Raw genomic sequence first — 72,089 nt, 5'->3', positions numbered from 1 at the left:
AGTTTTGGTAGTTGATACATCTCTAGGAATGCATCCATTTCTTCCAGGTTATCTAATTTGCTGGCATAGAGTTGCTCATAATATGTTCTTATAATGGTTTGTATTTCTTTGGTGTTGGTTGTGATCGCTCCTCTTTCATTCATGATTTTGTTGATTTGGGTCATTTCTCTTTTCTTTTTGTTAAGTCTGGCCAGGAGTTTATCAATCTTGTTAATTCTTTCAAAGAACTAGCTCCTAGTTTCGTTGATCTGTTCTACTGTTCTTTTAGTTTCTATTTCATTGATTTCTGCTCTGATCTTTATTATTTCTCTTCTCCTGCTGGGTTTAGGCTTTATTTACTGTTCTTTCTCCAGCTCCTTTAGGTGTAGGGTTAGGTTGTGTACTTGAGACCTTTCTTGTTTCTTGAGAAAGGCTTGTATTGCTATATACTTTCCTCTTAGAACTGCCTTTGCTGCATCCCAAAGATTTTGAATAGTTGTGTTTTCATTTTCATTGGTTTCCCTGAATTTTTTTTAATTCTTCTTCAATTTCCTGGTTGACCCATTCATTCTTTAGTAGGATGCTCTTTAGCCTCCATGTATTTGAGTTCTTTCCGGCTTTCCTCTTGTGATTGAGTTCTAGTTTCAAAGCATTGTGGTCTGAAAATACGCAGGGAATGATCCCAATTTTTCGGTTCCAGTTGAGACCTGATTTGTTACCTAGGATGTGATCTATTCCGGAGGATGTTCCATGGGTACTAGAGAAGAATGTGTATTCCATTGCTTTGGGATGGAATGTTCTGAATATGTCTGTGAAGTCCATTTGGTCCAGTGTGTCATTTAAAGTCTTTATTTCCTTGTTGATCTTTTGCTTAGACGATCTGTCCATTTCAGTGAGGGGGGTGTTAAATTCCCCCACTATTATTGTATTGTTGTCGATGTGTTTCTTTGCTTTTGTTATTAATTGCCTTATATAATTGGCTGCTCCCATGTTAGGGGCATAGGTATTTACAATTGTTAGATCTTCTTGTTGGATAGACCCTTTAAGTAGGATATAGTGTCCTTCCTCATCTCTTATTACAGTCTTTGGTTTAAAATCTAATTTGTCTGATATAAGGATTGCCACCCCAGCTTTCTTTTGGTGTCCATTAGCATGGTAAATGGTTTTCTACCCCCTCACTTTCAATCTGGGGGTGTCTTTGGGTCTAAAATGAGTCTCTTGCACACAGCATATCGATGGGTCTTGTTTTTTAATCCAATCTGATAGCCTGTGTCTTTTGATTGGGGCATTTAGCCCATTTACATTCAGGAATTTAGTCCATTGTATTGCCTGTAAGGTGACTGTTACTGTATACTGCCTGTGTTCCTTTCTGGTCTATGTTGCTTTTAGAGTCTCTCTTGGCTTAGAGGACCCCTTTCAAGATTTCTTTTAGGGCTGGTTTCTTGTTTGCAAATTCCTTTAGTTTTTGTTTGTCCTGGAAGCTTTTTGTCTCTCCTTCTATTTTCAATGACAGCCTAGCTGGATATAGTATTCTTGGCTGCATATTTTTCTCATTTAGTGCTCTGAATATATCCTGCCAGTCCTTTCTGGCCTGCCAGGTCTCTGTGGATAGGTCTGTTGCCAATCTAATGTTTCTACCATTGTAGGTTACATATCTCTTCTCCCGAGCTGCCTTCAGGTTTTTCTCTTTGTCTCTGAGACTTGTAAGTTTTACTATTAGATGTCGGGGTGTTGACCTACTATTATTGATTTTGAGAGGGGTTCTCTGTGCCTCCTGGATTTTGATGCCTGTTTCCTTCCCCAAATTAGGGAAGTTCTCTGCTATAATTTGCTCCATTATACCTTCTGCCCCTCTCTCTCTTTCTTCTTCTTCTGGGATCCCAGTTATTCTAATGTTGTTTCGTCTTATGGTATCGCTTATCTCTCGAATTCTGCCCTCGTGATCCAGTCGTTGTTTATCTCTCTTTTTCTCAGCTTCTTTATTTTCCATCATTTGGTCCTCTATATCACTGATTCTCTCTTCTGCCTCATTTATCCTAACAGTGCCCCCATTTTTGATTGCACCTCATTAATAGCCTTTTTTATTTCGACTTGGTTAGATTTTCATTCTTTTATTTCTCCAGAAAGGGTTTCTCTAATAACTTCCATGCTTTTTCAAGCCCAGCTAGTATCTTTAAAATCATGATTCTGAGCTCTAGGTGTGACAGTGTACTAATGTCCATATTGAGTAGGTCCCTGGCAGTCAGTACTACCTCTTGTTCTTTTTGTTGAGGTGATTTTTTCCATCTTGTCATTTTGTCCAGAGGAGAATAGATGAATGAGAGAACAAAATGCTAACAGGGTAGCAACATACCCAGAAAATATACTCTAAACAGATCAGAAAAGACCTGACACTGGTGGAAAAGAAAGGGAAAGAAAGAAAAAAGAAAAAGAATAAAAAGAAAAAGATAAAGATAAAAACAGACAAAAACAGAACAAAACAACAAAAAACAGAATATGATCAAATATGATCAGGCTGGTGCATAGATCAGTGCCACACACTAGATTTTGGGTGTATTTTGGTCTGTTAGAAGAAAGTGCCTCCCAAAATTTTAAAGAAAGAAAAACTTATATATGTACAAAAATAAGGGTTGATACGATGAAGGGATGGAATATGACTGTAAAGATAAAAACTATAAAAAATTTTATAAAAGGAATTGATAAGAAGTTGTTTGAAAAAAGAAAGAAGAGGATTTAAAAAAAGAAAAAAGAAAAAAAAGGGGGAGAGAACGTTTTCAGGCAGGAGACTAGAACAAAGCCATACACTAGAGATTTAGGGTGTATTTTGATCTGTTAGAAGAAATTGTATCTCAAAATTTCAAAGAGAGAACAACTTATATATATATGCCAAAAATAAGGGTAACTACTATGAAGGGATAGAATATGAGTCTAAAAATGAAAAATAAAAATGTTTTTTAAAAAAGGGATTGAGAAGATGGTTGAAAAAGGGAAAAAGAAAAATTCAAAAAAAAAAAAAAAAAGAGAAAGAAAGTTAAAAAAAATTAACTTTGAAAGACTAAAGAATCATGGGAAAAAAGCCATGAATTCTATGTGCAGTATTCCCCTAGTGCTGGCGTTCTGCCGTTTTCATTGATGGGTAAACTTGGTCTTGGCTGGCTGTTCTTGCTGATCTTCTGGGGGAGGGACCTATTGCCTGGTTCCCAAATGTCTTTGCCCAAGGCGGAATTGCCCCACCCTTGCTGGGTCCAGGCTAAGTAATCTGCTTGGGTTTGTTCTTGGGAGCTTTTGTTCCCCACAAGCTTTTCATACAGCTTTGGAGGACGAGGGTGAAAATGGTGGCCTTCCAATCTCTGCCCCAAAGGAGCCGAGAACCCGGGGCCCCAGTCCTCACTGCGCCCCCAGAGAAAAGCAGTCAGTCAGTCCCATCTCCCCAGTCTCTGGCCGCACTCCGTGCTCACCCTGCCTGTGACCAAGCGTTTCTATCTCTGGCACCCGACCCCATGTGGAGACTCCAAACCCAGCAGATCCCTGCAGTGCGCTCCCGTGCCACTCCTCCTGGGGGAGGAAGGGGAGTCTCCCCGGATCTGCTGCTTGTTGGGTCCCTGCTGGAGGAGCAGTGGCCCGACTGTGCCGCGGATCACGGTTTATGGCAAACGAGCTGAGAGCCCGCTCCTCGGCTCCGTCTCTGCAGCTGCCTTCCCTGCTCTGATACCTGGGAGCTGTGCTGCACTCAGGCACCCCCGGTCTTTCTGTGACCCTGAGTGTCCTGAGACCACCCTGTCCCGCGAAGGTTCCACCCCCCGCTTAGCCACTGGAGCGACGTCCCTCAGCGGAGCCGACTTCTAAAAGTTCCAATTTTGTACTCTGTGGCTCTCTCACTTGCCAGAAGTGGCTGATGGAGCAGCCCGCCCCCCCGGCCCCGGTCATCTATCCTCCCAAATATCACCTCGGATTCACTTCTCTGCACGTCCTACCTTCCAGAAAGTGGTCACTTTTCTGTTCAGAGAGTTGTTGCTATTCTTTTCTTCCATCTCCTGTTGAGTTCATAGGTATTCAGAATGGTTTGATCCCTATCCAGCTGAATTCTTGGGACCAGACGAAATCCAGGTCTCCTACTCTTCCACCATCTTGCTCCACCCCCCTTTGATGAAGTCTAATTTATTAAGTTTTCCTTTTATGGATCATGCTTTGGAGTCAAGTCTGAGAACTTTTTGCCTAGATCTGGATCCCAAAGATTGTTTCTCATAATTTTTCCAAAAGTTTTTTAATTTACAATTTATATTTAAGTTGTGATTCATTTTGAGTAAATTTTTATGTAAAGTATGAGGTTAGGTCAAAGGTTTTTTGTTTTATTTTGTTTCTTGTTTTATTTTGTTTATTTTATGTTGTTTTTGCCTAATTTGGATGTCCAATTACTCCAGCACCTTTATTGAAAAGTCTTTCCTTCCTCCATTGTATTGTTTTTGCCTTTTTACCAAAAATCAGTGGATCATATTTGTGTTGGTCTCTTTCTGGTTTCTCTAATCTGTTAGATTGATCTATGTGTCTATTGTTCTATCAGTACTACACAGTCTTTACTATGATTATATAAAAAATCTTAAAATTGGGTACTCATTCCTTACTTTCTTCTTCTTTTTTGAAATTATTTAGCTATCCCAGTTCCTTTGTCTTCCCATATAAATTTTTTAATAATCTTGTCTGTATCTACAAACAGTCTTGCTGGGACGTTGATAGGAGTTGCATTATACTTTTTATCAATTTGGGGGAAATTAATATCTTCACTATGTAAAATATTCCACTGAATAAACACAGAATATTTCTTCATTTCTATAGGTCTTTGATTTCTTTCATCAGCATTGTGTAGTTTACCACATAGGAATCCTATACATGTTCTGTTATAATTATATCTAAGTATCTTGTTTTGGATGATTGTAATTTGTATTATATTTTTAGTTTTCTGTGTCCATGTGTGTTTATTGCTAGTATATAGAAATTGATTTATTCCAGCTTTATTAAGATATAATTGACATATAACATTGTGTAAGTTTAAGGTGTAAAATGTGATAATTTGATATATGTATTTATTGAGAAATGGTTACCATAATGAGGTTAGTTAACATATCTATCACCTCACATACTACCACATTGTGTGTGTGCGTGTATTGAGAACGTTATTCTCTTAGCAGCTTTCAAGTGTACAATACAGTATTGTTAACTAGAGTCACCATGCTGTACATTGGATTCCCAGAACTTATTCATGTTATAAGTGGAAGTTTGTACCTTTTGACCAACATTTCCCCATTTCTCTCACTTGCCAGCCTGGTAAACTTCTATCTACTCTTATTTCTATGAGTTCAGTTTTTTTAGATTCCAAATATAAATGAGAGCACACAGTATTTTTCTTTCTTTATCTGACTTATTTCTCTTAGCATATTGCTCTCAAGATTCATCCATGTTGGTTCCTTTCTAGTTATAAGGCTATTTTCATTTTATTCATTTCATATTGGGTGAGTTGTAGTAGTTTGTGTTTTTAAAGGAGCTAATCTATTTCATCCAGTTGCTAAATGTTTGTGTGTGTAGTGTCATGGTATTTTCTTATTATTACTTTGATTTCTACAGCATCTCTAGTGATATTTCCTATTTAATTCCTGATATTTTGACAATTTGTTTCTTCTTTGTTTTTAATTCATCTGTCTTTTTAAAGGCTTGTCAATTCTGTTGATATTTTCAATGATTCAGCTCTTTGCTTTTCTCCATTATTTTTAGTTTTCAATTTCGTGGATTTTTGTTCTTACCTTTATTATTTCTTCCCTTATGTTTATTTTGATTTATTTTGCTTTTTGTTGTCTATGTTTCTGAAGTGGTAACTTAGATTATTGATTTGAGATCTTTCCTCTTTTCTAATGTATGTATTTAGTCCTCACAATATCTCTCACAGCATTGTTAACTGTATTCTACAAATATTGACATGTATTTTCATTTTCATTCAGTTCAATTATCTTTTTTTTTTTTCTCTTGAGACTTTCTCTTTCACCTGTGAATTATTTAGAGCTGTGTTATTTAATTTCCAAGTATTTGGAGATTTTCCTTATCTTTGTTATTGATTTCTAGTTTGACTTCTTTGTGGTCAGAGAACTTACTCTCCACTATTTCTATTTTTCTTTTAAATGTCTTGAGGTTTGTTTTATAGCCCAGAAACTGGTCTTTCTTGGTATATGTTCCCTGGAAACTTGAAAAGAATGTGTTCTGCTGTTGTTAGATGGATTGCACTATAAATGTTGATTAGGTTGGTTGGTTTATGGTGTTGTTGAATTCTACTAGATCTTTTTATTTTCTATCTAGTTTTTTGATCAATTGTTGAAAAATGAGAGTAGGAGTCTCCAACTATAACTGTGGGTTTGTCTATTTTTTACTTCTAGCAAGTTTTGCTTCACATGTTTTATAGTTCTCTTATTTGGTGCATATGCATTTTGGATTGTTGTATCTTCTTGGTGGATTGACTCTTCTACTATTCCATGTCTTTCTCTGTCTCTAGTAATTTTATTTGCTCCAAAGTCTATTTTATATCATATGAAATAGTTACTTCTGATTTCTTTATTTAATGTTTGCATGGTATATGTTTTTCTATCCTTTGACTTTCAATCTACCTGTATAATTATATTTGAAGTGAATGTTCTACAGACAGCATATAGTTGGCTTATGTTTTTAAATTCACTGCCAATTGAATAATTGTTTTACTTAGGTCTTCTACATTTAATGTAATTATTGCTATGTTAGGGTTTGAGTGTACCATTTTTTTTTTTTTTTTTTTTTTTTGCTGTTTGTTCTCTTTGTTTTCCTTTCTCTGTTGTCTTTTTCTTAGCTTCCTATGGGTTACTTAAATATTTTTTTAGAATTCTATTTTTATTTATTTATAATGTTTTTAGTATATCTTTTTTATACGGTGTTTTTTTGTTTTGTTTTCGTGGTTGCTGTAGGTATTACATTACATTATATAACTTATCATTGTCCACTGGTGTCATCATTTTACTGGTTCAAGTTAAGTATAGAAAACTTGCCTCCACTTATGTCACTTTACACTCTGCAGTTTATAATGATTGTTCAAAATATTTCCAGTATGCCTAGTACACCGAGAGTGAAGAGGAGTGGGACATGGAGGAGGGGATAGAAGCTCAACTATGGATGACTATGTGAATCAATGTTGGGATATGGTTCTTTGTTGTAGCAATGGAAATCTTTGAAGAGTTTAAATATGAGGATATGATTAATTATGCATTTTAAGTAGATTATTCTGGATATTAAATTTGCTTCAAAATTCTAGGTATTTTGTTCCTTTGTCTTCTGCAGTTTAATTTGCAAAGTAGAAGTCTGAAGCTAACTTTAACTTTGTTCCTCTGAATGTAGAATATGTTATTTTTTTCCTAGATGTTTATGAGAAATTTTTTTATTCTTGAAATATAAACATTTCCTAAGGGTTTCTCTCTATGTATTTATCTTTCCTGGAACATGGTGAGCCTGTGTGTCTGTATGTGTGTGTGTGTGTATTTTTTTTAGGTCTAGAATTTTTTTAAAAAAGATTTTATTTATTTATTTGACAGAGAAAGAGAGAGAGCACAAGAAGGGGGAGTAGCAGGCAGAGGGAGAAGCAGGCTCCCACTGAGCAGGGATCCCCATGTGGGACTCGATCCCAGGACCCCAGGATCATGACCTGAGCTGAAGGTACTTGCTTAGCCAACTGAGCCACCCAGGTGCCCTAGGTCTAGAATTTTTTTAGTTATATCTTTACTTATTGCCTCAATTCCATTTATTCTGTTTTCTTCCTTGGGAACCTCTATAATTCTGAGACTTGGTTTCTATTTTTTGTTTCCTATGCATACCATCATTCTCATTTTGTATACACAGCACAAACACACTAATACTTATGCACATGCATATATATATGTATACATATTTATATATAAGTACACATATATGTGTATTTGTCTATATGTATATAGATATACAGCCGACTGTATATTTGTATGTGTGGAGAGAGGAACTGAGATTGAGAAAGAATGTTTTTATATTTTTCTCTACTTTCTTAGGGTTTTTCATTCAAATTTAAGAAAGGTTCTGTCATAAGTGCTAGCTGAAGGCCACTTTAGTCTCAAGTTGCCATTCTGTTTTTAAAAACTTCCATCTGAAATTTACAGTAAAGATATAGCTCACACAAAAGAGGTTTGGATTTTGTTTAGTGGTGTTGAGAATATTCCAAGGGACATCTAGAATGAATAAAGAAACAGTGTGACTTCATTGTTTGCTGAATTGAGTTCTCATCCCATTTTATTCTAAAGACAGAACTGTCTTCGTGGGGTATGGACACCATTATTAAATCTTTTTTAAAGGATTCACCAAAGCGTTTTAGTCCTGTATCATTTTTCTGCATTAAGAAACAAAATCAGCAAAACTAAATACAAACATAATATCTAAAAGGGCAATTTCTGTAGATCTTTTTAGGAACATCTTTTTGCAAACAGAAAAGCTCTTCTAAAAGTCTAACCCAAATGGACTCTTTTAGAAGCCTATTTCCCTTTTCTCTCTTCAGGAAATGTAGAAAATAGCATTTTTTTTTTTTAACCAATTTCTCACTGAGGATAAGCTTCCTCAATCAATTTTGAGTCACTTTTGTATCACGTATTTCTGTTTGTTTGTTTGTTTTTTTAAGATTTTATATATTTATTTGAGAAAGAGAGAATGAGAGACAGAGAGCACAAGAGGGAAGAGGGTCAGAGGGAGAAGCAGACTCCCTGCTGAGCAGGGAGCCTGATGTGGGACTCGATCCTGGGACTCCAGGATCATGACCTGAGCCGAAGGCAGTTGCTTAACCAACTGAGCCACCTGGGCGTCCGCATCATATATTTTTGTACATAAAAAATTTTCTGGTTTATTAGGTCCCCCAACCTGTAGTGTCTTTTACCATGTTCCTCTTTTGTATAGATATCATGTAAATGTCTTTAATCTAAACAGAGTATTTATAACTGTAGAATTTTGCCTTTGACACTTGGCATGTTGTTTTTACTGCATGCTATGCTTAGTTTGAGAGGACTTTAGTGTCCTGATAAAAAACATGGACTATATGGCCTGAGGCCTAATTTGGGATCCCAGTTCCATCCCTTCCTAGCTGCATGGCCTTGCCCAAGTGACAATAGTTCTGTGGTTCAAGTTTCCCATCTGAAAAAAAAAAATGAAGGACCCACTTCATATAAAGAGCTAATGTATTTGATCACATAAAAGAGTCTCTATTGTGTTACATGTATATTGGTTGTTACTGTTACTTTGTACGTAATCATCAATACAACAGGTCTGTCTTTTTAAGTTGATATGGTAATGCCTTCTACAGCAAATAATTAAGTTGGTAAATATCATCTCAGGAACAAAGTGAAAGCTTCCTAAATTATAAAGATTATTATTAAAAGAGATCAATTCCGGGCACCTGGGTGGCTCAGTTGGTTAAGCGACTGCCTTCGGCTCAGGTCATGATCCTGGAGTCCCAGGATCGAGTCCCGCATCGGGCTCCCTGCTCAGCAGGGAGTCTGCTTCTCCCTCTCCCACTCCCCGTTTGTGTTCCCTCTCTCGCTGTGTCTTTCTCTGTCAAATAAATAAATAAAATCTTTAAAAAAAAAAAAAAAAGAGATCAATTCCATCATTACTTTAAAAATGTTGGTTAGCTTATTTTGAATTTATTTCACTTCTAAATATTCTTTAGAAATCTTATATTCAGTGTAAAGTTATCTCAAGTGATCTTTATTAAAGAAGATGACAAACTTCTTGTAGAAGTTTAACCCCTGGTACTCTCAGAAATTAATTTTGCACTTCAATTAATTACATTCTCAGGGATATTTGTTTTTTTTTGTTTGTTTGTTTATTTTGTTTTTCCAGTAAATGGCTTTGGAAGCTATTATTATCCCCTCCAGTACCCATTGATTCAGAGATACCAACAAGTAGAATTTATTGCCCTGAGTTTGAACTGCATTTTGTAGCTGTTTTCATTGTAATTCAAGGTACTGTTTAATCCCTTTGCTTAGAAACTATTAGAGTGAAAATGTTCACGTTGCAGATTACTTTTGGACAATGATGCATAGGAAGATTATTCTGCAAGAACCAGAATATATGGCACTTGCTGGAAGAAATTCAATGTTGTAACCAGCTGAAATAAAGAACACCCAATCCCATGTGCTAACAAAGTAGGGATTCATTTCCAAAGCTTTGTAGTACGCAAAGGATACTTTTCTTGTGTGCCGAGAAGTTGTCTCTGGGACCGTCACACTTGGAATTCCAGCAGATTACCCTATCATCAAGTCATCAGTATGCTGCTATTTGAATAAACACAGCTGTTGTTTTCCAAGAAATATGGCTAGGAGCAGCAAGGAAAAAAAGGGCAATTAGTGTTATTGAAATGGAGGGGTACTCAGGATGGCATATATGTATTTATGAGAGTGTTCGTTTCCGAATAGTTTATTTACCATGCTGTGACTTAACAGTGGGGGAGTAATGATCCCCTCTCCAAATCCTTGGTACTTTACTGCATTTTGCTACTTGCCTAATATTAATGATGAATATTTTTCATAATTAAGTAAATACATACTTTAATTCTTATGACCTTGTACTCCCTTCTATCTAAAACATCTTAAAATTTTTAAGGCAACTTGTTCTAAGGACTCATATATATACAAATAGATGAATAGGATGACATATTTTTAAAACTCCACTGATGATTTTTCATTAGTTTCCCTGCCTTTGGAATACCTGGAGAGCAAAGACATCACATTCCAGTGCTGGAAGTAAGGCTGATTTGGGGGTCAAGGGAACCTTCAGCATGTTGTAATAAAAAGAGTAGTAGACCAGAAAGATTAGACCATAAACAGCGAGGGGATTCTCTCTCCTGGATCTCAGCTTCTTTATCTGTAAACTATCGAGACTGGTTGATGTGATCTTTCAGTTCCTTCAAATTCCCTGATGCTTTTAATTTGGGCCTTTATTATTCAGGTATGACATTCAAAGCTGGGGAACACACTTAGCACAGAGACCCATTAGAACTGGTAGTTGTCATTTTTGTAAATTTAATTAACAAACATACAAACATTTTAGTTGTTTTTGTGCTTTTAGTATAAATGAAGACAAGAAGTGGGGTGATTAAGATGTTCTCAGTGCACCACTCATCTACAATAGTTTGTTGAAATTGCATAGTCTTAGGGCTTTAGTCTATGGCTAAGAATCCTGGTTCAGGAGTATTGGTTTGGCAGGTGGGGAGGAGAAGGAGGAGATTAGAGAAAGGATGTTAAGGTTTCATTTCTGTGATAAGACTCCCAGGAAAAAGAAAATGAAGACAGAAAGGCAATGCCTTTTTCCTGAGAGGGTCATTGTGGTGTACTTTAAAATCGTCTCACGAGAGAAGTCCAGAAGACACCAGCACCCACTTGCTTGGTGACTGTGGCTGCTTGATGTCATGTCCGGTAACCAACTTACGTATCTTCCCCTTTTATTTCTTCTAAATACAGAGTTGACCTCTGATTTAAAGTTAGTCCTCACATGTTTAAGTCCGATGAAATGGAAAAATTTTAAAGAACCTCCACAGATGAAATGACACACATCAAGGGTTTGGATATGTTGTTTTCCAGTGTTTTTGAGTAGATATGAAAGAAAACTTTATATAACCCCCATTCAGAAATCAACAAAAGCCTTCAAACAAGAATGACAAAGCAGCATGAGTAATGTTGGGGTCCATGCAGGGACAAGGATGACAGGGTGTTTGTTCCATAGTCAGAACAGCAACCATCTATGCAATGTCTGAGGTCCGACTCTGTGACCTTGGGCCCAGCCACAAAATACTGTCACCCAAACCCAACCCGTCCTCATTAATAGTAACAACACACAGTAGTTTAGTGCTTTATACTTTCAGAGCTCTTTTGCATTTATTATCTCATCTCTGATCCATTTTTAGGATGGTGTTAGCCTTACCTCATACCCTAGCATTTCATCATTCCTTTGCAGACATTATGGCTTTTAGTTGATAGGTCTGGTTTTTCTACTCATACTTTGGGCAACCTGTTGAAGAGATGAAAATGACATTTTGGTTAGTGGTTTAACCAAATGACAAAGTTAAACTGAAATAGAAAGTTTCTAATGGGGTCAAATAATAAGTTCTAAGGGAAGAAATTAAGAAAGGCTTATACAGTGGTGGTTTCTCTCACTATGATTCTATGTCAGGCAAACCATTTCCTACTCATTTTCTCATTTGATCCTCATGGAAAACCCCTCAAGTAGGAGTTTATTATTAACCTCAATGTATAGATGAGGAAACAGACACTTGGGCAGTTTAAATGGCTTATAGAAGCCACAGGGCCAACGGTAGAGTGGGGGTAGTAACTAGTTCTATAAGCCATTGCCTCTTTCTATCACACCCTAGTGCCTCCCTGTGCATGAAAACTTTTCAAGTTGGGGCTTTGGTTTTTTGTTTGTTTTGTTTTGCATGCATCACTTTCCCTCCCAGAATTAACACTGGCAGCATAGGAAACCAATTCTGAGTAATGTTAACAGTGCAAGTTTTACTGCATGCTCTGCATTATCAGGGCAGCATATGTTACCCAAGTACTAGAGGAAAATCAGAGAGGGGGTAGATGTCAAAGGAGAGCTGGAACTAAAGCTGCAAAGTCTTCACTCTGTCACTGGGTCTCTTTTTCTATAAAGTGGAGAGAATTCCTGTTTCTTTGATAAGCTGAGGTCCAATGTACTATTTGAATCCTTAGAAGGCTCAATACTTGTCAATTCAAATTGTGATGGCTTAATACTAATTGATGTGATATTATGGCTAAGATCTTGATGTTCAGGATTATGAAACATTTTAATTGAAAAGACACTTGAATGATGAAAGCAAAGAAGATGGAGAATGAAAAGGTCTGTTAGGCAGTTTTCTGTGTTTGGCGCTTCTAGAAGCTATAAAGGCTCATGTCCCATCCTATAAAATAGGGAGGGAGAAAGTAGGAGATCAGGGCCGAACTGGACATAAATGACAGGGCAATGTGAGTCACTTAAATCCAAAAGTAATATAATATGGGAATGATTGTAAAGATCTGTTGCTTCAACCCAAACCCAGGACATCTTCTAGGGGCCCCAGAGTTTATGGTTGCTCTGTCACTCTGGGTCATTCATAATAATAGATGAAAGTTTCCCTGTAAAAGCCAGATGTTGGGAAAATGCTACTCCTTTTCTTTCCAAGGTTGGATATGTTTGTGAGGGATCTGTCTGGCAGGGAAATGGTCAGAAATTAGGCTCAAGGTCTGTGCAGAGAGAGCATATTACCAAGATAGCCATTTGCCACATAACTCTTCTCTCAGCAATTGGAGTTTTTGTGTCAGCTCACACAACTACCAAATATTTTCAATCTTGCTATGAGTCTCCTTATTATAGAGGATAATTAGTGGTTCAAATCCAGAACCTTGTAGAAGAAGTTAAAACTCATAACTGGAAAGGTGACCAGAGAGGTTGGGACAGTAAGTTAGTCAGGGTTCTTTGACCAAGTAACAGAAACCAACTTTGGAAAGTTTAATAAAAATTGAAGAATATATGAGGATACAGGAGAGTCTCACCCTAGATCTGAAAATTGGCTGGGCCCTAGTTCTAGTAATGGAGGACTTTGGGGAGCCTATAGTAATCTCTCTCATCTTGGATATCTTCTAGATATTTGCTGTTTCCTTCCTCTCTCATCTTGGATAGCGTCTAGATATTTGCTGTTTCCTTCTTCCTACAGATATTCTCTGCTATTCAGTGAGGCCATAGAAATGTGTTGTCATGCTGTCCTCACCTCCTAAGTTTACATGTCATAAGTCCAATAAAGCAAGACATTATCAGTTCTAATTTGTTTCCCAGGGAAGAATATGATTGGCCTGGTTTTAGTCACATGTCCACTTCTGTTTGGTCAAACATGACTGCTGAGGATTAACTTTCTGACTCTGTGAAGAGGTAGGAAGTTCCTGGAGAAGGGAGAATCATGATGAGCTGAGAACATGCCATAAAATATGTCTACTATAAGTAGAGCTGTAAGTAAGAGATGACACCAACAATTAGAAATAGGAAGCTAGAACCAAATAGAAACAAGGGGAAGCAAATTTGGAGGGTGTGGGATTGCCTTAAATATCATGATCATGCTCCTCCTGATCAGTTGGTGGGCATTAGACATTGAGCTTGTTAGGTGCTCCCACAGTCATAAGGCAGGTAGGACAGGAGGCAAGTGTAGGAGATAGGAGGAAATGGGTTCATAGCAAGATTGAAAATATTTGGTAGATGTGTGAGCTGACATAAAAACTCCAACTGCTGAGAGAAGAGTTTGAGTTGTGTGGTAAATGGCCAACAATCAATGAAATTTCTGCAACTGGGGATGTAGAGTAAATAATGCAAAAGAACAGGTAAGTGGCACATTCAGTGAGGGGGACCCACCAACGAAGGTAGTGTTGTTACCCTTCCTTGTCTGTTTCCACCTTAGTTTCCTCCCACATTCTTGAAAAGGTGCAGTGTGCCACGAGACCTGGGACAAAACAACAGGAGGCTAGGACCAGAAGCATGGAGGCCACAGCTTAACTATCTTTTAGAGGTTGAGTCTTGGCCTATGTCTGGAGTCAGTAAAATTGAGTTTGGACAACATCTAGACCTCAGCTAGGAGGCCCAGGTCTTATCTGAGGCATTTGTACATTGCTCTCAGGCTAGAAAACCTTTTCTAGTACTCACTGGTGGGCTGGCTGACCTTGTTGATACACTCAGTGTTGGCTTGGGAACAGGTGAAGGCTGAGTGACTCTGGCAGAAGATGTAGGTGAGCGATAGATGAACTTTTGGCAGTAATGCCATTATTGGTATTTGAGTGAACTGTTAGTGGCATTTATTATCCCCAACCCAAAATACTTCCTTTTATCTTTCATATGTTTTTCAGTTTTCTTCCCCTTGATTCTTTTCTTCTCTTCCATTGTTGTAAATCAATAACATTTGAACTGCACTTTTGAAATAGAGTATTTTTAAAAAATGCATGAAGCCTTTTGTAACACAATAGTTCTTTTTCTAAAGCAAATAATTACTTCCTAATTGTTCTGTAAGATTGTAGTTTATTGGATATATTTTTAAAGCAGGAAGCACCTGCAAAGTGATCATCTTATTACCATTTTTTTTAATCAGGCAGCATGTCTATAGGACAATTCCAATTAAATTTTTAAAAGATTCAATAATGGAAACAGAGCGAGGAAAATGGGGAAAATATATTACACAAAGCAAAATTGTTTTTTTTTTTTTAAAGATTTTATTTATTTATTTGAGAGAGAGAATGAGAGAGAGAGAGAGAGCACATGAGAGGGGGGAGGGTCAGAGGGAGAAGCAGACTCCCTCGATCCTGGGACTCCAGGATCATGACCTGAGCCGAAGGCAGTCACTCAACCAACTGAGCCACCCAGGCGCCCAAAGCAAAATTGTTTTGAAACAACATTTTATGTGGCCTCCCTCAGGTTTCTGTGGCTTTTAAAGAGATGGTTCCACACCTTGATTTACTATCCATCCAAAAGTTTAAATCCAAGGTTGTTTTTACAATGATGCCTCCATTTCAAAGTGTTCTTATTATGAGATGTGAGCACCCAAACAGAGAGGTGAACATTTAAAGTATAGAACAGATAATGAAGCTGCACTAATATGAAGCAATTGCTCTGCATTAGACTCCAGAGAGTTGAATTATACAATTCATTTCTAAGAGTAAGATGAGCTCCATATTATGCATGTTTCTCTGTCTCTGAAACCAGGCAGGAAAACTTATAAATGCATCTCAACTATCTTCCTGAAAGAACGTTATTACTGGTCTGCAGCTACAGAGCACTCTGTTCTCTCTTGAATGTCCCTCATTATTAATTCTCAAGCAGTGGAAAAGGCTTTGAATTGGAACCTATCCCGCAATGCCCTTTATGTGGTGTGACTCTCAGAGGCCTCTGCCTCCCACACTTCAGCAAGGACTCACTTAACGTGATACATTCATGTGTTACACTTGTCTTCTTTTTAACAGCAGTGCCTGGAGCTGGGTAGAGATGGGAGAAGATTCTGGGTAATAGACCCGATTACAAAGGCTTTTGGAAGGGTGTTGAGGGGAGGTTAGATTTGGTGGAAGGAAAAATCTTTCAGAATGTGGTACGGCCCGATATTTGTTCTGGAGATAATGCTGTCCATAAGAGTTGCTTCTTCTTTTTTTTTTTTTTAATATATTTTTTTAAGATTTTATTTATTTATTTGACAGAGAGAGACATAGTGAGAGCAGGAACACAAGCAGGGGGAGTGGGAGAGGGAGAAGCAGGCTTCCCGCGGAGCAGGGAGCCCGATGTGGGACTCGATCCCAGGACCCTGGGATCATGACCTGAGCCGAAGGCAGACGTTTAACGACTGAGCCACCCAGGCGCCCAAGAGTTGCTTCTGTTTCATCCACAATTCAAAGGGATTGAATATTCATATAAAACTTTAAGTTGAAAATCTGAGCACAGCCTGGGATTTGCAGAACTAAAGCCATCATAGTCTCTTTTCTCCACCACACTGCTTTCTCATGATTTAGGAGCCCATGGAAAATTTGTAATCTCTTTGTGAAAATAGAAGACACTGAAATGGTAATTATCGGCTCATCCTAGGTACATATTTAATGGCCAGAGCTTTTTTGGTTTTAACTTCTAGCCAGTTTCATGTGAGGCCACAGGGTCAGCTCTTAGCTCATTTGGTGATAATATTTGGGTACACTCTTGGCTGTGTGTATTAACTATAGAGTAGAGGTCAGACATTTAAGCCCTGGGGAAGCAAAGCAGGGCTAAGCAAAGTTGATGAAATTCCTGAAGGACATTGGCAAGTACCAAGAGTTGTCAGGCAAATGGAAAGAAAAAGTTGTTGAGACTATCATAGAAGGGAAGAAAGGACAGAGGAGCAGAGACAGGAGAAAGGAGTAAGTGGTAGGAATGGTGGATGCCCCTGATTGTTTGTGGTGCTGTGCTTGAGCAGCTTCCCACAGGTTTACCAAAGCTTTTATAGGTTTGTATCTTACTTTGTTTTGTTTTGTTTTTTTGAAGTGTGTTTTCAGTGATTTCATGTTGGTTACTTGTAATTGGCGCTATGAGAGTATTTACACCACAGAAACTGGCAAACACTATGAATCATTGCCCCCCTCCCCTCCCCCAGAGAGCTGGTTGTTAAATATCTACTAGCACAGTACTGGTCTTATATGTTTCTTTGTGACACAAGAGGCCTAAATTGCCACATGTGTCACAGCAGGAGAGAATTTGGGAGAGGCTGAATTAGTTGGGCAGGGGGCAATTCCAGGACCAGCAATAAACTGGAGTTAATGTTTCCACAGCTGCCAGAAATCAGAAGCAGGTTAAGATCATGGCGAGGAGAGGTCAAACAGGTGATAAAGGTATATTTCCAGGCATTTTGCAGATAATACGAGCAGGATCTTATTTAACCTCTTAACAGCACAGTAAACTGCGGTTGAGAGAAGTTAAATCTACACAGCACACAGGGAACCATTTAGAATTTGTCTTATATCAAAGTCCTGATTCCTAATGCCCATACTGTAGAGTTCCTCTGTAGCTCAGACTTAGCCCTCAGCATCTCTTTGCTGCTCTACAGAACCTCAGCGTCCAATTAGACAGGTGGTGCTTTCCACAGTGTTTGGGGTCACCATCCACCTTGTAACCTATGTGAAGGGTGCCTCGTATAACTAACGTGAATAGTGCACCCCTGTACAGCTACACACAGCAGATCTGCCTGTGGGCACCCCCTAACTCTACAAAGGTGAACAGTGGCCTTAGCCAAAACATCATCTGCTCCACTCCAGTTTACCCTCTTCTAGATTTGTAACCTTTCTTTATTTCTACCATATAGTCATTCATTTGTTCATTCAATAAATGATTGTAAAAGACCTGTTTGTACTGTGATAGAAAGTGGAAATACAATAGGGGCGCCTGGGTGGCTCAGTAGGTTAAGCTTCAAACTCTTGATTTTGGCTCAGGTCATGATCTCAGGGTTCTGAAATTCAGTATCATGTAGGACCCTGTGCTGGGTATAGAACCTGCTTAAGATTCTCTCCCACTCTCCCCATTCCTCTGCCTCACCCTCACAACCCCCTACTCTTGCTGGCTTTCTCTCTCTCTCGAAAGAAAGGAAAAAAAAAAAAGAAAATACAACAGAGTAGCCTGGAGAATATGGGGATGAGGGCGCACCATGCAAGTGTCTAAGTTCGAAGCTGCAGGGGAACAGTGGTGAAGATGTAGGTCTGAGGACTGTGGATGGGGGGAGGGCCCACAGTTTCTATACCATCATGGAGACTCCATCCTTTTGAATATTTTGAATAAGCAAAAGCCTTAATCTGGCAACTTTTTTTCCCTGTTCTTTTTTTTTTTTCTTCACATTATGTCCTTGGCCCTTACCTAGGAAATTGCCTGAAGTAGACCTTATTGTGGACATTAGTGGACCAGATATTCTCCCTTCAGATATCCTGACACTTTCTCTGCTCTTATCCCTGAGGTGAAACCATCTTAGATATAATAACATTATATGGTATTTAGTTAGCTCAAACAGCATAATTTAATTCTACTATTGAAGTGCCCACCAGATCTTCTTTTTTTAGTCTATTTTTTTATGTTATGTCACCATATAGTACATCATTATTTTTTGATGTAGTGTTCAATGATTCACTTGTTGTGTATAACACCCAGTGCTCATTACAACACGTGCCCTCCTTAATACCCATCACTGGGCTACCCTACCCCCCACCTCCCCACTGCCGAAAACCCTCAGTTTGTTTCTTGGAGTCCATAGTCTCTCATGTTTCGTCTCCCTCTCCGATTCCCCCCCTTCATTTTTCCCTTCCTTCTCCTAATGTCCTCCATGCTATTCCTTATGTTCCACAAATAAGTGAAACCATATGATTATTGACTTTCTCTGCTTGACTTATTTCACTTAGCGTAATCTCCTCCAGTCCCATCCATGTTGATGTAAAAGTTGGGTATTTATCCTTTCTGATGGCTGAGTAATATTCCATTATATACCACATCTTCTTTATCCATTCATTTGTTGAAGGGCATCTCGGCTCCTTCCACAGTTTGGCTATTGTGGACATTGCTGCTATGAACATTGGGTGCCCAGCAGATGTTCTAAGGAGGAGTTGGAGTTAGGAATGTGTGGGTAGGGAAGCCATACATGCATAAAGACAGTTTAAGTCTAAGGTTCTCAGAGTTTGGTCTCTGGACAAATATCAATATCACTTGGGAATTTATTAAAAATTCACATTTTTGAGCCCTAGCCCAGACCTACCAAACCAGAAACTGGGAGTAGGCCTAGCTGTCGGTGTTTTGACAAGCCCTCCAGGTGATTCTGTTATTAAAGTATGAGATTCACCGAGTTAAGTAATATCAACAAGTGAAACTAATTACAATTGAACAACAAAGCAAACTTTAAGTGGAGCAATACAGAATTACGTAATTAACTCACTTTGGTCAAACCAGCACTAGTTTGGACCCTTGGGTATATTTTTCTTTTCTTGCTGAGTTCTTAAAAACCAGAAGTGTTTCAGTATCCTCACTACTTTTGCAAATAACCATTAGATAGATTTGTAAAAAGATTGATTGTACACTTTCATTTCCTCAAGCAGTCATTTATTCATTAAGATAATACTCATTCTCTGGGCAACAGACAAAAGACTTGAAGACATACATAGCTGAAGGAAATGAAAAAGCGACAAGGCTAAGAGAACAAAGAGGAGGATTGCTATGGTACAGAGGTCCAGAGGGTGGCTGTGGAAGAAGCATTTTTTATGCTCCTGCTTCTATTGGATTCTTCAGGAAATGAAAGTGTTTTGTGTCTTTTCATTTATACCTCAAGAAACATGGAATAATGATTTTGTTCGGTAGAGGATCTTAAATTGAAGTAGATGAAAAATTAGCCTTGAGTACACACATACAAAATCAAAGTCCACAAATTTAATTATTGCTTCCCCTGATTAGTTGATCTTCTGTCATATTTACCTCTGGTGTAGAGGGTTAAGGGTTACATCTACTTTTAAATTCCTTTTGTGTATCAGGAAAAGCAATACACAAAGAAAGTTTTCATTTATTCATTAATAAATATTTACTAGGCTCACCACGTTATCAAACTAAGATGCTGTAAAAGATACAAAGTAGAGGGCAACATGAACCCTACCTTCAGGGCATTGAGAGTCTACCAGGAGACAACTGCCACTGCACAAGTAAGCACAGTAAAACTTAAAAGTGAATTTTCCATAAGATGGTCAAGATAAAGGGCAATGAAAGCTCAGAAGAAGAGAAGTGTTCCTTCTAGCTTTGGTCAGATTTGGTCTACAACCACATCAGATCCTTATTAATTAGGTTCTTATTCTCTTTTTTACTGTCACTGGCAAACTAAATTGCTGCAAAAATAATCCTCTCCCATGGGAGGTCTTACATACGGACCCTAAATGACCCTGCCAAGCTGCCCAGAATTTAGCTCTGAAAAGAATAGCCAAAGAGGTCAAAGAAGCAAGCAAGAGATTTTGAAGAATTTGGTCTTTAAGGGCACGAGTGTGTATGATGTCAAAGCCTGGGGGTACACAGCTCAGGTCAATCGGTATTAATTGCTAACACCTAGAGGTAATTAGCAGTAATTATCCAAAGGAGTGAGGGGAGCAGCGAGACAGATTTAAAGGCAGCATTTCTAGAAGCTCCTACCACACCAGGAACCTAATAATTTCTAGGTAAGAGATAATAAGTGAGTTTTCTACAGTAATTTACTTAAATAGTGTTTAAATTATACTACAAAAGACCCCTGAAGGAAGCTTATGTATATTTTATTAAAACCTGCAGCCTCTCCCATCCAGAGGTGGGGTTTATTTGCCAATCCCTTGCGTCTGAGCTGTTCTTATGACTTGCTTTAACCAACAGAATGCAGGGAAAATGAAATTAGTCTACTTATCCTTCTAGATTTTAAGAGACCTTTCAGCTTCCACCTTAACCTTCCAGTAATGCTGCCCTAAGATCATCCTATGAGGAAGCTGTCTACCTACTGGACAGTGAGCAACATTGTGGAAAAGATCCAGGCATCCCAGCAGACGGCACCAACTTCAGACTTATGAGTGAGTGTGTCTTGGATTTTTCAGCTAATTATGTACCTTGCAGATTAGACAGTCAAAGTTGATTTTTTTAACACCTTCCTCCCTTCTATGGCAAAATTATTTTCAATAATAATGAATATAATTTTATTGATATTTGAATTTTAAAACAAACAATTGGCAATTAAAATAATGAATACATATCAATTTGAAAGATATTCAAATAGAGCAAAATATTTTGTGTATGAATTAAAAATTGTTTACCAAACAGAAACATACCTGACAATTCTTACTTTGTCTCACCTTTAACAAACTTTTGTATAAATAAAATCTCCAAGGGGTCATTGGGCAATGCTTGTAAAGACAAGGAAACAGAACTTGATATCATTGTTAATTTCAAATCTTAAAAGAATAATTAGTACCACATGGTTGGAGGTACAAACTGCACACAAAGAAAGCTTGGACAATTCCAAATCATAAAATTATTCTTAAACATGTAGCTGATGCTGTGTATGTTGGGGCACCAACTGTAGCGAATTCTCTAAATTAACTTCCCAATAGAATGCAATGTTTTATTAAAGGACATGTAATAAAATACACTAATTTGAAGCTTATGTATATATTTTTAAAACTAAAGCACTCCAGCATTGTTCAGAAATTCAAACAACACTATAGACTGTCCTTCCAAAATTCATGTATTAAAACCTAATCTCCAAGGTGATGGTATTAGGAAGTGGGGCCTTTGGGAACTGATTAGGTTATGAAGGTAGAGTCCTCATTAATGAGATTCGTAGCCTTCTAAAAGAGACCTGAGAAAGCTCCCTTATCCCTTCTGCTGTGTGAGGACACTTCAAAAGACTGGCCATCTATGAACCAGGAAGTAGGTTCTCACCAGAAGCTGACCATGCTGGTGCTCTTTTCTCCAGACTTCTAGCCTCCAGAACCATGAAAAATCAATTTCTGTTGTTTACCACTTAACCTGGTCTGTGATAGTTTGTTATAGCAGCTGCAAAAGAATAAAACGACCAACAATTATTTTTCCCCTGGAGAGGAATAGTTTATCACTGACGCTATTCAGAAATATTGGCACATGGTGATAATCAAAAGCAGGCTGACTTTTAGTAATTTTCATTGCTTTGAAATTCCACAAACAGTGAACTTTATTGCCTGTACCATGGGTGGACTGCTTCTAGACATTTCAGTTCCCATCTGACTGCAACACCATGGATGAATGAGGTGAGAGTGGCAGAATTGCTCTGTCGATTGTTTGATCCCAAGAACTGTCAGAAATAATAGATGGTTATTCTATGCTACCAAGTTTTGATGTAATTACATAGCCATAGATAACTGGTAAAGGGAATAATCACTTAGAGCAATTGGCCTAGGTTTTTCTTCCTGAAGCCAGAAACAAATATAGGAGCTTTAAATGTATACTGGTCTCCATCTTTTAAGTTGAAGGTAAAGATTTAGAGAATATATGTGTATGTTGTGGCTTATTAAAAAAGGTGAAGTTACCTTAAACAATATAGGAGAGGTGATTTTAAAAAGGAAACAAGAGAAAAGTGTTTCTGTGGGAACTGGAGATTTAAAATTATCATGAGGATGTTGGTAAGTGAGAGAATGTTTCCAATAAAACACAAACAGTGCGTAACCTCCTGAGGATGAATCCTTTGTAGCGTCTCAAGCATGAAACCAGACTTTCTGGAGTGGGATCTGAATATCCCTGAAACAATAAGTACTAGAAAGACATAAAACTCTGTCCTCCAGACAAGGAGGAATAGCACATTGTGGGGATTGATATTTTCCTGGCACGAAGCTTTAACGTAGCTTTTACTTAGTTGGTAGGTAATTTTATTGAGAAATATCTAAGACAAGGGAGAAATTTGGTATAAATAAAGTCCACTAATAACTTTTGTGTAGGTTTCAATTATATAACCAAAGATAGATGCTGTTTCCATATACTGTACTGAAAAGTCTACAAATAGGAAACTGAAATCACAGAAAACTGGAATTATTTTAAACATTTCTTTCCATTAATCCTATGATTTTTATAACTTTGATTGATTTTTTTTTTCATGATATCCCAAGCATTCTTTCTCAAAGAATGGATTCCTTTGGCCATAATTTGGCAAAGATAAAGTGCATATTGTGAAAATTGGAAAGACTGCAGATACTGGATGGTCTGTTCAGGTGAAAATAAGCTGAAACTTGTAGAGATGAGAAATTCTTGGAAAAAATGAACAGCTGTATGTTCTAGGTGCTATAAAATATAGAGGATGTCTGTAGGTCAAAGAACAATAATGGAAGGTGTGCTAGTGACTAGGGGTCATCAGGGCTGGCAATGATCTCAGGTGGTCAATGGCAAACAAAACTTTAATTTTGAATGGTGAATATAAACTCATGGATCATTGAAACTTAATGGGTTAAAATTTAGGAGTATAATATTGGCAATGAGAAGTATATATCTTATTCAAACAACATGGAGTATAAGGGCATACATAGTAGGATGTGATAATGTGATTTATTATAAAATACATATTTGGTCTTTGTCCCCATTTCTGGCAGAGTTCCTAAATCCCTGGGAATTTGCTGAATGAAGAGAGCATAAAGGTGACTTTTGTTAGGTTAATGAGGTGACTTTTGGATTGCATCTGGGTGGGGGCTGGTTGCCAGTGGAGCCAACCATGTGATTAGAAAGTTGAAACTTTCAGAACTCTCTCCTCCAGCACCTCCTGGGAGGGAAGGGGGTTTGAGATTGAGTTCAACCCCCAATGGCCAAGGACTTAATCAATCATGCTTATATAATTAAACATCCATAAAAACTCAAAAGGCCAGGATTCAGAGAGCTTCCCAGTTGGTAAATGCATGGAGACTTGGGGAAAATGCTGTGCTCAGAGAGAGCATGGAAGCTTTGTGCCCTTTATTCATATCTTGCCTGATAAAACTCTTCCATCTCACTGTTCCTGAGTTATGTTCTTTTGTAATAAACTGGTAATCTAGTAAGTAAAATGTTTTTCTGAGTTCTGTGAGCCACTCAAGCAAATTAATCAAACTCAAAGAAGGGGTCATGGGAACCTCTAATTTATAGCCATTCCATCAGAAAAACCTGGACTTGCAATTGGTATCTGAAGTGTGTATACATGGGTGGGGGAGGGCAGTCTTGTAGGACTGAGCCCTTAAATTGTAATCTAAGGAGGGCATTCTTGGAAACTCTAATCTATAGCTTAGGTCAGAAACACAGGTGAAACCTGAGATTGAGGTTGGCATTTGAAGTGGAGGGCAGTCTTGTGGGACTGAGCCCTTAACCTGTGGAATCTGATGCTATCTCTGGGTAGATAGTGTCAGAATTGATTTGAATTGCGGGATACCCAATTTGTGCTTGAAAATTGCTTGATGGGGTGGGGAACACCCCTTACCCCACCCCTCCGTGCATGTGCACTTACACACACACACACACACACACACACACTGGAATTGTTGGTTGGTCAGAATCCTTTCTGTAGAATAATCCATTTTTAATAGAGCAGAGGTATGATGAATTGGGGAGAGATTTGGGAAAGGATATAAAGAGAAAAAAACAGACTGATATTTCTGTGGAATGGTTTAAAGCTGCATGGTCAGAGAATGAAAATGAGGTTTTCATAATAAAGATTACAAAACTGGTAAAGATGTAATATACAAAGGCATGGCAGATTTTTAATTAATGTCTGTACATTATTAGAAGTCTATTGAAACAGAGGAGTTGGTACATGATTAATTGGTGACAATAAATTTAATAATTACGAAAACATGAAAGGAAACTCTAGTGTGGGTTTATCAATAAGAAAAAACATGGCTTCATAAAAGAATTGTGTCAGGAAATTTGGATTGGAAGTGACTATGACATGAGAGAAGTTCTTCATAGGTCAAGAAGGGGGATATGGACTTGGTCAGACCCGATCCCAGCCTTCTCAAGGGTATACTTCAAAAAGTTTAGAGAGAATCAAGTTATAGTTCCTTAGCCAAAGATTCAAAGTGAACCAAAGCTAAAACAAGGTAGAAATACGTAATAACAACAGTGGATAATTGAGTTTCTACTACAAGCTAATTACTGTTCGAGGCACTTTGAATGTGCTATTTCTAGAAAAACATTTTGGTTTCACATGTACCACAGACCCCGCAGAGGAGAAAAGGCATTGGAGGTGTGTGAGTGGAGATGGTGGGGGACAAGTGTGACCACTCATAGATAAGCTCAGATATTTTTAAAGACCACATGTGAAAAGTAAAGAAAGGCATCCCAAATAAAGGGTATATGTAAAACTGTGGCTGAAAGCTGTAGGAAAATGTTACAAATATCCTGAGCTTAAAATGTGCTGAGACTTGAGAAAGATGCCAATCTAGAATAACTCTTAAAAGAAGGAATTAGGGGCCACTTGTGGTGCATCCCGGAAGGCAGTGACAGACTCGCTGTTCAATACTCTTATTTGCTTCCTTGTCTGTTAGGAAGAAGCTTCAAACTGGAAAGAGAGCAAATATAGCTAAGCAGTATTTCAATGTGTGAGGGGGGGATAAACGGCAAAGAGAACCTTGCTGTTTTGAATGGTTTTCTCTTGATCTTGGCCCTGAAGGGACTTGCAAGAGCTATCCTGGGAACACTGTTGGTGATACTTGTGTACTCATGTTGCTGAGAGAACAAACCAACTGAAGCCAGAAACTCTAATTTTGAAAAGAATAAAAAGTGAGCTTTAGAAGCTAATAGAATTTTCTTGGTTTCTTCATGTTTAGTTGTTTCCTTCTCTGAGTCCATTGACATGACCTCATCCTGATATCACAATAGTTGACATAACTATTTGCTTTTATCATATATAAACTGCAATGTCCTCGAAGGTAAGGACTATCTTATATTCATTGTTATTTTCCCAGGGTCTATCACAGTGCATTGAGTCACAGTGAGGACTTCTGCTTATTAATCAATCTCTTGCTCTCACACTGCCTCTCTTCATTGTCTTTTTTTTTTTTTCCCATTCAGTACATGCCCTCTTTAATACCCATCACCAGGCTAACCCATCCCCTGCCCTCCTCCCCTCTAGAACCCTCAGATTATTTCTCAGAATCCATAGTCTCTCATGGTTTGTCTCCCCCTCCGATTTCCCCTGCTTCATTTTTCCCTTTCTACTATCTTCTTCTTCTTCTTCTTCTTCTTTTTTTAACATATAATGTATTATTTGTTTCAGAGGTACAGGTCTGTGATTCAACAGTCTTACAGAATTCACAGCACTCACCATACCACATACCCTCCCCGATGTCTATCGCCCAACCACCCCATTCCTCCCACCCCCCAACACTCCAGCAAACCTCAGTTTGTTTCCTGAGATTAAGAATTCCTCATATCAGTGAGATCATATGATACATGTCTTTCTCTAATTGACTTATTTTGCTCAGCATAATAGCCTCCAGTTCCTCCACGTAGTTGCAAATGGCAAGATTTCATTCCTTTTGATGGCTGCATAATGCTCCATTTTGTGTGTGTGTGTGTGTGTGTGTGTGTGTGTGTGTACCACATCTTCTTTATCTATTCATCTGTCAATGGACATCTTGGTTCTTTCCATAGTTTGGCTATTGTGGACATTGCTGCTATAAACATCAGGGTGCACATACCCCTTCAGATCCCTACATGTGTATCTTTTGGGGTAAATAACCAGTAGTGCAATTGCTGGGTGGTAGGGTAGCTCTATTTTCAACTTTTTGAAGAACATCCATACTGTTTTCCAGAGTGGCTGCACCAGCTTCGATTCCCACCAACAGTATAGGAGGGTTCCCCTTTCTCCACAACCCTGCCAACACCTGTCATTTCCTGACTCGTTAATTTTAGCCATTCTGACTGGTGTGAGGTGGTATCTCATTGAGGTTTTGATCTGGATTTCCCTTATGCCGAGCAGTGTTGAGCACTTTTTCATGTGTCTGGTGGCCATTTGGATGTCTTCTTTGGAAAAATGTCTGATCATGTCTTCTGCCCATTTCTTGATTGGATTATTTGTTCTTTGGGTGTTGAGTTTGATAAATTCTTTTTTTTTTTTTAAAGATTTTATTTATTTATTTGACAGAGAGATAGACAGAAGAGCACAAGCAGAGGGAGTGGCAGAGGGAGAGGGAGAAGCAGGCTCTGCACTGAGCAGGGAACCCGATGCGGGACTCGATCCCAGGACCCTGAGATCATGACCTGAGCCGAAGGCAGACGCTTAACCATCTGAGCCACCCAGGCGCCCGATAAATTCTTTATAGATTTTGGATATTGGCCCTTGATCTGTTATGTCATTTGCAAATATCTTCTCCCATTCTGTTGGTTGTCTTTTGGTTTTGTTGACTTTTTTTTGCTGTGCAAAAGCTTTTTATCTTGATGAAGTCCCAATAGTTCATTTTTGCCCTTGCTTCCCTTGCCTTTGGTGATGTTTCTAGGAAGAAGTTGCTGCGGCTGAGGTCGAAGAGGTTGCTGCCTGTGTTCTCCTTTAGGATTTTGATGGACTCCTGTCTCACATTGAGGTCTTTCAACCATTTTGAGTCTATTTTTGTGTGTGGTGTAAGGAAATGGTCCAGCTTCATTCTTCTGCATGTGGCTGTGCAATTTTCCCAACATCATTTGTTGAAGAGACTGTCTTTTTTCCATAGGATGTTCTTTCCTGCTTTGACGAAGATTAGTTGACCATTGGGTTGAGAGTCCATTTCTGGGCTCTCTATTCTGTTCCATTGATCTGTGTGTCTGTTTTTGTGCCAGTACCATACTGTCTTGATGACAGCTTTGTAATAGAGCTGGAAGTCCGGAACCGTGATGCCACCAGCTTTGCTTTTCTTTTTCAACATTCCTCTGGCTATTTGGGGTCTTTTCTGGTTCCATACAAATTTTTGGATTATTTGTTCCATTTCTTTGGAAAAAGAAGATGGTATTTTGATAGGGATTGTATTGAATGTGTAGGTCGCTCTAGGTACATTGACATCTTCACAATATTTGTTCTTCCAATCCATGAGCATGGGACATTTTTCCAAATCTTTCTGTCTTCCTCAATTTCTTTCATGAGTATTTTATAGTTTTCTGAGTACAGATCCTTTGCCTCTTTGGTTAGATTTATTTCTAGGTATCTTATAGTTTTGGGTGCAATTGTAAATGGGATCGACTCCTTAATTTCTCTTTCTTCTGTCTTGTTGTTGGTGTATAGGAATGCCACTGACTTCTGTGCATTGATTTTATATCCTGCCACTTTACTGAGTTCCTATATGAGTTCTAGAAATTTTGGGGTGGAGTCTTTTGGGTTTTCCACATAAAGTATCATATCATCTGCAAGGAGTGAGAGTTTGACTTCTTCTTTGCCAATTTGGATGCCTTTTACTTCTTTTTGTTGTCTGACTGTTGTGGCTAGGACTTCTAATACTATGCTGAATAGCAGTGGTGATAGTGGACATCCCTGCCGTGTTCCTGACCTTAGGGGGAAAGCTCTCAGTTTTTCCCCATTGAGAATGATATTTGCTGTGGGTTTTTCATAGATGGCTTTTATGATATTGAGGCATGTACCCTCTATGCCTATACTCTGAAGAGTTTTGATCAAGAAAGGATGCTGTACTTTGTCAAATGCTTTTTCAGCATCTATTGAGGGGATCATATGGTTCTTGTTCTTTTATTAATGTATTGTATCACATTGATTGATTTGCAGATGTTGAACCAACCTTGCAGCCCAGGGATAAATCCCACTTGGTCGTGGTGAATAATCCTTTTAATGTACTATTGGATCCTATTGGCTAGTATTCTGGTGAGAATTTTTGCATCCATGTTCATCAAGGATATTGGTCTGTAATTCTCCTTTTTGATGGGGTCTTTGTCTGGTTTTGGGATCAAGGTAATGCTGACCTCATAAAACGAGTTTGGAAGTTTTCCTTCCATTTCTATTTTTTCGAACAGTTTCAGAAGAATAGGTATTAATTCTTCTTTAAATGTTTGGTAGAATTCCCCTGGGAAGCCATCTGGTCCTGGGCTTTTGTTTGTTGGGAGATTTTTGATGACTGCTTCAATTTCCTTAGTGGTTATAGGTCTGTTCAGGTTTTCTATTTCTTCCTGGTTCAGTTTTGGTAGTTGATACATCTCTAGGAATGCATCCATTTCTTCCAGGTTATCTAATTTGCTGGCATAGAGTTGCTCATAATATGTTCTTATAATGGTTTGTATTTCTTTGGTGTTGGTTGTGATCTCACCTCTTTCATTCATGATTTTGTTGATTTGGGTCATTTCTCTTTTCTTTTTGGTAAGTCTGGCCAGGGGTTTATCAGTCTTGTTAATTCTTTCAAAGAACCAGCTCCTAGTTTCGTTGATCTGTTCTACTGTTCTTTTGGTTTCTATTTCATTGATTTCTGCTCTGATCTTTATTATTTCTCTTCTCCTGCTGGATTTAGGCTTTACTTGCTGTTCTTTCTCCAGCTCCTTTAGGTGTAGAGTTAGGTTGTGTACTTGAGACCTTTCTTGTTTCTTGAGAAAGGCTTGTATTGCTATATACTTTCCTCTTGGGACTGCCTTTGCTGCATCCCAAAGATTTTGAATAGTTGTGTTTTCATTTTCATTGGTTTCTCTGAATTTTTTTAATTCTTCTTTAATTTCCTGGTTGACCCATTCATTCTTTAGTAGGATGCTCTTTAGCTTCCATGTATTTGCGTTCTTTCTGACTTTCCTCTTGTGATTGAGTTCTAGTTTCAAAGCATTGTGGTCTGAAAATACGCAGGGAATGATCCCAATCTTTTGGTACCAGTTGTGACCTGATTTGTGACCTAGGATGTGATCTATTCTGGAGAATGTTCCATGGGCACTGGAGAAGAATGTGTATTCTGTTGCTTTGGGATGGAATGTTCTGAATATGTCTGTGAAGTCCATTTGGTCCAGTGTGTCATTTAAAGTCTTTATTTCCTTGTTGATCTTTTGCTTAGATGATCTGTCCATTTCAGTGAGGGGGGTGTTAAATTCCCCCACTATTATTGTATTGTTGTTGATGTGTTTCTTTGCTTTTGTTATTAATTGCCTTATATAATTGGCTGCTCCCATGTTAGGGGCATAGATATTTACAATTGTTAGATCTTCTTGTTGGATAGACCCTTTAAGTAGGATATAGTGTCCTTCCTCATCTCTTATTACAGTCTTTGGTTTAAAATCTAATTTGTCTGATATAAGGATTGCCACCCCAGCTTTCTTTTGGTGTCCATTAGCATGGTAAATGGTTTTCTACCCCCTCACTTTCAATCTGGGGGTGTCTTTGGGTCTAAAATGAGTCTCTTGCACACAGCATATCGATGGGTCTTTCTTTTTTTTAATCCAGTCTGATAGCCTGTGTCTTTTGATTGGAGCATTTAGCCCATTTACATTCAGGGTAACTATTGAAAGATAGGAATTTAGTGCCATTGTATTGCCTATAAGGTGACTGTTACTGTATATTGTCTGTGTTCCTTTCTAATCTATGTTGCTTTTAGGCTCTCTCTTTGCTTAGAGGACTCCTTTCAGTATTTCTTGTAGGGCTGGTTTCTTGTTTGCAAATTCCTTTAGTTTTTGTTTGTCCTGGAAGCTTTTTGTCTCTCCTTCTATTTTCAATGACAGCCTAGCTGGATAGAGTATTCTTGGCTGTATATTTTTCTCGTTTAGTCCCCTGAATATATCCTGCCAGTCCTTTCTGGCCTGCCAGGTCTCTGTGGATAGGTCTGTTGCCAATCTAATGTTTCTACCATTGTAGTTTACAGATCTCTTATCCTGAGCTGCTTTCAGGATTTTCTCTTTGTCTCTGAGACTCGTAAGTTTTACTATTAGATGTCAGGGTGTTGATCTATTTTTATTGATTTTTGAGGGGTGTTCTCTTTGCCTCCTGGATTTTGATGCCTGTTTCCTTCCCCAAATTAGGGAAGTTCTCTGTTATAATTTGCTCCAATACACCTTCTGCCCCTCTCTCTCTTTCTTCTTCTTCTGGAATCCCAATTATTCTAATATTGTTTCATCTTGTGGTATCACTTATCTCTTGAATTGTGCCCTCGTGATCCATTAGTTGTTTTTCTCTTTTTCTCAGTTTCTTTATTTTCCATCATTTGGTCTTCTATATCACTAATTCTCTCTTCTGCCTCATTTATCCTAGCAGTTAGAGCCTCCATTTTTGATTGCACCTCATTAATAGCCTTTTTTATTTTGACTTGGTTAGATTTTAGTTCTTTTATTTCTCCAGAAAGGGTTTCTCTAATATCTTCCATGCTTTTTTCAAGCCCAGCCTGTATCTTTAAAATCGTCATTCAGAACTCTAGTTCTGACATCCTACTAATGTCCGTATTGATTATGTCCCTGGCAGTCGCTACTGCCTCTTGTTCTTTTTTTTTTTTTTTTTTTTTGAGGTGAGTTTTTTCATCTTGTCATTTTGTCCAGAGGAGAATAGATGAATGAGAGAACAAAATGCTAACAGGGTAACAATGACCCCAGAAAAATATACACTAAACAAATCAGAAGAGACCTGAAACTGGGGGAAAAGAAAGGGAAAGAAAGAAAAAAGAAAAAGATAAAAACAAACAAACAAAAACAGAATATGATCAAATATGATCAGGCTGGTGCATAGATCAGTGCCACACAATAGATTTTGGGCGTATTTTGGTCGGTTAGAAGAAAGTGCCTCCCAACATTTTAAAGAAAGAAAAACTTATATATGTATAAAAATAAGGGTAAATATGATGAAGGGATGGAATATGACTGTAAAGATGAAAATTATAAAAGATTTTATAAGAAGTTGGTTGAAAAAAGAAAGAAGAGGATTTAAAAAAAAATTGTGGGGGAGAGAATGTGATCAGGCAGGAGACTAGAACAAAGCCATACACTAGAGATTTAGGGTATATTTTGATCTGTTAGAAGAAACTGTATCTCAGAATTTTAAAGAGAAAACAACTTATATATATATATATGCCAAAAATAAGGGTAACTACTATGAAGGGATAGAATATGACTCTAAAAATGAAAAATAAAAATGTTTTTTAAAAAAGGGATTGAGAATATGTTGGTTGAAAAAGGGAAAAAGAAAAATTAAAAAAAAAAAAAGACAGTTAATTTTTTTTTAACCTTGATAGACTAAAGAATCATTATAAAAAAGCCATGGATTCTATGTGCAGTGTTCTCCTAGCTCTGGAGTTCTGCCATTCTCATTGATTGGTAAACTTGGTCTTGGCTGGCTGTTCTTGCTGATCTTCTGGGGGAGGGGCCTATTGCCGTGGTTCCCAAATGTCTTCGCCAGAGGCGGAATTGCCCCACCTTGCCCTGTCCAGGCTAAGTAATCTGCTTGGGTTTGCTCTTGGCAGCTTTTGTTCCCTGCAAGCTTTACGAGCAGCTTTGGAGGATGAGAGTGAAAATGGCGGCCTCCCAATCTCCGCCCCGGAGGAGCTGAGAACTCGGGGCCTCACTCCTCAGTGAGCCCCCAGAGAAAAGCAGTCAATCAGTCCCGTCTCCCCGGTCTCTGGCCGCACTCTGTGCTCACCCGGCCTGTGACCAAGCATTTCTATCTCTGGCACCTGACCCCGTGTGGAGTCTCCAAACCCAGCAGATCCCTGAGGTGCACTCTCATGCCATTCATCCCCAGGGGAGGAAGGGGAGTCTCCCTGGATCTGCTGCTTGTTGGGTCCCTGCTGGAGGAGCAGTGGCCCAGCTGTGCTGCGGATCACAGTTTATGGCAACCCTGAGCTGAGAGCCCACGCCTCAGCTCCGTCTCTGCAGCCAGCTTCCCCGCTCTGATACCTGGGAGCTCTGCTGCACTCAGGCACCCCTGGTCTTTCTGTGACCCTGAGGGTTCTGGGACCACACTGTCCCAGTGAGGGTTCCACCCCCGCTTAGCCACTGGAGTGATGTCCCTCAGTGGAGCAAACTTCTAGAAGTTCTGATTTTGTGCTCCAGGGCTCTATCACTTGCCAGTAGCGGCCCATGGAGGCCCCTCCCCCCGCCCCCGCCGTCTATCTTCCCGAATATTGCCTCGGATTCACTTCTCCGCATGTCCTACCTTCCAGAAAGTGGTCGCTTTTCTGTTTAGAGAGTTGCTGCTATTCTTTTCTTCAATCTCCTGTTGAGTTCATAGGTGTTCAGAATGGTTTGATCCCTATCTAGCTGAATTCCTGGGACCAGATGAAATTTAGGTCTTGTACTCTTCCACCATCTTGCTCCTCCCCCCTCTTCATTGTCTTCTCTCTTACTCCTCTTTCCATTCAACACACTGTGGTTAGCTTTAATGAAATTAAAAGCAAACTTCTTGCTTAGTTTATAGAACTTTTTCTTTCTCTCTCTCTCTCCTCTGTCTCTGTCTCTCTCTCCCATGTCTCTGTCTAGTGATTCTATGTAGGAATTGCTTCCAGACATTTGTTGGAAAAAATACTTACATATTTTTATAAATCTTGAATTCTGGGAAAAATCAGTTAAGAAAAAAATGGGAAAAATCATAATTCTCCTGCAAGAATTAAAGCCTAGCAGTGAACAGAAGGAATCCACTGGTGTCAAGTTGAAACCAAGAGCAGGAAATGCTGATGTGTAAAATTGAAGACTCTGAAGGCCACCATGTCCTAGAACTGGACACATATTATAGTGGCATACAAAAGAGTTTCACAGCTCAAAAAATTCTCTGAAAATCTGCCTATTCATCCCTTCTTCCCCTATAGCCCTGGGAATCACTGGTCTTTTATCATTCCTGTAGTTTTGCCTTTTCCAAAATGTCATATATTTGGAATCCTACAGCTATGTAGCCTTTTCATATTGGCTTCTTTCACTTGGTAATATGCATTTAAACTTCCTCTATCACACAATTTTCTAACTCAGTTTACATTATTTATATAATATGCCAGGGGTATCAACAAATGAGAAGGCCTGCATATCTTGACCCCTGAAACTGTCCTGGGAGAGTTAATGTCTCAAAATTTTGATTTCTTCATTAGCAAATGGGAGGTAAAGCAAAGAAATAAAATATTACTGTCAGTAAAAGGCCTATGTTCAGTTCTTTCCCTCAAGGGCCAGAGTGAGTTCCTGTGGCACTTTTCCTTTTTGAGAATGATTTAGGAGGAGAGACTTCATTTACTACTCCTAAGACCTGTTCATGGGAAACAGGGTGCTGAGAGATAATAGGCCAATATGCTCTTGAATATAGTCCGTAATGAGAAGCTGAATTTAGAGGGAATTTTGGCTCAAGATTCACTGTATTGAAGGTTTAGGAAGGACTGGGTGGTAGAATAAAAAATGAGTGTGTCCAAGGCTTCATGCACTCATAGAGGGTGTTTTGCATGCTCAGGTATCTCATGGATTCTCAGTGCCTTTTGCCATCTTCACACCTGATATTCATTATATGTATTAGACAATCTTTTTGTTGTTGTTGGTTTTTTATTTTTACAAAATATTTTGTTACTTGAATGATGTGTCAGATATTTTTGTTAACTTTTGGATATACTTTCTTTCTCCACTGTCTCTCCTGGAAGGCTGTTCTGTGTGGACTACATCAATAGGTTCCATTCAGGTACAGAGATTGTTTCATGACTCTGTCAAGTTCTAAGATATTTCCTGAAGTTTGGAGAGAGAGAGGGATGGTGAATTGTGACACACAGCAACTATCCATAAAATGAATGAATTGTGAGAAATCATGAAAGATTGTGTGGGTCGTGTTCCTACATGTTTGGTTCTTCTGTCTAGTAGGTGCAGAAATGATAGGCACAATTATCACCACATGTTCCATTCTGAGGGCTAAGAGCATTTTGGTTTTCTTCAAAGATTAAATGTGGCAAAACAGTACAAATTTGTTTCAGTTTCAGAAAGGGGCAGCTGGGCTAGAACTGTTATATTCTTTATTTCTTCTTTTTCCTTCCCTTTTTCTCCCTCCTTTCCCCTCCTTTCCCCTCCTTTCCCCTCCTTTCCCTCCTTCGCACTACATGAATAACGTAAAATGAGCACTGGTATAAAAGCATGAGTATCTGGAAAACACAGATTTATCAGAAGGGATTGCCACCTAAGCAGAATTTGACACTAGCACTTGGACTCTTCCTTCCATTTTAATGATCTTCAGGATATGGTCTTTAGATAACAACAGATAAATAGAAACCTTTAGCTAATAATGAAAACCCTGCTTAGGTGGATTACATTTTATTGTTAAACTCAAATTTACAACATATGATATACATGTGATATTTTGCTACATTGGATGATTTTTTTTTCTAATTTCTATTCCATTATTCACATTACTAATTAGTTATATTTAAGAAATAACAGGTTATTTGGCCCTTGGGGGAAAGTCCTCAATAAAATCTCTTATCTGTATTGTTTGGGATCTAGAAAGCAAGCTGATTCACTCCCAGATATCATTAAAATATTTAAATCAATTTCCATTATTGTTAACAGGAACTTTTAAGAAAATGTTTCATAAAATGTAGGCTAAATCATAATATAGTCTAGTGAAATCCCTTACTTCAATTACTACAATTTATACTTTTCTATAATTTTTACCTATTCTCTTGTATGCCACTAGTATAGCAAATTGTTATTTCTCAAATTTTTGACTAATTACATTAATGACTGCAAAGATTCCCATATAAATGTCTAAGTTCCATCCATCCATCCTCTATTAACCCATTCATTTATGTTCCAAGAAATGTGCTAACATATGGAAAAGCAAGAAAAGAAACAAAATTATTACTGTCTGTGAACTCCTAAAACTAATGAGACAGGCAAAGAATAGACAATGTGATGTGATCAGGCTGCTAATTTAGATAAGTGTGGTCAGTGAAGGCTTCTTGAAGGAGAAGGGGCAGGAAGTAGGAAGCAGGGGGCTGGGGAACAGTAAGGTGTAGTTGAGCTACAGTGTAACTGGGAGTTACCTGAATGACTGTGGGTAATGAAGAACTGAAGCTGAAACTTATACACAGGCATAAAAGTCTGAGAGATGTCATATTTGGGGGGAAGTATAATGTACATCATGGAATACATCTAGAACATAGGGGATAGGGGAACGCCATGAAAGATGTTCCCAGGATAACAGGCAGGCACTAGGTCCTAAAAGCTCTCTTATGAGCTGGGAAAGTTTGCAATGGTTGCAGAACAACCTGGCAAGCTACTGTGTTGAGTAGAGTACAGTGATCAAATATGTGTTTCAGAAGGGTTATTCTCAGGCTGTGGAGAATGGATAATGGAGACCAAGAATGGCAGTGGAGGCATTAAACTATGAGTGGATGGGAACAGGGCCCAGGTCTGTTTATTCACCACTGTATCTCCAGGACCTTGATCAGCATCTGGCACACAATAATTCCACCATGAATATTTGTTGAATAAAGGAATAAACATGGATTATGTGGGTAACTTTTGAGGTAATCCCAGTAAGAAATTATGAAAGCCTAAATTGATAATCAAGATAAAAAGTAGATAATGTGGATCAGTATTTTCCAAACTTTCCTAGTTAGACCTGTTTTAGGAGATACACATAAATGACTCAGTGCACACAGGCAATGTGCACACACACCCACACCTAAAACTAACATTTTACTGAACAGTTTACTCCTACTGCCTGCAAATGCACTCTGTTTTCTATCCTATGCCGTGCTACACTGTTAGTTTGCTGCTCTAACAAATACAGTAGACTCAGTGCCTTAAACAAAAGAAATGTGAATTCTCACAATTCTGGAGGCTTAAAGTCTGAGACTGAGGTGTCGACAGATTTGGTTTCTTATGAGGGCCACAAGGGAAGCAACTGTTCCTGCCTCTTCCCTTGGCATGTAGATGGCAGTCTTCTCCCAGTGTCTTCCCATGGCCTTACCTCCTTGAATGTCTGTGTCCTAATCTTTTCTTATAAGGACACCAATCATATTGGATTCGGGCCTACCAATGTGACTTCATTTTACCCTAATTAACTCTTTATAGGCCTTATCTCCAAATCAGTCACAATATGAGGTACTGGAGGTTAGGATTTCAACATAGGAATTTTTTTTAAGGGAAGCTAATGAAGGTGTTTTTGTTTTGTTTTGTTTTGTTTTAAGATTTTATTTATTTGTCAGAGTGAGAGAGAGCAAGTACAAGCAGGGAGAGAAGCAGCCTCCCTGCTGAACAAGGAACCCGATGTAGGACTTGATCCCAGGACCTGGGATCGTGACCTGAGCTGAAGGCAGGTGCTTAAGCAACTGAGCCACCCAGGCATCCCTATTATGTATTTTTAAAATAGACCAAAGTCCATAGGATACATTGAGGTATACTCTTTGTGTTACACATTCTATCAGTTTTTAAAAGACCTATAATTATGTATATCATCTTTATGTATACCTTAATGCAGAATAGTTTCATTATCCTAAAGATTCCCTGTACTCTACCTATTTCTCTCCCTCCCTCCCCAATCACTGGCAACCACTGATCTTTTCACTTTATCCATAGTTTTCCCTTTTTCAGAATGCCCTATAGTTGGAATCATACAGTATAAAGCCTTTTCAGTCTGGCTGCTTTCATTTAGTAATATTTTCTTTTACAAATGTTCTTAACCTATTGATCTTCTATTTGGAAAACATTGGTTTAAGGATGTGGTACTGTCTTGGTAAATGTTAAGATGTGGGGAGCAGGGGATTAGGGTCTGGAAATTTGGAGACATCTGTGATGTGTATTTGGCTGGCACACAGGTGTTAATTGAAGTCCTGTATGTGGTTGGGTCAACCCAGTAAGTGAAGAGAGGGTGAAAATTGGAGAGTTGAGGAATAAATCCTAGAGCATGTCAGTTCTATAGGTATGAAACTTTGTCTTCAGTTTGAGTTGAACATCTTTGGCTATGTTAGTTTAACTTTTTTTTTCCCCCTGTGAATGGTTTGCTCAGATCTGTATGAATATTTTTTTTCCCTAACAGTTTGAGATCTTTCTATATTAAAGAACTAGTCCATGTTTTCAAATATTTTTTCCCAATTATTTTTCTTTAGACTTTATGATATTAGTTGCTATGCAGAAATTATGCATATTAATATGTAGCCAATTTTGCCAATGGGCAACTTTATATCTTTTTAATTTTATGGCATACTTAGCAAGGCCTTCTCCACTCTAGTATAAAGAAGAATCTTCCATGGTTTCTTATAGTAGTTTTATTTATTTGCTTAATCTTTACTTTTGGAAATTTGATGATCCTAAAATAATGTTCATATATGGGGCAATGTAGGGGTCTAGTTTTGTTTTTGCACATAGGACCTGGCAAACCTCCTAGCATTGTTTATTAAATGAATTCTCTTTTCCTTTCCGATTTTAATTGATATATTTCCACATACCAATGTGCAATATGTATTTGAGTTATTTCTGAAGTCTCCATTCTGTTTCATTGGTTTGCCTATCTGCTCCTGACCAGTACCACATTGTTTTAATTCATTTTATGATATATATTTGGGATACTAGATAAGGCTTTCATCACTATTTTCCCCCACTCACATACATTTCCATGGACAGCTTAACTCATTTTTACAAGTGATCTTAAAAATAGGTTGTCCTCTTATCTCCCCCTTAAAAACCTATACCACAAAATAAATTCCCAAATACTTTGGAAATTTAATTGGGACCACAATGAAATTATAAATTAGGAAGATTGCCTTCACTATACTACTGAATCATTATATTCACGAATATTTTATTGAATATCCATGTAGTTTAGGACAACTGTGGCAGCCATGGCTAAAATCTGGAAAAAATTTTGTCCCCAAACCATAAGAAAACAGAAGTGAATTCTATCCAAAACCATGCTCTTATCATAATTTGCAGAAAAAACATGTCGAAGCTACAAAATAACTGTCCTTGAATAGCGGAAAATGACCAAATTCTACTGGGCAGTCTTTCACATGCTACCTTATCCCAAGAGCCACAGGCTTTGTGGTGGGCAAAGGCAGATGGAGGGAAATTGCGAGGAAAACAAAATTTAAAAAAAAGTCAATCAATGAGCTAATGATAACTTGGAGGGCCTACCAAAAATATTATATCTATCCTAAATCTGCGGGCGGGGGAGGGGAAGGGGACACACAAAAACCTGGAAAGGTGTTTGCCAATATCAGAACAAGAGCTATAAGGGAGATTTTGAGTTCCTCTGATTTAAAAGGGTAGGCTCAATTGAAACAGATGCAATTAAATAGACTTTATTATTTATTTTTAAATTCCAGTATAGTTAACATATAGTGTTATATTAGTTTCAGGTGTACAATATAGTGATTTGACAATTCTATACATTACTCAGTGCTCATCATGATAAGTGTACCTTTCATCCCCTTTACCTATTTCACCCATTTCCTCACCCACCTCTTCACTGGTAAATATCTGTTTGTTCTCTATAGTTAAGACTGTTTTTTGATTTGTCTTGTCTCTTCTTTGTTCACTTGTACTGTTTCTTAAATTCATATATGAGTGAAATCATATGGCATTTTTCTTTCTCTGACTGGCTTACTTCACTTAGCATCATTCCCTTTAAATCTACCCATGTTGTTGCAGATGGTAGGATCTCATTCTTTTTTATGGCTGAGTAATAGCCCGTTATATATACATACCACTTCATCTTTATCTATTCATCTACTGATGGACGCTTGGGCTGTTTCCATAGTGTGGCTATTGTAAATGATGCTGCAATGAACATAGAGGTGCATATACCCTTTTGAATTAGTGTTTTTGTGTTCTTTAGGTAAATACCCAGTAGTGAAATTGCTGGGTCCTGTGGTAATTCTATTTTTAACTTTGTGAGGAACCTCCATATGGTCTTCCACAGTGGCTGCACCAATTTGCATTCCTACCAGCAACACATGAAGATTCCTTTTTCTCCACTTCCTTACCAACACTTACTGTTTCTTGTATTGTTGATTTTAGCCATTCTGATATGTGTGAGGTGATATCTCATTGTAGTTTTGATTTGCATTTCCCTGATGATGACCGATGTTGAGCATCTTTTCATGTGTCTGTTGGCCATCTGTATATCTTTTTTGGAGAAATGTCTGTTCATGTCTTCTCATTTTTTAGTGTTTTTGGGGTGTTGATTGTATAAGTTCTGTATATATTTTAGATACTAACATTTTATCAGCTATATCATTGCAAATATCTCTTCTCATTCAGTAGGTGTCTTTTAGTTTTGTTGAATGTTTCCTTCAATGTACAGAAGCTTTTTTTTTTTTTTTTAAAGATTTTATTTATTTGACAGAGAAAGACACAGCGAGAGAGGGAACACAAGCAGGGGGAGTGGGAGAGGAAGAAGCAGGCTTCCCGCTGAGCAGGGAGCCCGACATGGGGCTCGATCCCAGGACTCTGGGATCATGACCTGAGCCAAAGGCAGACGCTTAACGACTGAGCCACCCAGGTACCCCTAATGTACAGAAGCTTTTTATTTTGATGTAGTTCCAACAGTTCATTTTTGCTTTTGTTTTCCTTGTTTCAGGAAATATATCTAGAAGAATGTTGCTACAGCTGATGTCAGAGAAATTACTGCCTGTGCTCTCTTCTAAGAATTTTATGGTTTCAGTTCTCACAGTTAGGTCTTTAATCCATTTTGAGTTTATTTTTGGGTATGGTATGAGAAAGTGATCCAGTTTCATTCTTTTGCATATAGCTGTCCAGTTTCCCCATAGCATTTGTTGAAGAGACTTTTTCCTATTGTATATTCTTGCCTCCTTTGTTGGGAGTTGATCATATAATCATGGGTTTATTTCTGGGCTCTATATTCTGTTCTATTGATCTATGTGTCTGTTTTCATGTGAGAACCATACTGTTTTGATTACTACAGCTTTGTAGATGTCTTGATATTTGGAATTGTGACACCTCCACTTTTGTTATTCTTCAAGATTACTTTGGCTCTACCAAAAGGAATGAGATCTTGCCATTTGCAATGACGTGGATGGAACTGGAGGGCATTATGTTGAGCGAAATAAGTCAAACAGAAAGACATGTATCATATGACCTCACTGATATGAGGAATTCTTAATCGCAGGAAACAAACTGAGGGTTGCTGGAGTGGGAGGTGGGGTGGGAGGGAGGGGGTGACTGAGTAATAGACACTGGGGAGGGAATGTGCTCTGGTAAGCGCTGTGAATTGTGCAAGACTGTTGAATTTCAGATCTGTACCTCTGAAACAAATAATGCAATATATGTTAAGAAAAAAAAAAGGTAGCAGGAGGGGAAGAATGAAGGGGGGGAAATCGGAGAGGTAGACGAACCATGAGAGATGACAGACTCTGAAAAACAAACTGAGGGTTCTAGAGGGGAGGGGGGTGGGAGGATGGGTTAGCCTGGTGATGGGTATTGAGGAGGGCACATTCTGCATGGAGCACTGGGTGTTATGTACAAACAATGAATCATGGAACACTACATCTAAAACTAATGATGTAATGTATGGGGATTAACTTAAGAATAAAAAACAAAGATTACTTTGGCTCTTCAGGGTCTTTTGTGGTCCCATACAAATTTTATTCTAGTTCTCTCAAAAATGCTATTGGTATTTTGGTAGGGATTACATTAAATCTTAGACTTGATTTAAATGGGCACTCATCAGAATGCATAATTTCTGTGGTGAGGAAAAAAAGCAAAGGAGTGAGAAGTGCTCCTTGGCAGTCAGGTAGTTAAGAAGAAATAGAAAAAGGGGGTGGGGAGAAATTAGGATCCTGCAAGAAAAGGAAAACCATAAAATTAGAGGACTTGAAACCTCTCCCCCAACATTGAAACAAATAAGAACACCTTGCTAAAGTATCTTGACTGTGCTAAATGATGGAAATACTGGAAACACCCCAATATCATAAAAATGAGTAAAGGAAACGTGAAGGTCCATACAGAGATTATTGCTGAAAATCAGGAAAATAAAATACCATACATAACAACTGAGGGAATTAACCATCCTCACCTTGAAAAAATGAACACTGAGCAGATGAAAACTGTAAGCCAATATTCCAAACAAAATTAAATCTGCCCAAACAAGCATTTGAGGATGTGAGAAACCATTTTTAATAGGAAATTTAAAAGTTAAAATGGAAATAGACAAAAACAGAATTGAAAAGAGATATTAAATCAGAAAAGAAATGGGAGAAAAAACTCCAGTAACTCATAAATGGAGAATAAATTATAACAAACTCAATAAATAATTGTAAGAATGAACCTGAAGGAAAATTAAGGCACATTAAAAAATTAGGTAAACAACTAAAGAAATGAAAATGATGTAAAAAAAAAAAGAAAAATAGAAAGTGAAATTAAAAACAAGAAAAAAGTAGTAACATACATATTTGCAGAGTCCACAAAGAAAAAAAAAATTGAAACAGGAGCAAGGAGTTAATATTTAAAACCATAATCCAAGAAAACTTTTCAGAAAGAGAGGACTCACCTACACGTGGAATATGTTCATCCTATACCTTGGAAAGTTAACTAAGAAAAATAAACGCTGAGACATATCCTAGTAAAACAGTTATATTTCAAAGGTTAAAGATAAAATCCTCTAGGCCTCCAGGGAAAAAAAAGAACTTTATAAAGGCAAAGAATTAGACTGGAATCAAATTTTTCAAAACCAAGACACAAAGGAAGGCAAAAATGGAGGAGCACTAAAAAAAAAATAAAAAATAAAAATAAAAACTGTACAAACTAATTGTATATCCAGCCAGTTGTCTTTCAGATAGCAAGGCTATGAAAAAATCAGTTTCAACACATAAGAACATTAGGACTTTTATATTCATCAGCCTTTCTTGAGGAATCTACTAGAGGATGATCTTCTTTCAACTAAGTAATAGCTAGGGAACTCTTCAGCAAAAGTATATTTTGTGTATTTTAAAAAGTATAAATTTTCATCTTCAATTAGAACTAAGGTAAAGATGAGGATTCAGGACTAGTGTACAAATATTATAAATTGCTACAATATATAATGCTGGTGATGAAACTGAAGAACAAGAATGAAAATAGCTGAGAAGTAAATGAGAAAGCTTACTGCTATATAGGCAATTGGTACATGTTTTTTGTTGTTTGTTTGTTTTTTATTGTTATGTTAATCACCATACATTACATCATTAGTTTTTGATGTAGTGTTCCATGATTCATTGTTTGCGTATAACACCCAGTGCTCCATTCAGTATGTGCCCTCTTTAATACCAATCTCCGGGCTAATCCATACCCCCATCCCCCTCCCCTCTAGTTAAAGGATATTGAAAAAAAGAGTAATAAATCAGAGTGAAAGGTTAAATAAGAAAATGGGAACTAATGTCATTAAATAATGTATATATAGAAAGGTAACCCAGTAGATTAAAAATACAACCTTTTTGAATACTCACCTTGAAGAGAAAAAAAACATACCAAATATAAACATACGTAACTATGAAATAGTAAGACTACATTGAGACCTAATGTAGCAATCAATAAATGTGAATGGGCTTAACTCACATATTAGAAGGTTTCCTTTTTGGCCTTCCAAATCAGACCCAAATATATGCTGTATAGAAGAAAAAAAAATCTAAAATGAAATGATTAAAAAAGGCTAAAAATAAAAGGAGGATAAACGAGGATTTTGTGGGAAGCCCAGAAGGGAATGCAGCTGTAATAAATTAATCTAATTGCATTACAAATTCATAACATAACCTCATTGAAGGGTGGTGGTTGGAGGGGTGGATAAGAGCTGACCTAATGAACTTTGGAAAATGGGGTTTTGTTGGGAAACTACAAGGCTAAAACTGCAAGCTGTATGTAAACATTGTACTCTGGTTGGTGAATTTATTTCTTATGAATTCTGCTTTTGGATGATGAAAGTCAGGGTTTTTTTCATATATTTTGTAATTTTTATTTATAAACTCATTTTGAGTAGATTATTTTCTCTTTCCCTCTACTTAGCACTTCCTATTTATTGGGTTTTTATTTATTTCAACTCTTTGTTCTGGGACTGACAGTCTACATCAATCTTAGATTGTTGGCTCAAGCTTCCATCTCATGATGACATTGGGTGACATTCCAGATAAGTCACCAAAAGACAACTTGGTAGGGTGAAGGCTACAAGCCTGGTCTGTTTCATTTAGCTCTGCTTGGTGGTCAGATTCTTATAAGACCTAGACCAATAATAAAAGCATTAACTTCTTTTAATGTCCATTCACGTGTGGGTGAATCTTGTTTTAGCTCCTCTTTTCACAGAGTGAACCTTGGTCTAATACTCAACCTGATATGGAATATCCTTAGTCCTTAGTATGCTGGAAGAAATCAATTCCTAATTGTCTCTGCTCACTTCTGGGATCTGAGCTCAGCAGACCAGGGCCTTCATGCTTGCATTGCATTGGATTTCTGTTTTATATATGCTCCACGGAGATGCTTACCTTTGTGTGTGTATATGTTGGTATGTATGTGTACACATGGCTATTTCTTTTTGAAATCTTTCAGTTTTGTATGTTACTACTGTTTTGTGTTTGGAATAGTAGGAAAGTCTGGAAACATGAACTGCCACTTGACTGGAAATTACTCATTCTCTCTGGAGAATTTCAAACTTTTCTTTTTATATATCCTGTTTATTTATTGTTAAACTTATTCCTAAATTTTTAATCTTTTAAAGATATTAGTGTGATCTCTCATCCATTATAATTTCAAACTGGCCATTTTTTGTGCAAAGGAAAACTGTTTTATATATACGTCTGCACTAATATATATGTATATAAGTACATGTATTTGCAATCAGTACCTTAAGTTCTATTTTTCTAATAGTATTCATGGATTTGCTAGCATTTCTATAAACATAATTTTAATATTTGAAAATGACAATTTTGCCTATTTTTGAATATCTATACTTTATTCTTTTGTGTAAATATAATTGTAACTTCAAGGATATTGTTGTCTTATTACTAACTTTAGTGGAAATAATTCAGTTAATGTCTTACCATATTGTATGATTCATTATCTTTTTATTTTTAGATCCATTAGGTTGTAAATTTTAAACTACTTTTTACATTAATCTATAATCATTAAAAATGATTTATACCTTAAAGTTTATATTTTAACTTAAACATTAAGCATTCATTTATCACACTTTTGTTATACAATCAAGGCTTTTTATTTAAATATGGGTTACTAATTGGAAATTTACATCTTCTCTTTATCATAAACCATACCTATAAAACATTATATGTGATTTATGTGTTTTTTTTTTAAGTACTTGAGATTTTAAGGTACTTATGAAGCAATATGATTACATAATACTTATAAACTGTATGACCTTATCTGAAGCCATTATAGTTTTCTGAAGTACTTTTTAATGGTTCATACTTGGTCATTCCAAAGAATTTAACTTAATTTTCTTAGAAACAATAACTCTTTTTTGGCACTTAAATGTTGATTGTTGTAGCATCTAATTTACTTATAGCACACTATGACTAGTATAAATAGGTTTTGGAACATAGAACTTCGTAAGTAAACATTTAACAAATTGGAGCAAAAGTGGATGAATTCATTGAATAGTAGTCTACTATCTGCCAGGATTCATAAATCTATGATCAATAATTTCTTTTTTAGAGTGAAAGCTGAGCAGTTATTATTCCTAGAAGTTGATCAAGTAGATGTCAATTAAATATGCTTTTGAAAAATATGTATATCTGTCACCTCAAGGAAGGTCATTGTATGAGTTTTTTTTTATAATTAGAATGGTCTATTGAATTTCAATAATCATAATTTTTGTAATGATATGTGAGTTATTAGGTTTCTAATATTAAGCCATCCTTGCATTCTGGGTATATTACTATTTAATTTTTATTATCATAATACATAATACCTTATTAACAGTTTATTAATCTGATTACATTGTCATTTTATAAAATTACTGGCTATCACTTTATCTAGGATTCTCGTACAGAAATTCATATGTGAAATTAGTCTATGTTGCAAACTGCCATCATATTTTGGCAATTTTTAGAATCCTTTGAGAACTTATAAACTTAATTAGTGTTATTCTTTGAATTTTGTCATGGATGGAATTTTCAAATACAGGCATACCACATTTTCTTATGCTTGGCTTTACTGTGCTTTGTAGATATATGTTTTTTGAAGGTTTATGGCAACCCTGCAACAGGCAAGTCTATTAGTGCCATTTTTTTCCAACAGCATTTGCTTCCTTCATGTCTCTGTGTTACATTTTGGTAATTCTTTTTTTTTTTTTTTTAAGATTTTATTTATTTATTTGAGAGAGAGAGAATGACAGAGAGCACATGAGAGGGGGGAGGGTCAGAGGGAGAAGCAGACTCCCCGCCGAGCAGGGAGCCCGATGTGGGTCTCGATCCAGGGACTCCAGGATCATGACCTGAGCTGAAGGCTGTCGCTCAACCAACTGAGCCACCCAGTCGCCCACATTTTGGTAATTCTTGAAATATTTCACTTTTTCATTATTTGGTATTGTGATCTGTGATTAGTGATTATTATGACTCACTGAAAGCTCAGATAATGGTTAGCAATCTTTAACAAGAAAGAATTTTTTTAATTAAGGTATGTACATTAGACATAGTGCCACTGCACACTTAATAGACTATAGTGTAAACAACTTTTATATGCATTGGGAAACCAAAAAATTCATTTAACTCATGTTATTGCAATGGTCTGGAACTGAACCTGAAATCTCTCCAAGGCATGCCTCTAGGTGTTTCCTACATTGAGAAGCTTCTTATTAATAACCACAATAGCATTGATATCAATCATTGCCACCACCTATTTCCACTCAACCATCCTGACATTTCTCTAATCTCTAATGGGATGCTTCTGTCATTTTTTGCTTGAGCAAATGATCAATAAAATGAAATCTTATACTGTATATCATCTACTGAGTAAATGGTAGAGCTGGGAATAGTTTTTTCTTATTTAACACACATTTTCTCTTATACCATAACAGAAGAGTAATACAAATTGAAATTATTACTGATTACTTTTATCAGATACAAGATTTCTACTGATACTAATGGAACTTCTCTGGGTTTATCTCAAAATGGACCCTAAGGATGGCAAACTAAGTTTTTCTTGAGATTTTCTAAACATGGGGTGTGGATTTAAGTAAATGTATGAAAATGGCAAATGATCAAGTTCTTAAATACTTAGAGATACATTTTGATCATTTTCTTTCTCTGAAATGAATATTAAATTTATTTTCCCACTCATTCAAACTGTACTTTGTGGTGGTAATCAATTCTAAGATATTTATTAAGCATTTATAATATTTTTTTATTTACTCATCCTATTTGGATAGAGAGAAAGGCTGGGCAGAAGTTACATGGGTATATTGAAATTATTATCAATATTTTAGAGGTGAGAAATGCTTTTGAGAAAAACAGGTGGGTATACATATAATTATTACATTTCTATTTTTCAAATCAAATATTCAATTATTGGCAGATAATTTTCTGCCTGGTGTAGGTGTAATTTCCCATTATTGAGGTTGATAAACATGTCATGAAGTGATATCTTTAACCAATGCCCATATTAATACCTGTATTTATTTTAGAATCAAGGATGGGGATATTACCATGCAGAGTTCATTTTGCATTTTTCGTAGGAGATATTATTAAACATTTCATGTGCTGTAAATTATTTATAATGTGACACTCAGCAACATCTTGAACTACTTGCTGATCTATCTAGAAGTTCCATCTCTGATCATAGTCTGCATATTCAAGAAGGAAAAATAAACCTTATCGGGTCTTTAAAAAACATAAAGAACTGAATTTACAAAATAGAAAGGAATCAGATCCTAATACATGTGATTGATGATAATGGAATCAAGAGAGATAACAGATGCAAATAAGAAGAAACACAATAAGGCTACCTTGTTGTGAAACCAACAGAAAAAATCTTGCCAGAGGTTAGCCTTTAGTTGTTAACAAAACTGTGAAAAGAAAACATTTGGCATTTTGCAGTTTTAACAGAAGAAAACAGTTGAACCAACAGTAGAAATATTAAACATATTTTATTAATTATTTAAACATTAGAAAGGACATTGAATAATAAAATTATCTTTCATTATTTAGCTTCTTTCTCTTCAGGTTTATTGACATTTTCATATTTGCACAATTTTCTTAAGGAAATTGCCAAGCACTTTCTTTAGTGGGGCTAACTTGGCTTTAATTGATCTGTTTTCTGGTTTCCCCAATTTATAATTAATAGCATGAAAAGAAAAACCCATTTGTACTGCCCATCCCTGAGTAACCATGGCTATATAATACAGAGTAGTGGATAAATATATCTTTACATTTCCATCCAGCAGTCCAGCAATAATGACTTAAGTCTGTTGCCTGGCAGAACTCCCAAGTACTTATAAAGAGACTAAGATCTCTGAAAATGATAGGTCCATTCCAACACACTGTGCTGAAAATCTTGTCAATTGTAAAATAATTGTTAGCCATTGTGGGGTTTGAGGCAATAGGGATTTACATGACTATAGAGATCATTTTTTTTTTTTTTTTTTTTTTTTAAGAACTGTGTAGAGTCTAGCCAACAGTTCTTGGCAGCATTTTAAACAGCATTAAGTTTCCAGGCAATGCCAAGGATCAGGTCCAGGGGAAACTGACTTCGTCACTGTAATTATTTCCAAGCTTACTCTGTTCCAAAACAAAGCAACTTGAGGACAGGTCTGTTGTAAATTTTCTAAGAATGCTTCACATGCAAGGTCTTGAGGGTCTGTCTCTTCCAGACACATGTGTTTGGACCAATTCAGATATGGTTTCTTTGATTTTTGCCAATTGGCATGATTGCCACACTCTTGGTCAAAGTCTAGAATTTTAAGATTTAATAGTCCTAAGGGAACCATGGCCTCAAATTCACTGTTCCATTGTATGAGAGATGTCAATATGAGAGCCTGCCCAAAGAATGGGTAGCAACGTCAAGGACAAGAATTGCTTCATATCAGTCCCAAACAGTCATAAATGGTTTAATTTTTATGTGTGTACACAGGTGGGGAGGAGGAAGTTCAGTCTCCACTGATCTTAATGTGTATGGGAAGAATGACTATTCGATGAACTTTTATAATAATATTAACAACTTAATGAGTTTGGGAATGAAAGGTAGTGTGTAAATCATTGCAAGCTCACTGTTTTAAGTTTGGCACTCTTATCAAACATCACTGATGTGACCCTGAAACAAGTAACTGTAGAGACCACATATATCATCTCACTTTTTATAGGGTGAAGTATAAGCTAATCACATCTGTGGAGTACACTGCCCCTACTACCACCCCATCCCAGGAAAGGGTTTGAAAAAGAACCCAGGCGTTTGATAATGCGTACTAGGTGAAGACCTGCCCTCAAAACCCGTTTTAAGAGATTTTCAAGTTTCACACAAGAGTAGATGTGACCCAGCTTTTGCATACCAGGTCAGGCAAACTTTGTGCTTACATATATACAATACAGCAGTTTGGTTTGTAGAAACTGGGTTAGGCATAAGTCTTTAAGGGAAGCGTTGGAGACCTAGAGTGTCAGAGCCAGAATCAACCTTAGTCATCATTTGACCAGTCTTTTTTCTTAAGCAAATGCCTTGGGACAGAGAAATTGTAGCTCGGTTGGGTCATGGAGTTAGTCAGAGCTGGACCTCGAATACAAAGCTCCTAACTCTTGATGTTTCACTAGATTGGGGGGAAAAAAAATGAAGATGGTTAGAAGCAGGATGAAAATAAAGATCCATGCTTTGTTTTAGGGCATGGCTAGCATGCTTTCTCCCTCTGAAGGTCCCGGCAGAGGTCATCCTTCTGTAGTCATTCCTGTTGAGTCTTTGTCTCAGTGATTTGGGGAATATACAATATTTTCCGGAAACTTTTTTTCTTTGTATTGATGGTTTCACTTTGTTTCTTTTTAGTACTTTATTACCAAAGGTCATCTTTCAAAATTTTTTTTAATACTAGCAGAAATAAATAACATTATTTATTATATATTATAAATAACTTTATATTATATATACTTACAGTAATAATTGGTAATTTCTAGTAATATCATTTATTGTAACTCTTATATGTTATTATAAATAACTACTATTTATCTCTATATTAAATGATTATATCTCTATATTATACTATATATCTCTATAATCTATAGATTAAATCTCTATATATCTCTAAATAGCTGATTCAAACTCTGAGACATTATTTCAAATGGGGTTGATTCAGAACAGAGTTTACACTGTTGTAGGTATAGAATGTGTTTTCTTTTTTCAGAAGTTGAAGGTCTTTTTGTATTTTTCTGTTAAAATTAGTTACACACAATTTCTGGGTCGTAGGATAGCTCTATTTTTAACATCTTGAGGAACCTCCATACTGTTTTCCAGAGTGGCTGTACCAGCTTGCATTCCCACCAATAGGGTAAGAAGATTCCCCTTTCTCCACATCCTCGCCAACATTTGTTGTTTCCTGTTTTGTTAATTTTTGCCATTCTAATTGGTGTAAGGCGGTATCTCATTGTGGTTTTGATTTGTATTTCCCTGATGCTAGTGATGTTGAGCATTTTTTCATGTGTCTGTTAGCCATTTGTATGTCTTCTTCGGAGAAGTGTCTGTTCATGTCTTCTGCCCATTTCTTGACTGGATTATTTATTTTTGGGTGTTGAGTTTGAGAAGTTCTTTATAGATCTTGGATACCAGCCCTTTATCTGTAGTGTCATTTGCAAATATCTTCTCCCATTCTGTTGGTTGTCTTTTCGTTTTGTTGACTGTTTCTTTTGCTGTGCAAAAGCTTTTTATCTTGATGAAGTCCCAATAGTTCATTTTTGCCCTTGCTTCCCTTGCCTATAGGATTTTAGTAATACCTTAAATATTTTATTTTTATGTTTGTACATTGTTTAGTTATTGGACCTAATTATAGCTTATAACTGAGGAGTAGAGGATGTGGCAGGGGCAAGGAGAAAAAAATCAACTTTAATGTAGATTTAGGGGTCTAAAAGCAATACATCTTGGTTGAACTGTCTTTATCCAAATTCCATGGCAATAGTTGCTGTGGGCTGAATGTTTGTACCCCACCCCCCCACCAAATTCATATGTTGAAATCTTAACTCCCAATGTGTTGGTATTAGGAGATAAAGAATTTGGGAGATGATTGGGTCATGAAGGTAGAGCCCTCATGAATAGGATTAGTGCTCTTAAAGAGACCCTAGAGAGCTCACTTGCTCTTTCTACCATGTGAGTACACAACAAGGAGATGCCCATGACCTAGGAAGCAGGCTCTCACCAGACACCAAATCTGCTGGTGCTTTGGTCTTGGACTTCTCAGCCTCCAGAACTGTAGGAGGCAAATACCTGCAGTTTAAACTGTTATGGAACCTGGACAGGATTGCCTGAGGGAAGAACCAAGGCCCTGGTAGATCTTGGAGGATAAGAGGTTTATTTAATGCTGGCAGGCTCAGAGGAGAGTGGTCTCCAGAGGTCTGAACCCCGAGCACAAATAAAGGGGGCAATTTATACACTTTTACTTCCACATAACCTTTTGGCATGTGCACAAAGCGGGGCAGGGAGAAGAACCCAGATTGATGCGCGCGGGAAGCAGAGCAGGGTGAAGAACCTGGAAGGGCCCTGAGCAAGGACTGGGACTCTCTCGCTGGCTTGGTCAGCCATCTTATGACACAGATTTTCCTTATTCCCCCCATTTGATGCCCCTTTAAACACCTAGTTTAGAGGGCATCACCTTCATCTACTAAGGGGCTGAGTGAGTAAGGAGTAACTGGAGTCTGATTTTAGCAATTTGAGTAGTAATAAACATAGTAAGGGCATTAAGAATACAAGGACCAAATGCCACTATTAGGAGAAGCAATAGGAGGGGGCCAATGAGGGGGGCGAACCGAGGGAACCATTGTGAGAGGGTATCCCACCAAGTTGTCTGCTGGAGTGTTTCCCACCGGCGATGTACTCGTTCCTGTAATTGGGTCAGAGTTTCTTGGACTCTCAACTCATGAGCATAGAAACAACATTCCTCCTGTAGGAAGAGGCAGAGCCCCCCCTTGCGTGGCCATGAGCAAGTCGAGTCCACACCTGTTTTGGAGGACCACTGAGGCCAGTGAATCGAGTTGGTGCTGCAGGGTCAGGGTTGACTGAGTGAGGGCAGAAAAAACTGCTGTGAGCTGTTGAGTTAACCCCTGGTACTGAACCTGAGACATCCTGACGCCAGTGGCACCAAGCGCAACACCTGATGCGGCCAGCAGGCTCCCAATAAGAGGGATGGCCATGGGGGAGCATTGAGGGCAGCTAGGAGGTCTCCATATGAGTGGGGCATCGCTCCTGGGGAGGACTGAAAGATCGGGTAAGAGACTGACAACTGTGCATGATTGATTACGCAGGGTGATGCAGATGTATACCAGCAGATCATAAGCTAGAAAAGAGTTGTTAGGCACACAGACCTGACTGTGACCTGTGATGGGAGAGGAAGAGTTGACATACAGCAGTACCTGAGCCAGAAAGGATAATCTAAGGTCCCCGGTGCCAAGGTGGGAGGTGACATGGTAGATTGGTTGAGGATGACACCAAGGTATTGGATGGGACCGGGCTTCATACAGATCCAGTGGTCAGATGCTAGGGGTGGATTTGAGTGGTTAAGCATGTGGTGGGAGGCGTTAATCATACCTAACAGTTGCACTATAGATGCTTGCTGTGTGTGGATGGGGACCCAGGGATGGGCCAGGGAGAGTTAATTTGTCTGACTCTGGGGATTGACTGTAAGGCTTGGAGTGAACATGGACTTAATCATAAATTTGGCCATGGGGTCAGTCCCCATAGGGTGGTATTGGCCCAACAGGAGAATGATTCCTGTAGCCCATGATGTGGCATTAGGTTCCAAGACTGAGAGGGTGAGTGGTATACAGTGATCTTTAGGGCAAGAGGATGGGGTGGCCTTGCATGATAAGGAAATCCAGATGTCACTGCCCTGTTTGAGGTGCTACCTGGTTTATCATCGTTCCATTCCTGGCCAAGTTGCCACCCATGACTCACATCCCCAGGCTTGCGAGCAGAACTGAGTGCAGGTGTTTGGCTGTTGAGGTGTAGGGCCCCCACAGATGTAGATATCTACCAGCCAGTAACCAGAGTGAGGGCCATGGTAGGAACACCGTCTATGAGGTTCCCAGGAGGTATCAAGAAGCTGGCATCCATCAAAATGGAGTTAACCTTTGTTATGTAAAATGGAGTTAACCTTTGGTATGTGCCCATCCCAGGTGGAAGAAGTCAGTGAAGCTGGTGCAGGATTGAGGGGGATAAGCTGGAAAGTCTATTTGTCAGTAACGGTGATATGAGAGTTTGCTCTCCTTGCCTGGCTGGGCAAGCTAGAGGCAGTGAGGAGGAACAGCACACCAGGTAGCCAAAAACTGGGATGGACTGGGGCCAGGAAAACCATGGTGAAATGCGCTCAGGAGTAGACATCAGGGAGCCAATAAAGGTGGGATCTATGACCTTAGGTAGAGGGAGCCATCGTGGTTAACCTGTCAGCAGATGAAACCCATGGACAAGTAAGTGCAGTAATATACCCTAGGGACACCCAATAAGCAATGACAATAGTAAGCCTCTGGGGGAAAGTCCAGTCAGGAGGGGCAACAGTGTAGAGTCTGACTCCCAAGATGAGGGAAATCATGCTGATGAGAGCAGGGGTCTATCAGTCGGTGGATCTCATCGAAGGTGAAGCTAGAGTGGGTTCATGAACTCTGGCTGGATTCTCCACTGGCGCGGCTCCTCGTCCGAATGATGAGCTTTCTTCACTCTGGAGTGGTGGACCCACGGGGTGACACCTGAGACCTTGAGGGCAGTAGGGGTGGTTAGAACAACTGTGTGGGGCCCTGTCCACTGTGGTTTGAGGGGGTCTTTCTTCCAATCTTTGACCCAGACTGAGTCCCCTGTCTGGAAGGAGTGTACCTGAGACCCTAAGGAGATTGGGGCCCTCTTGAAGGTGTACCTTTATAATTTATTTAGGGTGGCCCCCAGGGCATGAAGCTGCTCCTTTATCCCTTTATCTCCAACCTGATGCAAGTTTCCTGGAAGGCTTCCCAAGCATGGGGGAGGCCATCCATATATTAATTCGAATGGGGAAAGACCTGATGTTCCGGGCATGCAGGGAGCATGCAGGAGAGCTAGGGGTAGCAGATCTGGCCATAGGAGGTTAGTCTCCTGACAAAACTTTGCTAAGGTTCCCTTGAGGATGTGATTCATTCGCTCTACCTTCCCTGAACTCTGGGGCTGGTAAGCGGTGTGGAGTCTCCAGGTGATGTTGAGAGATTTGGTCAAGACCTGTACAATGTCTGCCACAAATGTGTGTCCATTGTCACTATGGATTGTTAATGGCAGGCTGAACTGGGGCACCATCTCCCGCAAGAGGACTTTAGCTACTTCCCAGCTTTGCTCTGTCCTAGTCGGGAAGGCTTCGACCCACCCAGAGTATGTGCATACTGTTACTAGGAGATATCCAAACCCCCTGCTTGGCTGCACATTAGTGAAGTCTACCTCTAGATCTTCGAAGGGGTTTGCTCTGATCCTCTGGACACCTGGTGGGGGCCGAGGTGCAGACTGAGTATTATTTTTAGCACATGTCATGCATTGTTCACTCGTTGCTCGGCACAGTGCTGGCAGCTGATTGACGTAGCAGTGCTTCTTGAGAAGGGCCTCTAATGCAGTTTTTCCCAGATGAGTGAGTTGGTGGTATTCCTTGACTAGATGCCCTCCAGTTGCTGTTGGAACAAAGATGTGCCCTTCAGGCATCATCCACCATCCCTTTTCAGTCAGGGTGGCTCCCTCAGCCATGGCCCATTCCTTTTAATGTAACTGGGTGGAGGGACGACTTCTGGGGGTGTTAGGGCCATGGTGAGGGAAGGGGCTCTGTCCATGTCCTCACTGGCTGCAGTCTTGGCTGCCTCATCTGCCAGACAATTTCTGTGTCTCCTTTCTGGTGTCCCTTACAGTGCAGGATTGCTACTTCCTTTGGAAGCCAGACAGCTTCGAGGAGTCGCAGTATCTCCTCTTTGTTCTTGATAGCTTTTCCTGCTGTGGTTGGGAGGCCCCTTTCCTTGTATATGACCCCATGTATATGTACGGTAGCAAAGGTGTACAGAGGGTCAGTACAGATGTTGACTTGCTTGCCTTCACTGAGCGTGAGGGCTTGGACTAAGGCATATAGTTCAGCCCGTTGAGCTGACCATGCAGCTGGTAATGTCTTTGCTTCTAAGACTTCAGTGGTTGTGGTTACTGCATAACCCGCTTTCCGGGCACCCTCCCGTAGGTAACTGCTGCCATCGCTGAACAGCATGAGCTCTGGATTCTTCATGGCTTGATCCCACAGATCTGGACGGCTTGCGTAGACTTCATCAGTCTCCTTGGAGCAGTCATGGTCTGGTTTCCCCTCTTCCATAGGGAAAAAGGTTTCTGGATTTAATGACTTTACTGTTTCAAGGGTGACATGTGGGTTTTTGCAGAGGAGCCCTTGGTATTGGGCTAGCTGAGAGTTGGAAAGGAAGCGGTGTCCCTGTGCTTTCATGTGGGACACAACTGCATGAGGGACCTTGACGTTAAGTTCTTGCCCCAGGGTAAGTTTTCCGCCTCCTTGATGAGTAGGACTGTGGCTGCTAGCACCCTGAGGCATGGTGGCCGTCCCGCTGCCACGGGGTCCAGCTTCTTTGACAGGTAAGCAACTGGCCATTGCCAGGGTCCAACAGTCTGGGTGAGTACCCCAAGTGCTATTTTTTCCTTTTCATGCACAAAGAGACTGAAGGGTTTTTCTACATCTGGTAGGCCCAAGGCTGGAGCCTGCCCCAGGGTGGTCTTTATCTCTGTGAAAGTGGCTTCTGCTTCCTCAGTCCAGGCAGAGGGTTCCCGCTCTGGTCCCACTAAGAGATTATAAAGGGGCCTTGCTATTGCCGAGAACCCAGGCTCCACATGTAGCAGTATTCTGCAGCCCCCAGGAATTGGGTATCCAATTGAGGCTCGGTATCCCGAGTCTGACAGGAGCTGTAAAAGGGCCTTTGTGCCTTTTGTGCAGTCTTCTTGTGTGTCACTGGCAAGAAGGAGGTCATCCACATACTGGAGGAGGGTGCGTCATGTGGCCTCTCTTGGGAAGCTGGTGAGGTCAGTGGCCAGTGCTTCCCCAAAGAGGGTTGGTGAGCTTTTAAACCCCTGCAGGAGGCGCATCCAAGTCAGTTGCATCTGGCACCCTGTATCAGGTTCAGACCATTCAAAGGCAAATAGTAGCTGGCTCTGGGGAGCTAAGCGGAGGCAGAAGAAGGCATCCTTCAAATCTAGGCAAGTGAACCCTCTGGCTGGCCCTGGAATTTGGCCGAGGAGGGTGTATGGATTCGGGACCACTGGGTGCAGAGAGGTGGTCACCTTGTTGATGGCCCACAGGTCTTAAACTGGTTGGTATCCCCCTCCTGGCTTCTTGACTGGCAGGAGAGGGGTATTCTAGGCCAACTGGCACTCAACTAGAATACCTGCTTCTTTGAATTTGATCAGATGTTCTTGGATGATGATCTTAGCTTCTTGTGGAAGGGGGTATTGCCTTTGCCTCTGAGGTTGGGCTCCTGGGATCAGTTCAACGATGATAGGGGCCTGATTCCGGGCTAGTCCAGGTGGGTTGTTTTCAGCCCATACTGCAGGGAAGGCGAGTCTGAACTCCAGCGGGCTGCTCGGTTGGGCCTGGGCACAGAATAGCCTCCATTCTTCTTCCCTTGACATGGTAATTGCTAGTATTAGAGACCCCGTCTCCTCTTGCCTTGGGTTCAGTCGGAGGCTAGTGTGTCCAGTGGGCTCAAAGGTTATCTGAGCCCTAAGTTTGGAGACTATGTCTTGGCACAGGAGAGGGATGGGACAATTGGGCAGATAAAGGAATTTGTGTTGGACCTTGTGGCCCCCAAGTTTGCATTGGTGAGCCTGGCAAAAGGGCCATTGTATCTCCCATGTCCCGGTGGTCCTGAGGATGGTCGCAGTCCTTTTGCTGAAAGGTCCCACTGGGGAGGTGACAACAGAGTACTCGGCCCCAGTATCAACCATAAAAGTCACTGGTTGCCCCCCCACCTTCATTTTGACCGTGGGCTCATGGGGGCCAAGGAGGAAAGAGTCCGGTCCCCCTCAGTCTGAGCCCATTCCCGCAAGGCCTATGAGGTCCTCCTCTCAGGGTTCTTCCTTGTAGCGGCTGGGCTTTTGAGCCTTTCCCTGGTTGGGACATTCATTCTTCCAATGCCCTTTCTCTTTACAGTAGGCACACTGATCCCTTGCCAAGGGGGTTCTGGGCTTCCCCCCTTTTGGTGGTTGGGGTCTCTCCATCTTTGTGTTGTCCTTTTCTTTCAGGGTGGTGGCAAGGAGACTTTCTTTTTCATTTTTTTGTCGGCTTCCAGTTCGGCTGCCACCTCCCTGTTCACATCGACCCTATTGGCAATCTCTATTAGTTGGGTGATGTTCATTCTGGCAAAACCCTCTAGTTTCTGAAGTTTTTTTTTCTGATGTCTGGGGTGGCCTGAGCCACGAAGGAGGTGTTTACCATCTGTTGGCTTTCCTGTGCCTCGGGGTCAAATGGAGTGTATATCCTGTAGGCTTCACCTAGTCTTTCATAAGAGTCCCTGGGGGACTCCCCTGGTTGTTGAGGGACCGAGGATACCTTAGTCATGTTCATGGGTTTCTTAGTTCCTGCCCAGATTCCGCAGAGGAGGGCCTCCTAGTATCAGCAGATGTGGGCCTGTCCTTGGTTGTGGTGAAGTCCCATGCTGGGCACTCTTCGGGTGCAGCTGTATTAGCCCAGGCAGCAGGGTCAATGACTCCTGCTGGTGCGTGCTCTTCCAGGTACTGCCATGCACCTTTCATCATTCTCCTCCATTCCTCTGTGTTAAACAGGGTGCGGAGTAACTGTTGGCAGTCTTCCCAGGTTGGCCGATGAGTCTGGAAGAGGGATTCTATGAGGTCTACCATGGCCTGTGGTTTCTCAGAGTAGGGTGGAGTGTTATGTTTCCAGTTGAGGAGGTTGGTGGTGGAGAAGGGCTGATAATACATCATGGAATGGCCAGGTTGGACTGTCCTGTCTTCATCGTGCCTCTCAGGTTCCTGTGTCTCTTGTACCAGCATTTGGAGGGCGCTTGCACCTGGTCTTGGGTGCAGTCTGGCTGCTGGTCCTGGAGAAAGTGGATCTTTTGGGCCTGGGGGTGCTGGTGGATCCTCTGGGCCTGGGGGCGCCGGTGAAACTGATGGTGGTGGAAGGGCCAGGTGTAGGAGGTCTTGGGGGTACTTATGGTGGGGGCAGGGTCGGTTCATCCTTGGGATCTCCGGCTAGGATCTGTGGAGACTGGGGCTTTTGCTGATTTTCTTTAGGTCGCTTGGATGAGGCGATTAAGACTCTGGCTTGTTCCTGCCTATTACAGGTGAATCACACCTAGGGGGGAAGGGTCTGAGAAATTCCTAGCCAGGAGTCAATGTATGGAAACTGGTCAGTGTGTCCTGGTTCTCCTGTTATGACTTGCCATACTCGATGAATCATTGGGACATCTGATGTCCCATCTGAAGGCCACCCAGCATCAAAGGTGGGCCATTCCCATTCACATAGGGTTCTCAACTTGCTGGGGTTCATCCTGACTTCATAGTCTCCCAAAAACCCCTTCTTAAAATTTTTGATCATGGTCTCTAGAACCATAGGTTTACTCTGCCATGACCACATGGTGATGTCCCTGTTGTGGTGGCGCAGAGACAGACAAAGGGGGGGTAACTCCTGAGATGAGGAGACCAATCAGATGCCCATCTGGCCCTGTCCCGAAGGAGCTTAGGTGAGGCTTAGCCATAGCAGTCTCAGTGTTGTGACTTACGATCAGAAACTATTCTGATGCTGCCATAGGCCGTATGCGTTCATCACGGAATGACAGACGGGCTCACTCAGACTCCATAGGCTTCTGGGGACCTTAAGGGTGCCCACCCATGGAGTCACAGAATCAGTCTGCTTGAGCAAGCCAGGTCGGACTGCACATTCACTCACACATTCACACTCCAGGAGTTATTACATTCTTTCCCTGGGAATCCCTACCTGTGAGACCTCTAAGAGGTCTCTGGGAGGTGATCAGGATCCCCTTCCACCCCAATGGGAGTGAGCCTATCTGGGTCCTGGGGCCCTAGGCCTTACTGGAATCTGACGTTGGGACCGGGTCCTCACCTGCCAAGTCTCCTCAAGAATGGCAGGAACAGTGGAGCAGGACTGGCCCGAGGCAAGGTGTGCCTTCTCTGTTTTGATCCCCCCTTCCATCACTGCCCCGCCATTGCCCCAAACCAGTGGCAACAATGGGCCAGCGCAGTTGGGCTTCCTGGTCAGGGAACCAAATGTTACGGAACCTGGACTGGATTGCCCGATGGAAAAACCAAGCAGCACTCGGAGATATTGGAGGATAGGAGGTTGATTTAATGCCGGTGGGCTCAGAGGAGAGTGGTCTCCAAAGGTCTGAGCCCTGAGCACAAACACAGGGGGCAACTTATACACTTCTGCTTCGACACACTTGGCACTTTTGGCGCTTGTGCAAAACAGGGTAGGGAGAAGAACCCGGATTGTTGCATGCGGGAAGCAGAGCAGGGAGAATAACCCAGAAAAGCCCCTGGGCAAGGACTGGGACTCTCTCCCTGGCTCGGTCGGCCATCTTAGGACACAGATTTTCCTTATCAAAACTACCCGGTCTATGGTATTTTGTTATAGCAGCTCAAATTGAACTACATTCAATATAGCACTATCATTGAACTACAATGATAGTGTAGGATTTTTGATAATTCATTCACATATTCTTTCTCAAATAGTTCTTCTTATTTCTCAAGGTATCTCTTTGTCAGAAGGCTGGTCCATAGCAAGGTTCTAATCTGCAGTTACCTAAGAGAACAAGTTATATAGCCAGCCCAGAAGATACTGAATTCATAACTGTCAACTACAATCATATTTTTCTGAATGAAGATTTTAAAAGTCAGCATCCAGTTGGTTTCCTCTCCTTGTGTTTTTCTGCAGTACTTTGGGATCCATTAAATACTTTTACATTCGTATTTTATTTACCTTCACTTCTGACATAGATTTCTAGGTTGTCTGGTTCCCCCCATTCCCCCTCACCAGCTCTTTAAATTTACCTTTGTTTTTGTGTTCTGGTTATCTTTATTGAGAGGTCATCTGTCAGTGTAGTTGTTGTTCCTTTGAAGATGATATATATTTGCCCCTGCCTTGGCTGCTTTAAGGAGTTGTTCTTTGTCTTAATTTATAGCAATTTGATTATGACGTGCTAAAAGTGTGGTTTCATGGCTATTGATCCTACTTGGAGATTCTTGAACCTGTGGCTTGTTGATGTTGGTCAGGTTTGGAAAATTTTGACTATTATCTCATTCAATATTGCTTTCATTCCATTCTCTTTCTTTCCTCTCCTGAGATCCCGAATACATTTCTTATATGTGCTATATGTACTTTTCTGTATTTTCCACCTTTTATTTTCCCTGTGTTTTAACCTTGATATTTTCCAAAAACTTATTTTTTTAAAGACTTTATCTTTTGAGAACAGCTTTAGGTTTACAATAAAACTGAGAAGAAGGTACAGAGGTTTCCCTACCATTTGCCCCACACATATACATAGCCTACCCTGTTATCAGTATCACTCACCAGAATGGTACATTTTTTTACCAAGAATGAACCTACATAGACACCATAATTACTCAGTCAATAGCTTACCTTAGGGTTCACCCTCAGTGTTGTTCTGTGGGTTATACAAATATATAACGACACATCTATCACTATAATATCATACAGAGTGTTTTCACTGCCCTAAAAATCCTTTGTGTTCTGTCTATTCATCTCCCTCACTTAACCCTAGCAGCCACTGATCTTTATACTGTCTCCACAGTTTTCCCTTTTTTGTATTTGGAATCCTACTATATGTGGTTTTCTCAGATTGGCTTCTTTCAAGTAGCATTATGCACTTAAGTTTCTTCATCTTTCATGGCTTGATAGCACATTTCTTTTTGGCATTGAATAATATTCCATTGTTTGGTTGACCACAATTTATCCACTTACTCACTGAAGGATACTTTGGTTGCTTCCAAGTTTTGGCAGTTATGAATAAAGCTGCTATAAACATCTACATGCAGGGTTTGTGTGGACGTAATTTTTTAATTCCTTTGGGTAAAACTAAGGAGCACAATTGCTGGATTGTGTGATTTGGGGTGCCTGGGTGGTTAAGTTGGCTAAGCATCTGCCTTCAGCTCAGGTCATGATCCCAGGGTCCTGGGATAGAGCCCTGAATCAAGCTTCTTGCTCAGCAGGAAGCCTGCTTCTCCCTCTCCCTCTATCTGCCGCTCCCCCTGCATGTGCTCTCTCTCTCTCTCTCTCTCTTTTTCTCTGTCAAATAAAAAAATCTTTAAAAAAATGCTTATTTTTGTAAAAACTTCTAAGGTGGTAATATCATTTTGCATTTCCACCAGCAATGAATGTGAGTTCCTGTTGCTTCATGTCCTCACCAGCATTTGCTGTTGTCAGTGTTTGGATTTTGGAATTCTAATAGGTGGTATCTCATTGGTGTCTTGACTTGCAGTTCCCTGATGACATATGATATGGAGCATTTTTTGTATGCTTATTTGCCATCTTATATCATCTTTGGTGAGGTGTCTGTTAAGATATTTGACCCATTTTAAAATCAGGCTATTTGTTTTCTTCTGGTTAAATTTTAAGAGTTCTTTGGGGTACTTTGGAAACTAGTCTTTTGTCAGATGTGTCTTTTGCACATATTTCCTCCTAGTCTATGGCTTATTTTATTTTCTTGATAATTTTTTCTGCATGGCAGTTTTTCATTTTAACCAAGTCCGACTTGTCAATAATCTCTTTCATGGATTCTGTCTTGGGTGTTTTATCTAAAATGTTATTGCCAAACCCAAGGTCACCTAGGTTGTCTCCTATGTTATCTTCTAGGAGTTTTATAGTTTCATATTTTACTTTCCATTCTGAGTTAATTTTTGTGATGGATGTAAGGTCTGTGTCTAGATTGATTTTTTTTTTTTTTTTTTTTTGCATGTGAATGTCCAGCACCATTTGTTGAAGAGACTGTCTTTTCTCCATTTTATTGTCTTTGTTCCTTTATCAAAGATCAGTTGACTCTATTTATGTGGGTCTATTCCTGGGCTCTCTGTTCTGTTTCATTGATCTATTTGTCCTTTTGCCAATACAACACTGTCTTGATTACTGTAGCTTTATAGAAAGTTTTGAAATAAGGTAGCACTAGTCCCCCAAGTTTGTTCTTTTCCTTCAATATTGTATTGGCTTTTCTGGGTCTTTTGCTTCTCCATGTAAACTAAACTTTAGAATCAATTTGTTGATAGCTATAAAATAAGTTGGTGGGTTTTGACTGGGAATAACCTATTTTTTAGTTTACTAACTCTTTTCTTTGTCCATTCTTTTATTAAACCCTCCTATTGAATTCTTAATTTCAGTTATCACATTTTTCAGTTTCAGTATGTCCATTTTTTAAAAGATTTTATTTGTGAGAGACCGAGAGAGAGAGAGCAGGCACAAGCAGGGGGAGCTATGGGCAGAGGGAGAAGCAGGCTCTCCACTAAGCAGAGAGCCTGATGAGGGACTTGATCCCAGGACCCTGGGACCATGACCTGAGCTGAAGGCAGACACTTAACCGACTGAGCCACCTGAGCATCCCTCAGTATGTCTATTAAAAAAAAAATAAATTCCAATTATCCTGTGAAGTTTCCTACATTTTATTTATTTTCTTTTTAGTTACAGCTATTTCAAAGTCTCCATGTGATAATTGCAATATTGGAATAGCCAATGAGTTGATCTCTTGGTTATTTTTTTCTCTTGGCTTTTGACCATTTTGACCGGTTTTGCAACATATTTGGTAGTTTGTATTGATTGTATATGAAATACTGTAGAAGCTCTGGATGATGTTACCTGCTTCCAGAAAGAACTTATTTTTTTTTCTGGCAGGTAGATGAATTATAAACAGATAATCTTATAGTCAATACTGGATTTTAGGCTTTGTTAGAACAGATCTATTTTTTTTTTGTTTGCCTTTACTCCTAGGATGTAGTTACTATGTTTTCTAGAGCATAGCTCTTTCGGGTTCTCAGTAGAAATCCTGGAGTATTTACCTGAACTCCAGCCTATATCGACATGAGACAATTGATACCTCTGTTCAGCATTTTGGTCTCCTAGGTGTTGCTTTCCATTTGATTTCTTGGTGTGTCAGCTTGAACATGCAAAGTTTAGGAATTGGCAAATGTCTGAAGAAGAAATGACTCACAGAAATTTGGGCTCACTTCTCTTGAATCTTGGTCCTTCAAAGCTCAGTTTACTTGGAAGCTCAGAACTCCAATCTCTGCATTCCCAACCCATTGAAATTGTTGCAAACTCCAGCCCATTGCATTCCACTCAGTCTCCACTCCCAGTATGCAGAGAATTGGCAAATTCCTGAGTATACTGAAGACAAATGTGGAATTCACCTCCATGTGTTTCTTCCTCTCTCTGGGTAGGTGATCCCTCAAGTCCCAGCTGCCTTCATTGCTTACAGTGGAGTTCAGGTATATACTCCTTAAAAAGGGTTGTGTTTTTCATCTTATTCAGATTGTGTAATTATTCCTCTAAGACATTAAGGTAGAAGCTATTGCATCCTGGCTGGAGGCAGAAGTCTAAGATCCTGCATTTCATTTGATCCTCAACAAATTTGTGAAATGATCCTGAAATTGAGTCTTAGGAAGTTTAGGTAGCTTGCCATGGCACAAAGCAAATAAGATAAATAGGTGGGCCTAGAGTTCAGGTCAAGGTATTTTGACTCTTCTCTTACCATCAGCTAAAACCTAAAATAAATTTTGTACTCAGTTTTGGATTCTGAGAGCCATTAAACTATTTCTTTTTAATTCTATTGGCTGAAACATTCATTTTATTTCCTTATTAGTATGGTCTGTGCTAAAAAGAAAATTCTGAGCATTTTAAATGATGTAATAGTAGTACTTACATTCCTTAAATTGACACAAATTTGCATACAGCTTGAACCTTTTTCCATTTTATTTCAGTTGAATAACATAAAAACCTGCTGACTCATTTTCTATAGGTATGTTGAGCATGGGCTTCCTTCATAAACAGATGCTAAATAATCATTTATCTAGGAGCCTGGGACTCTGCTCTGCGTTTGTATTGTCACACTCTATCTTCTGGAATTTTATAGTCACAGTGTTGTAGATATGTAAGAAGATTTTCAACCTATACATTTCTAATGTTGTATGTTTCTAAAATCTCAAACTAATCTAGGAAGCCGTTTTTTGAAGATGCATGGAAGGAGGATCCATGTAAGGCATCTTATTCTCAGGCAAATCCTATAATCTTTAGGAATATATTGTATTTGAATATGATGAAGACAGAAGGCAACAGAAGAGTTCAACTTTGTGAATTCCACAAAATTCCCCTACATGGGTTAGCATAATGGTGTAAACCCATGACATCTATGGGGTGCAGCAATGATAATTCTATATCATCAAACTTTAAAGGATTATTTCCACTGATGGATGTTATTAGCATACTTTTCCTTAGATATTTGTCAATCCCTTACTGTTCTCAAAACACTTTTTACCCTCATTATCCCACTGAATTCCCCTAAGTACCCTGACAAGTAAGCAGAACAAATCTTATTCTCTGTTTACAGATGAAGCTGGAGACGTTGTTCCTTTCCAGTGTAACACTGCTAGGAACTGAGTGAAACTGGGACTTGAACATAGGTCTTCTGACTTTTTTCCCCAGACTTTTCTATTAGACCCAGTCTGTGATATGTATGGGAACTGAGCAAGGGCTCTCTGGAAGCTGTACTTTGGTCTAAGATCTAAAGGATCAACAGGAAAGATGACTTTGGCCATGGCAACTTTTCCATGTACTACACATCTGACATTTTGCCTCTCCCCCTACTTCCATTCCCTGTTTTATTAATGGGAGCTCCTGGATAAATGACTGTTTGGCCAATGCGCTAGTAAGTCTCTCTCTGCTTTTTATTTCAATAAGGCTTTCCCTGAGGGAAATTCAGAACAATCATCTGCCCTCTTGGAGCAAGTAGCAATAAGATTCTTAAAAATTCTTGTTTTTCTCTGAGACAAGGCCCTGCAACTATCTTAAACCCAGTGTTCTGTGGAAGAATAATATTGAACAGGGCGAGGGAAGTACAGCTTGTGAGTCATAAATATTTACATTTCGTGGACGCTTTGGGTAAGATTAAGGGGGCTGAGCAGCACAACTTTCTGTGAGGAGGTGGCAGCACATTCTCTGAAATAGCCGCGGTGATACTGCTTAGGCCTCCAGCAATAATAGAAATAAAGTTTCTGAAATGTATTTTTTCCATTGTTCAAGGCTCTGTGGGTTCATTTAAATCTCTACTTTTTCAAATTTGATTGATTCTGCTTTTTTCATTTAAGGGCCATGGCTTGACCCACTCTCACTATTTGGGGAACTTGTCACAAAGAATGCATATACCAAATACTTGGAAATAAGAAATATCAAGACAAACATTAACTCATCTACTTCTCTTCAGCTGAATTGCTCAAAAACTGATAGCAAACACAAAATAGGGATGCATTGTAACAGTGTCATTTAAGAATGCTTTTTGGGGGGCTACTTTTATTAGGGCCCAACTAGAATTCTAATTTCTTTGTTTTATTTGCATAACAAGGTTATGAATGTTGAGGCAGCTAGAGCCAGACGTGTTGGCTCCAAGGTTTGCAATTTAAGTAGGGAGTATTTTGCAAGGGAGGGAGAATTCACCCTTATAATACATGCATAGCTTGCTGAAACCTGAGTTTCTCAGATTGTCTTTTTTGAGCTCCTGTATCTGTAATAATAAAGGAAAAGCAGGAGGTGGTACAGCAGACCTGGAGAGCGGATTAGCTTTCTTAAGTGGGGTGAATACATCCCAAAGCAGGAACATTCCCATGATGTCCAGCTGCTGGCTGGTATTTCCCGTTGTTGCATGCTCTGTGCAAGAAAAATATATAATGATTCAGAAGAACACCATAGGCTAATATTTTCTAACATCCTCTTCATTCAAAAATGGGTAATAGCTAGAAATTGCTCTCTGTTACCATGACTATTGCTTCAAAGATAGAGACAAGTTTCTATGAAGTAGGGGGAATTTCTCTTCAGAAATCTTTTATTCTAATTTAGGTCTCCTGGCCACATTCTCATAAGAGGTCTCTGACCCAATTGTGGTACCCTATTGGCTGTCTTCCCAGATCTATGGAGGCAGAATATCTGTGCTTGGGTATTGGGCATGTATATTTCAAAAAAAAAAAAAAAAAAAACTTGTAAATGATTTTGATATGGTTCTCATAACTTCACTTTTATCTGGATTTACCTGTCTGAATCCCCTAGCTCTAAGTGACTAAATATCTAATCCCAACATTTAACGTGTGGTTGTTGCTTTGCACTCACCCTGCTTTAATGGGCTGCCCTTTGGGATCATTTTCTCTTTATTAGTGACCTTCATAGCTTTGTTTCAAGGACATGGGGGACCATAAAGGGAGATAAATCTGGGATGAAGGATCATTTGGGGAGTATTCTAAGACCACCTATAGAGGTGACCGCCTATTCTAACTAAGCATAGGATTGTCTTTGTGCATAAACTTTGTGAGGCCTGATGTATTGGTAAAATTATTGAAAGAGCAGACTGAAATGTGATTGCCTTGTTTTAGTCCAGCCTAAGGCAAGGGACCTAGCTAGAAATTGCCATTTGGTTTTCCAATCCATTAAAGGCCTCCAGATTTGCCCTTTGCTGCCAGTTTCACTTTCGCAATTTCACCTTGACACTTGTGTTAATTTTGTTTAGGAAACCCAGTTACCACACTGCAGATGAGATGGAGTTAGAAGTAGATGTGCTCAAGCTATATTGAACCTTAAAAAAAGAAAAGCTGATGCTCATCAGGGACTCTCTGGGGAGTGACTGGCCTGACTTTTCCTGTTGTTTTCCAGTCAGCAGCCACAGTGAAGCATCAGGGTGGTTCTGACTTCTGTTCTCAGCACTGCCTCTTTCCCCTGTGGCTGAGGCAGGCCTCCTACAAAGCATCTCAGATACCAACCCGCGATAGCTCAGGTATCAGCAGGAAAGGAAAAGGGGAACAATTCCTCTGGGCTATCAGAGTGCTGTTTTCTTTTTCACCTTGGTGAGCATCTGAAAGACATGCCTAAGCTTTCACTCTTGGGAAAAGTGATCCTTTATGCTGATCTCACTTGAGATAAAGGAAGACACTCTCCCTTCTCCATCTGTGCCCTTCTGTTTGCTGGGGATAGTTCTGGGGAAACAAGGAGAGGCATAGATGAAAATACAGTTTACTGAAGAATGATACTCAAGCAACTGGTGGCATGCAAGAGGACTTTAGATGGTATAAAAACAACCTTTTATATATTATTTTTAAAATAGTTATGCATTTATTTTTATAGCAACCTCTAATTTCTGGCAAATTAAATGAATTTGTCATTATAATTGCACTGGAAAATCAGATTTATTTAATTTAAAAAGGGAATCGCTTTAAGGGAAAGGATTAAAGATATAATAGAGCAGTTGGTGTGCAGAGAGAACAATATTCATGGTTTAGTATGGGAATGACTGAAGTTTAGGAAATTTGGTTCACACAGGCCATGGCAGACTACCCAGCGTTAGAAGAGTTGGGAACTCCTTAATTAAAATTTTTAAAAATTTGTAGACCATGACTATTATGTGGAGGTTAGCAGTTTGATCCTTCATGGTATCTCAAAATTTGAGCTCTTAAAAGATGCCATTATTAGAAATAGTGTTATGAACTTAAAACCCACAATGTGGATTTTAAAAGGAACAAGAGGCCCTGCCCGACTCTGAGCTTTTAATGTTGGTTCTTGATTTGTTTGTTGAGTACTTAAGGCTAATTCTAAAACATTGAGCTTTGAGAACCCATTTGGTTTCCTCATTTAGTGCCTCTAAATCCATTCATCTCTATGCCTTGAGCTAATACTGCTTTCCTACCCTGAATTCAACTAATTCCCTGGGAGTCCTTCTGAAATCACAAATAATAAAATGCAAGTGCTATTATTAATTGATTAGAAAAGATTTGTAGAGGAGAAAATAGAAATTCAAGATCTGTATTTATTCATTTAACAATAGTTCTAAAAGATTTTTACTTTTTTTGGAGATACTTATATTGAGGAAGACATTAGGGATGATGCACTACAGCCTCATTTCCACTGTAGAGAGTGTGTTACTAACAGGATCCAAAATACAATATTGTTGTTTTGCGAGAAGAGCTTTGGAGTTAGACGTAGGTGTGATTCTTAGTTTTTCCTACTTCTAGTTATAATCTTGTATATGTCCCCTCTAAACCACAATTTCCTAAGATGCTAAATGGGGAAAAACAATATTTATTTTATGATGCTGTTGTGGGATTAATTTAGAAAAATATAAAAAGGGTCTGGCATATAAGCACTGTGCTTTTATCTTTATCTTTTCCTATAAGTGGAATCACCCCATTTGGCACTTTATTTTAAACTGATCTATTATATGCTTTTATTTAATTGCTTCTTAATTCTGTCTCCATAAATCCATTATCACAGGGGCAATGTCATCCTGTTTGTATTATCTGCAGTATTGAGGTCAGAGTTCACGCGTAGTATTCACAGATAAGAGGAAGATAAGGTGACAGGTTAGGAAGCAGCATGCTCATAGCTTTGTGGACTGGAAGAGACCTCTGAGATTTCTTAGAGCAGTGCTCTGTCTCTGGCATGCATGCCAGTGGCAGGCAGTGAAACTTTTTCAGGGAGATGACCTCACAAGGCAAAGAGATTCACCAATGTTTCTTTCCTTTTTGTTTTTTTCTTTTGATGCTCAATGGTTTCATGCCCCGTGCAACTGGTGATTTCTTCTAGGTATCTACCTTCAATCACATCTGTTGCAATTTGAAGCCCTCTCTCATTCTTCCGTTGAGATAGGGAGTTTTAATCACTGTCCTTTGCAAAATGTTTCATCTTCTTGAAACCTATTATTGTCACCTCACCTTTTCCCTTTTATTTTCCATGCACTGGAATTCTAGAGAAACCAGGAGTGTTGTATCTGTTTTCTAGAAATTCAGTATCTGATTCAGGATTTAGTTCTTACTGGAAAAGGCTACAAGGAAATCAGCAGTTCCAATACAAGGAAATAATCAAAACTATGTATCTTTTGAGCATGACTTGAGTGGAGAAGGTAATGTCACTAGGTATTTAGAATAGTTCGTTTTTGTTGTAAATCTGAAGTTCTAAAGTCATCTTGTAATTAAAATTCAGTTCACTGAGATTTTACAAATACGAAATATTTACTGAAATGGACTTTCTAGATTTGCTAATTTCATATGAATTTAAAGTCCTATAACTGATTTTAATCTAGTAGTTCCAAGTAGTCCTGTAACTTGTTCTAAAATTACCACAGTCTCTTTTAGAAGCATTTAGATGCATTTAGACAAATCATTTTATCCTCTCTAGAGTAGCTTATCTACCAGATGTATCTGGAACAGATATAGCTATTATAATTTCACAAATAAGTTATCTTAGAACTTTTCTTGCATTCTGCAAGTTGATGTAAATAACTTAAAATAAGTGTTTACAGAAATTACAAAGTAAAATTCCATTTCCACAGAATTACCTGTCACTGTTTTTCCTAGTAGACCATACTCTCCATTAGGGTAAGAACTGTGGCAGCAGGGTACCCGGGTGGCTCAGACAGTTAAGCATCTGCCTTCAGCTCAGGTCATGATCCCAGGGTCCTGGGATTAAGCCCCACATTGGGCTCCCTGCTCAGCGGGAAGCCTCCTCCCTCTCCCTCTGCCTGCCGCTCCCTCTGCTTGTGCACTCGCTCGCTCGCTCTCTGTGTCAAATAAATAAATAAATAAAATATTTTTTGAAAAATTGTGGCAGCTGTTTTAATTCAGTGCCTTATATAGTACTTGGCTCTAGTAGTCACTGAATATTGTTGAGTGAATTGAAGGAAGTAAGAAATGCTGAAGCATCTGAAATGAGTGGCTCTTGGTAGATAGATTCCTCTGAGTATTGGCTGGTTATGTATGTGTCCAGAGTTTGGAGCTGCTTGTATCTTAGGGATATGAGCTGATTCTGAGTCAAGGTGCTTAGATTAGGGGAAGTACCGCAAGTTTAAGATAAATCAATTGTCTTCCATTCAAGAAATGTTTGCAAATAGTTAGAACTTTGGGAGGAATAATTAAACTGATTTGACTCCTTAAATCATCAGATCCAATAAGGGCTATGATGTGTCTAATAGTGGGTCAGATATTAGCACCAACTGGGATATGGACTGGCTGTGAGTATCCTAGTCCTAAGTTGTTTGCAGGTCACAGATGAAGTGTATTTCTAGGGGTCCAGCTATCCTGACATAGGTTTCTAGGCAAGATCTGGTTCAAATGGATAATGCCTTAAATAGTACGGATTCTAGATGGAAGAATCTTCAACTGCCTGAGTTTAAATTTTGGCTTTACCACTCTTCAGATAAGCAATCTTGGTCAATTTATTACACTTTTTGGTGTTTATGTACTGTATTTTGAAAAATTGTGACAAATTTCTATTTTTTTTACCTGCCTCATAGTTTTTAAAGATAAAATTAATCCACAGAAAACATTTATTAGTCTACGTGGTGCATAACACTTCAGTAAATGTTAGAAGCTTTTGTTATTATTTTTACTGCATCATTGAGGTATGAATATAGCCAAGTTGTTATTAGTTGCATAGAAAGTGAAGAGTTTCAACTCACTTTGAAAACCAGCATATCTTATACTCTTCCATAATTAATGGATTCATGGTCAATCTCTTTCATTAGAGTATATGTTTCTTAAAGACCTGTCAGATTTTAATTTCCTTCTACTGCCCCTTACCTGATATAGTTATGGTCACATGATAGAGTTTCAGTAAATACTTGGTGAGTAGAGATTCAAACATACTGCACTGTAGACTGTTAATGTACCAGCAAAAATACCCATGGTCCTATTTAGTGTTGGATTTTGTTCTATGATAAGATTTTAAAACTTTTTAAAAACATTTTTTTAAAACTTTTTTGTTTGAAAGTGAGACAAAGGAAAATAAATCCTCCCTAAATATAATTGGCCATATTTATTTTTAGAAAAGAGACTACTACTGTGTTTGGAATAGGGACAATCTGTACTTTCCCATAAATATGTCACATTTTTAAACTATAAGGAAAAAACAAGAGAATGAAAAATTCAATCTCCTATTATTTCAAACTTCATTAAATTGAAAGGTTTGTTTGTTTTTTACTACCCCTGGTAAGTGTCATTTGGAACTGTGGTACTTGGTGTGGTGGCAGCTGGAGGATGGGATTAGAGTCACGCATCCATCTGTAGTTAGTGTGCAATACCCGGTAGGTGCTCAGTGCACTTAGCTCTCCATCCCTATCAATTTCACTTGTGCCTGGTGGGTTAAATGTGAGAAACTCTGGAACCAAACATTGCAATTCCTCTGGGCTACTATCTACTTTTAATAGAGAGTTCACATATAGCTGCACATATTTTCTCCAAATCCTCGGGGATAATAATTTCAGACACTCCTTTAGCATATCTTTCTTAAGTTTCTGTCACAAGTGGAACCACCTGATTCCAAACCTCTTTTCAGGGTTTGGATAGATTTTTATCTCTTCTGTCCTATCCAGTTGCTCTCCCTGTTGCTCAGTGTCTCCTTCCCTATTCTGTGTTCCTACAGCTGCCATTTTTGGGGTCGCTTTCTCTGCTTCTGCTCTTGCTGAGACCTTAACTTTAGATTTGGAGAAGTTGTCACAGTGAAATCCCTAGACCCCTCTGACTGGAATTGGAGATTATTTTCCAACCTCTGTAATATAAAAGGAAAATCACAAAGAAAATTCCCCTAAGCTGATAAAAGTTGAAATGAATACAGAAGAAATAGTACATTACATGCAAATAAATAGATAAAATAAGAGAGAAAAAAAGAACAGCTTCATGGTTCTGCTTTTCCTGAGTATGGAGACTGTCCAGACATCACCACCTACGATATAAACACATTTGAACAAAAGCTTTCA

Source organism: Mirounga angustirostris, unplaced genomic scaffold, assembly GCF_029215605.1.
Source record: "Mirounga angustirostris isolate CCGP_5_RB_7025 unplaced genomic scaffold, mMirAng1.0.hap1 SCAF_3, whole genome shotgun sequence".
Classification (NCBI taxonomy): Eukaryota; Metazoa; Chordata; class Mammalia; order Carnivora; family Phocidae; genus Mirounga; species Mirounga angustirostris.
This window is presented reverse-complemented; position numbering follows the sequence as displayed.